This window comes from Rutidosis leptorrhynchoides, chromosome 3, assembly GCF_046630445.1.
Source record: "Rutidosis leptorrhynchoides isolate AG116_Rl617_1_P2 chromosome 3, CSIRO_AGI_Rlap_v1, whole genome shotgun sequence".
NCBI lineage: Eukaryota > Viridiplantae > Streptophyta > Magnoliopsida > Asterales > Asteraceae > Rutidosis > Rutidosis leptorrhynchoides.
Window position 1 is genome coordinate 169,821,816 of NC_092335.1, and position 72,089 is coordinate 169,893,904.

The window sequence follows — 72,089 nt, forward strand, 5'->3', positions numbered from 1 at the left end:
CGTTGAAAAGTGGGAAACCCCAAAAACTCCGAAGCATATACGTCAATTTTTAGGATTGGCTGGTTACTACAGAAGATTCATCCAAGATTTCTCCAAAATAGCAAAACCCTTAACTGCATTAATGCATAAAGGGAAGAAATTTGAATGGAAGGATGAACAAGAGAAGGCGTTTCAATTATTGAAGAAAAAGCTAACTACGGCACCTATATTGTCATTGCCTGAAGGGAATGATGATTTTGTGATTTATTGTGATGCATCAAAGCAAGGTCTCGGTTGTGTATTAATGCAACGGACGAAGGTGATTGCTTATGCATCTAGACAATTGAAGATTCACGAGCAAAATTATACGACGCATGATTTGGAATTAGGTGCGGTTGTTTTTGCATTAAAGACTTGGAGGCACTACTTATATGGGGTCAAAAGTTTTATATATACCGACCACAAAAGTCTTCAACACATATTTAATCAGAAACAACTGAATATGAGGCAGCGTAGGTGGATTGAATTGTTGAATGATTATGACTTTGAGATTCGTTACCACCCGGGGAAGGCAAATGTGGTAGCCGACGCCTTGAGCAGAAAGGACAGAGAACCCATTCGAGTAAAATCTATGAATATAATGATTCACACTAACCTTACTACTCAAATAAAGGAGGCGCAACAAGAAGTTTTAAAAGAGGGAAATTTAAAGGATGAAATACCCAAAGGATCGGAGAAGTATCTTAATATTAGGGAAGACGGAACCCGGTATAGGGCTGAAAGAATTTGGGTACCAAAATTTGGAGATATGAGAGAAATGGTACTTAGAGAAGCTCATAAAACCAGATAGTCAATACATCCTGGAACGAGGAAGATGTACAAGGATCTTAAGAAACATTTTTGGTGGCCAGGTATGAAAGCCGATATTGCTAAATATGTAGGAGAATGTTTGACATGTTCTAAGGTCAAAGCTGAACATCAGAAACCATCAGGTCTACTACAACAACCTGAAATCCAGGAATGGAAATGGGAAAATATTACCATGGATTTCATTACTAAATTGCCAAGGACTGCAAGTGGTTATGATACTATTTGGGTAATAGTTGATCGTCTCACCAAGTCAGCACACTTCCTGCCAATAAGAGAAGATGACAAGATGGAGAAGTTAGCACGACTGTATTTGAAGGAAGTCGTCTCCAGACATGGAATACCAATCTCTATTATCTCTGATAGGGATGGCAGATTTATTTCAAGATTCTGGCAGACATTACATCAAGCATTAGGAACTTGTCTAGACATGAGTACTGCCTATCATCCACAAACTGATGGGCAGAGCGAAAGGACGATACAAATGCTTGAAGATATACTACGAGTATGTGTTATTGATTTCGGAAACAGTTGGGATCGACATCTACCATTAGCAGAATTTTCCTACAACAACAGCTATCATTCAAGCATTGAGATGGCGCCGTTTGAAGCACTTTATGGTAGAAAGTGCAGGTCTCCGATTTGTTGGAGTGAAGTGGGGGATAGACAGATTACGGGTCCGGAGATAATACAAGAAACTACCGAGAAGATCATCCAAATTCAACAACGGTTGAAAACCGCCCAAAGTCGACAAAAGAGCTACGCCGACATTAAATGAAAAGACATAGAATTTGAAATTGGAGAGATGGTCATGCTTAAGGTTGCACCTTGGAAAGGTGTTGTTCGATTTGATAAACGAGGGAAATTAAATCCAAGGTATATTGGACCATTCAAGATTATTGATCGTGTCGGACCAGTAGCTTACCGACTTGAGTTACCTCAACAACTTGCGAATGTACATAACACTTTCCACGTCTCGAATTTGAAGAAATGTTTTGCTAAAGAAGATCTCACTATTCCGTTGGACGAAATCCAAATCAATGAAAAACTTCAATTCATTGAAGAACCCGTCGAAATAATGGATCGTGAGGTTAAGAGACTTAAACAAAATAAGATACCGATTGTTAAAGTTTGATGGAATGCTCGTAGAGGACCCGAGTTCACCTGGGAGCTTGAAGATCAGATGAAGAAGAAATACCCGCATCTATTACCAGAAGATTCGTCAACACTTTCAACAGCTTAAAATTGGACGAAATTTATTTAACGGGTAGGTACTGTAGTGACCCGAACTTTTCCATGTTTTTATATATTAAATGAAATTGATATTTACATGATTAAATGTTTCCAACATGTTAAGCAATCAAACTTGTTAAGACTTGATTAGTTGAAATAGGTTTCATATAGACAATTGACCTCCCAAGTTGACCGACGATTCATGAACGTTAAAACTTGTAAAAACTATATGATGACATATATATGGATATATATATAGTTATCATGATATTATGATAAGTAAACATATCATTAAGTATATTAACAATGAACTACATATGTAAAAACAAGACTACTAACTTAATGATTTTGAAACGAGACATATATGTAACGATTATCGTTGTAACGACATTTAATGTATATATATCATATTAAGATATATTAATACATCATGATATCATGATAATGTAATAATTTAACATCTCATTTGATTTAATAAACAATGGGTTAACAACATTTAACAAGATCGTTAACCTAAAGGTTTCAAAACAACACTTACATGTAACGACTAACGATGACTTAACGACTCAGTTAAAATGTATATACATGTAGTGTTTTAATATGTATTCATACACTTTTGAAAGAATTCAAGACACTTATCAAAATACTTCTACTTAACAAAAATGCTTACAATTACATCCTCGTTTAGTTTCATCAACAATTCTGCTCGTATGCACCCGTATTCGTACTCGTACAATACACAGCTTTTAGATGTATGTACTATTGGTATATATACTCCAATGATCAGCTCTTAGCAGCCCATGTGAGTTACCTAACATAGTGGGAACCATCATTTGGCAACTAGCATGAAATATCTCATAAAATTACAAAAATATGAGTAATCATTCATGACTTATTTACATGTAAACAAAATTACACATCCTTTATATCTAATCCATATACCAATGACCAAAAACACCTACAAACACTTTCATTCTTCAATTTTATTCATCTAATTAATATCTCTCAACTTCTATCTTCAAGTTCTAAGTGTTCTTCATAAATTCTACAAGTTCTAGTTTCATAAAATCACGAATACTTCCAAGTTTGCTAGCTTACTTCCAATCTTGTAGAGTGATCATCCAACCTCAAGAAATCTTTATTATTTACAGTAAGATATCTTTCTAATACAAGGTAATACTCATATTCAAACTTTGATTCAATTTCTATAACTATAACAATCTTATTTCGAGTGGAAATCTTACTTGAACTTGTTTTCGTGTCATGATTCTGCTTCAAGAACTTTCAAGCCATCCAAGGATCCTTTGAAGCTAGATCCATTTTTATCATTTCCAGTAGCTTTATCCAGAAAACTTGAGGTAGTAATGACGTTCATAACATCATTCGATTCATACATATAAAGCTATCTTATTCGAAGGTTTAAACTTGTAATCACTAGAACATAGTTTAGTTAATTCTAAACTTGCTCGCAAATAAAAGTTAATCCTTCTAACTTGACTTTTAAAATCAACTAAACACATGTTCTATATCTATATGATATGCTAACTTAATGATTTAAAACCTGAAAACACGAAGAACACTGTAAAACCGGACATACGCCGTCGTAGTAATACCGCAGGCTGTTTTGGGTTAGTTAATTAAAAACTATGATAAACTTTGATTTAAAAGTTATTCTTCTGGAAAAATGATTTTTCTTATGAACATGAAACTATATCCAAAAATCATGGTTAAACTCATAGTGGAAGTATGTTTTCTAAAATGGTCATCTAGACGTCGTTCTTTCGACTGAAATGACTACCTTTAAAAAAATGACTTGTAACTTATATTTCTGACTATAAACCTATACTTTTTCTGTTTAGATTCATAAAATAGAGTTTAATATGAAACCATAGCAATTTGATTCACTCAAAACGAATTTAAAATGAAGAAGTTATGGGTAAAACAAGATTGGATAATTTTTCTTGTTGTAGCAACGTGAAAATTGGTAACAAATCTATATTAATCATATCCTAGCTAACTTATATAGTATTATAGATGTATTCTAATATATTATGTAATCTTGGGATACCATAGACACGTATGCAAATGTTTTGACATATCATATCAACCCATGTGTATATATTATTTGGAACAACCATAGACACTCTATATGCAGTAATGTGGGAGTTAGCTATACAGGGTTGAGGTTGATTCCAAAAATATATATACTTTGAGTTGTGATCTAGCCTGAGACGTGTATACACTGGGTCGTGGATTGATTCAAGATAATATATATCAATTTTTTTCTGTACATCTAACGTTGGACAACTAGTTGTAGGTTACTAACAAGGACAACTGACTTAATAAACTTAAAACATCAAAATGTATTAAAAGTGTTGTAAATATATTTTGAATATACTTTGATATATATGTACATATTTATTATAGGTTCGTGAATCGACCAGTGGCCAATTCTTACTTCCCGATGAAGTAAAAATATGTGAAAGTGAGTTATAGTCCCACTTTTAAAATCTAATATTTTTGGGATGAGAATACATGCAGGTTTTATTAATGATTTACAAAATAGACACAAGTACGTGAAACTATATTCTATGGTTGAATTATCGAAATCGAATATGCCCCTTTTTATTAAGTCTGGTAATCTAAGAATTAGGGAACAGACACCCTAATTGACGCGAATCCTAAAGATAGATCTATTGGGCCTAACAAACCCCATCCAAAGTACCGGATGCTTTAGTACTTCAAAATTTATATCATATACGAAGGGTATCCCGGAATGATGGGGATATTCTTATATATGCATCTTGTTAATGTCGGTTACCAGGTGTTCACCATATGAATGATTTTTATCTCTATGTATGGGATGTATATTGAAATATGAAATCTTGTGGTCTATTGTTACGATTTGATATATATAGGTTAAACCTGTAACTCACCAACATTTTTGTTGACGTTTAAAGCATGTTTATTCTCAGGTGAATACTAAGAGCTTCCGCTGTTGCATACTAAAATAAGGACAAGATTTGGAGTCCATGTTTGTATGATATTATGTAAAAACTGCATTCAAGAGACATATGTCGATGTAATATATTTCTATTGTAAACTATTATGTAATGGTCGTGTGTAAACAGTATATTTTAGATTATCATTATTTGATAATCTACGTAATGCTTTTAAAACCTTTATTGATAAAATAAAGGTTATGGTTGTTTTAAAAATGAATGCAGTCTTTGAAAAACGTCTCATATAGAGGTCAAAACCTCGCAACGAAATCAATTAATATGGAACGTTTATAATCAATATGAACGGGACATTTCAACGATGATGAATAAGTCAATCATATATATCAAGGTTATAATAAGGCTAGTCCGACTGAAAAGTCGAAGTTGACTTGCTGGAGCTGTAACAAAATTGGCTATCTCGAACAGGAGTTGCAAAGTTATTTTCGGTATTAGTAACACTAAAGGAATTAGCACAGCTACGTGTTAAACGTTTACTCAGTTTCCGAGAGTTTTTCATGTGCATATCTATATGAATAAATCTTTCCTTCCGTAGATGAAGTGCGGTTGGTTCATCCTCTCGATTGAGGTGTTTTCAAGAATCATGAAAGGTTTGAACGCAGATTGTAATCATCAAGATACAAATGAGGTTTAAGATGAAGTCAAGTGGCAAACTTGAAGAATTATTTAGTTTCATATGTTATAATCAATATTTTAATTCATTTTAATTGTCTAATATTGGTAGTCCACAGTTAACAGTCCACAGTTACTAATTCAATAAGTCATATATAGTTTATAATATTTGAATTAATTAATACGTATCGTGACCCGTGTACATGTCTCAGACTCGATCACAACTCAAAGTATATATATTATTGTAGAATCAACCTCAACTCTGTATAGCTAACACGATCATTACTGCATATAGAGTGTCTATGGTTATTCCAAATAATATATATAGATGCGTCGATATGATATGTCAAAGCATTGTATACGTGTCTCGATATTTAAAATGCGTAAATAACAGTATTTAAATGACGATAAATAAAGTGCATAAAATAAATAACAGAAATTAAATGACGATAAATAAAATTGCGAGAATTAAAATTGTGATAAATAAAATTGCGAGAATTAACAGTTAGCTAGGAACAGTTAGCCAGGATTTTGTTAGCGTGGATTCTTAACAAAATTTCTCATAGTTAATTTGTTTGTTTCTAACAAATTTTATTTTGTCCAATGTTTTCTTTATTATGCCATTTGTTGGATTCTGATATGTCAAAATCCGAATGTGAAATTGAATGAAAATGGTTATTCTGCGGTGAACGAATTCGTATATCTGTGGATGTAAGTATGATAGTAAATGACTGTTAAATCAAACTGGAAGAATGTACAGTGTAACTTATTAATGTGAAATCTAAATATTTTTAGGGTATTACCTACCCGTTAAAATATTTTCACCATTAACAGTTTGTACAAAAGTGATAGTGCTCCAAATGAACATATATTTAGGCACAATATTCTTCCAATATGTAAAGCTTTTAGTTGTAATTGTTCTATTTTTATGTAATATTCGTTTAAATAAATAAGTGCGAAGACAAAAGAAGAAAATGACGATTTGAAGACGCAAATGACCAAAAAGCTAAAAAGTACAAAGTACAATCCAAGTGGTTCAATTTATTGATGAGAAACGTCTCAAAATTACAAGAGTACGAGTCGCAAAATGCAAAGTACAAGATATTAAATTATACGAAAGGACGTTAGAAAAACCGAAACCGGGACCTGAGCCAACTATCAACGCGCGACGTAACGGAGCAAAAATTACAAGTCAACTATGCACACGAATATAATATAATATTTAAATAATTATATAAATTATTTATATATTATATATTATATTAAATAACGTCGACAAACTAGCAAACAAAAAATATGTGAGCTGGATCTGACGGCCATGCGATCGCATGAGAAATAGGCATAAAACCCATGCGAGTGCATGAGCCCATGCGAGTGCATGAGATTTGCACGAAAATCTCATGCGATCGCATGAGTTACTGTAGCAGGTCACATTCTATAAATTCGCCAGTTTTCTGCGAGTAAAAACACACTTTTTCTAATCCTATCTATCTCTCACTCCTCTCATATATATATTTATATTTATATTATAATTTTAATATTAAAGTTTAATAATAAGGTTATAGTGGCGAATGTTGTAAGTGTGTAAGTCGGAATTCTGTCCGTGTAACGCTACGCTATTATTAATCATTGTAAGTTATGTTCAACCTTTTTAGATTAATGTCTCGTAGCTAAGTTATTATTATGCTTATTTAAGCCGAAGTAATCGTGATGTTGGGCTAAATATTAAGATTGGGTAATTGGGCTTTGTACCATAATTGGGGTTTGGACAAAAAAACGACACTTGTAGAAATTAGACTATGGGCTATTAATGGACTTTATATTTGTTTAATTAAATAATAGTTTGTTAATTTAATATAAAGATTTACAATTGTACGTACCTATAAATAACCACATACACTCGATCGGACACGATGGGCGGGATATTTATAAGTACTAATAATCGTTCATTTAACCGGACACGGGAATGGATTAATAGTCAATGGACTTATTAAAACAGGGGTGAATTACATACAAGGAAAATTGGTGTAATTATAGTTTAAGTCCCCAATTAGTTGGAATATTTGACTTCGGATATAAGGATAATTTGACGAGGACACTCGCACTTTATATTTATGACAGATGGACTGTTGGACAAAAACCAGATGGACATATCGAATAATCCAGGACAAAGGACAATTAACCCATGGTAATAAACTAAAATCAACACGTCAAACATCATGATTAGGGAAGTTTAAATAAGCATAATTTCTTTATTTCATATTTTATCGCACTTTTATTTACTGTCATTTTATTTATTGCACTTTTAATTATCGTACTTTTTAATTATCGCAATTTAATTTATCGCACTTTAATTATTGTCATTTACTTTACTCTTTAAATTAAGTTATAATTATTTTTAATATTTTACATTAGGTTTTAACTGTGACTAAAGTTTTAAAATCGACAAACCGGTCATTAAACGGTAAAAACCCCCTTTTATAATAATAATACTGCTTATATATATATATTTATATTTATACAAATATAGTTTTTAAAAATATAGCGTTAAACTTGGCTAGTTCCCTGTGGAAGAACCGGACTTACTAAAAACTACACTACTTTATGATTAGGTACACTGCCTATAAGTGTTTTAGCAAGGTTTAGGTATATCCACTCTATAAATAAATAAATAACTTGTGTAAAATTGTATCGTATTTAATAGTATTTCACAATAAAAATATAACTATGTCGTATACACCTCTACGCACATCAAGTATTTTTGACGCCGCTGCCGGTGACTAAGCGAAACGCTATAAAAAATTAGTTTTAAGCTAGTCTTGTAAAAATATATAAGTTTTTAAAATATAAAAAGAAAATATATATATATATATATATATATATATATATATATATATATATATATATATATATATATATATATATATATATTTCTATATTTTTAAGTATTTTAATTAAAAAGTTTATATTTTTATTGTTAAAACTTATAAAAACTAATAAGTAAATTAATTTTTTTATTTATAAGTTTTGTTTAAGTTATGTTATTTTTATTTTATTAAAAATCATTAAACAGAAAAAAATATATATATTAAAAATTATTCGGGCCTAGTACTGTAGAAGCCCAACATCAAGCCTGGTATCCGATTTCATGCGATCGCATGAACAGAGCCTTAATAACTCATGTGACCGCATAACCTGCTCTGACAGGCTGATCCTAGGACTTAATTAATACGCGTAGGGTTTTTAATAAATAATTATTATTAATTAACATAATTAGGGTTTTAATTGTTTAGTATTTTAGTTTTTAGTTTTTGGTTTTAGTTTTATTAAGTTTATTATATTAAATACTTTTATAAAATAATAATATAAAAATAATATTTTTATAAAAATAAGTAATATTATCATTTTTATTTCTTTTTATAAATTGTATATTTTAATCGTTTAATTCGTAATTTGTATATTTTTCGTTCGTAATTAGTTTTAATTTAGTATTTTGCCGTAGTTATTTCTAGTTTTAGACTTTGCCGTAAAATCCTTTAAGTGCTTTTTCTTTAGATTAAGATTTAGACGCTTTAGAAATTTACGACATCGTTTATCGCTTTAATATTTTAGAAATTTTAGTGTCTTTTAAGTTATTGCCATTTTGGATATAGATTTCCTTTTAAGCTTTAATACCTTTATGCGCAACTTTTTAGATTTAGTTTTTAGACTTTTAAGTTTCGACGTTTTTCTTTCTTATTTTTATTTTTCGACCTTTTATTTTTCGACGTTTTCCGACGCGCTCTTTTTCTTTCTTATTTCTCGACGCTCTAGTTTTTAGGACATAGATTTTTATTTCAAAATTTCGACGAAAAATTATTTTAAGCAGTTAAATTGATAGACATCCAAATTTTCTGGTTCGTAGTAATAGTTAGATTTGTTAGTGGCGAGTTGTGGACTTCTGATTTAAAGGGTCCTGGCTACCTGCTACATCTATTGGCTATTCGAAACCTGGGCAAATCAAAAAAGTCTATTAATTTGATAACTTATATAATTTTTATCTTTTATAACTAATAGGATATTCAGTGAATGCACCGAGCAAAACGTTCACCACCTTTCATACGTTCACCACATGTAACTCGATCAAGACATCTAGCCAATATTGTCGCCGTTGATTTTTCTTTAGAATCATCATCTAGTCGACCAAGTACTCAAATTCAAATTTTCGATAATCCATTTTTTGAACCCGACCTCACAATTGAGAATCCGAAGGATATTCAGGGACAATTCAGATATCCTGAACCACTAATCATTCCTCCTGAACCACAAATTACTCATTCAGAGATTGTCGAGGAAGAAACCATTAAATCAGAATCCTCTCGTGATTCAGATTCAACAAATTCAATCATGGAAAATCTAGAACCTCTAAGTATGGAAGACCGAATGAGAGCTACACGCACGGGCCAAGGTCACGCCATTATTAAGCCAGATATTAATGCGCCAGATTATGAAATCAAAGGACAAATCCTACACATGGTAACTAATCAATGCCAATATAGAGGTACGCCAAAAGAAGATCCAAACGAACATCTTCGAACCTTTAATAGGATCTGTACTCTATTCAAAATCAGAGAAGTTGAGGATGAACAGATCTATCTCATGTTATTTCCCTAGACTTTAAAGGGAGAAGCCATAGATTGGTTAGAATCGTTACCTGAAGGGGCGATTGACACATGGGATGTTTTAGTTGAGAAATTTCTTAAACAATTCTTTCCGGCATCCAAAGCCGTGAGACTTCAAGGAGAAATTGTTACGTTCACACAAAATCTAAATGAAACTCTATATGAGGCGTGGACAAGATTCGGAAAGTTGTTGAGAGGATGTCCTCAGCATGGTTTAGACACTTATCAAATAGTACAAATATTCTACCAAGGTATCGACATTGCTACACGAAAAGACATCGACATAGCAGCTGGTGGTTCCATTATGAAGAAAATCGCAACTGAAGCTTACAAAATCATTGATAACACGGCCTCCCACTCGCGTGAGTGGTACCAGGAAAAAGATATATTTCGTTCATCTAAAGCGGCTAGAGCCGATTCTAGCCATGACGTTGATTCTGTTTCCGCAAAAATAGATGCTTTCGAGAGACGAATGGAAAAAATGAATAAATATATTCACGCAATACGAATCAGTTGTGAGCAATGCGGTGGACCACACTTAATGAAAGATTGTCACATTGAGCAAATGATGGAACAACGTGAGAATGTTTCCTACATGAACCAAAGGCTGGGAACGGGAAATAATTATCAAAATAATTATCAACCACCAAGGCAAAACTTCAATCGAAATCAAAACATTCTTTACAATCCAAATGGACTCAACAATAACTCGTACAACCAACAAGGTCTGAATAACCAACCAACTCAAAACAACACTTTCAATCAACAAAGACCTAGCTTGTATAAACCACCACAACAAACTGAAGAGAAAAAGCCAAATCTGGAAGAAATGATGGCAAAGCTAATGGAATCTCAAACACAATTTATTACATCTCAAACCCAAACAAATTAGAGGTTTGATCAATCACTAAGAACTCAACAAGCTTCCATTTTAAATCTAGAAAAACACGTAGGTACTCTTGCTAGCATGATGAGTGAGAGGGAACAAGGAAATCTACCTAGTAATACTGAAGTAAATCCTCGAAATGAGAATGTTAATATGGTTTCAACAAATTCTGAAAAAACCAACACCAGAAGATGGGAAGGTTTTCGATGTGAGTAACAATGAAGAAGTTACAACACCACCACCACCCGAGTATGTAAAGCCAGTGGTGGCACCATACAGATCACCCATCCTGTTTCCAAGAAAAGGAGTTGAGTATGAGCAAGTAATAGGTAATAAAGTTTGTGATACCTCTGGAAAGAAGAAGAAGAATAAGAAAGTTTCAGAAACAAAAACCGTAAAGATAAACCCAGTGAAGACAGTTCCACCAAAACCTCCACCAAGGTTGGGTGATCCGGGTGAATTTATTGTTCCTTGTCTACTTAGTGATTGTGTCATGTATGATGCACTAGCAGATTTAGGTGCGAGTGTGAGTGTTATGCCTCTTTCATTATATAAGAGATTAGGAGTAGGTGAGTTAAGTCCAACAGAGATGAGTGTTCGACTCTTTGATCAAACCATTAGGCACCCAGTTGGAACTGCTAACAACCTACCCATTCAAGTAGGTAATTTAACCTTTTTAGTCAAATTTATTGTCATTGACCTAGAAGAGGACCCAAACATTCCTCTAATTTTAGGTCGACCATTCTTAGCGTCCACCGGGGCGTTATTTGACGTAAGAGAGGGTAGAATGACACTTAGTAATGATGAAAAATCAATCACCTTTGTGAGTCGAAAGGCTAAATCTCCACCAACCAAAACCGTTGAACCAACAAAAACGATTGGTAAGAACCATATTGTTTTACCAACTCCAACGGTAGTGCTTAACAATAATAAAATGCCTAAGTATGGGGAAAATGAAGTAACACCTAATGATGACCTAATAACAAAGAACCCCGTTATTGATACGAAATTAAATGACCCCGTTATTAATAGTTCAATGAAGAAACTTATTAAACGGATTCGCGATGCTAGAACCAAGGGGAACTTTAAATTATGTAACCGGTTAGTATCCAATCTTTCGCCTAAAGAAAAGGCGAAACTAGTTGAATTTGTGGATATTACACAAGAATCCGACCAATGGCTTAAAGCAAAAGTCACAGATATGCAAGTTGATTATGGTCCAAGAGAAATTGATGATGAAGTTAATCACAATTTCGACGCCACAGCTACCTAAGTGTGGGGAGATTCAAATGTTCTAAAAAGAAAACGCTGTCTAGAGTTAGTTATTCTGTTCTCGTGTAGTTCCAAGAATGGAATCTGATTGGTCTTTTCCACTAGCAGACACTAAAGAACTAGTTTTCTCCCCCCATTCTGAATTTTTGTAGGTTTTGTATTAAATTAATATGCATTTTTAAATATAAGTTTTGTGTGAATTTAAAAACAAAAATTACTTTATTTCATTAAGTTTAAAAAAAATGATTTCTAAAATTCGTCGTAAGTTGAAGACTAGGTCATGGAACCGAAATTGCTTTACCCGAGGGCGGGGTAAAAAATTTTGTTATCATTATTTTTAATTTTATTGATCTAAAGTATACCAAAAAAAAAATCTTTGCTTTTAAAACAATCGCTTTAAAAATGACAAATTTTAAATTTTGTCGAGGGACGGACTAGGTAAACATACCGAAACTACCTAAAGTAAAAGAAAAAAATTTTAAAATTTATTCAATTAAATTGTTTTAATAAATAAAGGTTTTATAATATATATATATATATATATATATATATATATATATATATATATATATATATATATATATATATATATATATATATATATATTATATGTTTGTAGTTTATCTTATGTACATAACAGGGTAAAACAGCGCATTTTCAAAGACGACATTAAGTTCAGTAAAAGCTACTAATTTTGACGACAAGACGCAAAATATCAAATGTGATATAAAATAATATGTTTGCATACTCGGTATTTTTAATCACTTTTCTACTCTAATCACCCTCATGAATTTATAATTATAGTCTGATTTCATGCAAATGAGGGAATTGCATGATCTCAAGTATGGGGAAGGGTTACAAATTCTCTCGAGTTTACACTTAGTTTATTTGCCAAATTTTGAAAATTTAAAAAATTTTCAACTAAATGAATTCAAAATCATGTTTATACATATTTATGAACGATAAAACTAGGTGTTAATACCGAAATTATTGTTACCTCGGAGAGGACATAAATAGAGAAACAACCCAAAACGCTTGAATTCATTTAAAATAGAATAAAGGAGAATAAAAAGGCAAAGAAAAGAATAAATAAAAGCTAAGTGTAGGAAGAATTTACCAAGTTATTTAAAACATATATCACATATTTTTGTACAAGATTATTGCAGGTACTTTTGTTTTGGACTAAACTAATCAGTTTTACCCAATTTACTGTAATATATTTGAAAGAAAGATGGATCTACATGATGAATCAATTCCATCATTAAAAGGAAGTAAAGTCTTCCGAAAAAGACACGCACTTCTTGATTTAGGTCAGAAAGTTGTCGTCCAGACCAGCTGTAGGTTGACGAAAAATCTAGAAAAGTCATCTCTAAAATCAGCAGGAAATCCACGGACCTCAGCATCAAACAGGGTCGCCAAGTGGTCAGACTTATCCTAACCATGAGAGGATATGTCTCGTAAAATAGGGAGGGCGCCGTGCAAATTAGCTTGATAAGACTAATGAATCAGACCCCCAGAAAGGATAATCTCCTTAAAGATTAAAAATCAGCTTTTAAGCTTGATATTACTCAATCCTTGAGATTGACTTTAAAGATTGAGAATTACAAACTCATGGAATTCAATGATATCTAAACTCGAGCTTGAACGAGAAAATATTTTGATCAAAATTAAAACCGATTTGTTTTCTGAAAACCTATTTTCAATGCGTTCATTACCATTGAACGTAAATTCTTAGGAATTCACCTGAAATTCGTTAGGTCACCTGAACCAAATCGGGTGTCAACCGTAAGAACGGTGGTTGCATAGCATGGTTGAAGAAATGACCTTGTGCCAGACCAAAAAACTATAGGGTGATCTATACTATTGCTCCTACAAAGAATAGTAATTGCATCCGACACGTTTTTGACCACAATTATCTGCATGTCACGGGACATTGCCTTAACAGTTGCTTGTTCAACGCTTTCCTTTACAACCGGATGGTAGTTTACCGAAAGGTAATATACGGAACAAGTATACTGGACGTGTTGCTTTCCTAATACAAGGTTAGCAAGTGGGTGACACAAAACCGCAAGTTTTAAGCTAAAATTTTAAAATCTGAAACCCACAAAACCCAAAAAAACATTTTGCAAACACCGGTGAAGGGTTATTCCGGAAAACTTATCTAGGGTAAATGCTAGAATGAATTTTCAAAAGATCAAATGTTTTCATAAAGATCCAATTTCCTTAAAGGATCTAAATTTTTAATAGTCATGTGAAACTGTAAACCACATCGTTACTATCATTGTGTATACTGTTGTATCAAAATCACTTATGTATAAAGTGTGAGAATAAAAAAAGTGATTCGAGTGAAGTGTGATTTTATTTTAAAGTTATGTATTGCTTGAGGACAAGCAATGCTCAAGTGTGGGGATATTTGATAGTGCTCCAAATGAACATATATTTAGGCACAATATCCTTCCATTATGTAAAGCTTTTAGTTGTAATTGTTCTATTTTTATGTAATATTCGTTTAAATAAATAAGTGCGAAGACAAAAGAAGAAAACGACGATTTGAAGACGCAAATGACCAAAAAGCTAAAAAGTACAAAGTACAATCCAAGTGGTTCAATTTATTGATGAGAAACGTCTCAAAATTACAAGAGTACTAGTCGCAAAACGCAAAGTACAAGATATTAAATTATACGAAAGGACGTTCGAAAAACCGGAACCGGGACCTGAGCCAACTATCAACGCGCGACGCAACGGAGCTAAAATTACAAGTCAACTATGCACAAGAATATAATATAATATTTAAATAATTATATAAATTATTTATATATTATATATTATATTAAATAACATCGACAAACTAGCAAACAAAAAATATGTGAGCTGGATCTGACGGCCATGCGATCGCATGAGAAATAGGCATAAAACCTATGCGAGTGCATGAGCCCATGCGAGTGCATGAGCCCATGCGAGTGCATGAGATTTGCACTAAAATCTCATGCGATCGCATGAGTTACTGTAGCAGGCCACATTCTATAAATTCGCCAGTTTTCTGCGAGTAAAAACACACTTTTTCTAATCCTATCTATCTCTCACTCCTCTCATATATATATTTATATTTATATTATAATTTTAATATTAAAGTTTAATAATAAGGTTATAGTGGCGAATGTTGTAAGTGTGTAAGTCGAAATTCTGTCCGTGTAACGCTACGCTATTATTAATCATTGTAAGTTATGTTCAACCTTTTTAAATTAATGTCTCGTAGCTAAGTTATTATTATGCTTATTTAAGCCGAAGTAATCGTGATGTTGGGCTAAATATTTAGATTGGGTAATTGGGCTTTGTACCATAATTGGGGTTTGGACAAAAGAACGACACTTGTGAAAATTAGACTATAGGCTATTAATGGGCTTTATATTTGTTTAATTAAATAATAGTTTGTTAATTTAATATAAAGATTTACAATTGGACGTACCTATAAATAACCACATACACTCGATCGGACACGATGGGCGAGATATTTATAAGTACTAATAATCGTTCATTTAACCGAACACGGGAATGGATTAATAGTCAATGGACTTATTAAAAAATGGGTGAATTACATACAAGGAAAATTGGTGTAATTATAGTTTAAGTCCCCAATTAGTTGGAATATTTGACTTCGGATATAAGGATAATTTGACGAGGACACTCGCACTTTATATTTATGACTGATGGACTGTTATGGACAAAAACCAGATGGACATATCGAATAATCCAGGACAAAGGACAATTAACCCATGGTAATAAACTAAAATCAACACGTCAAACATCATGATTACGGAAGTTTAAATAAGCATAATTTCTTTATTTCATATTTTATCGCACTTTTATTTACTGTCATTTTATTTATTGCACTTTTAATTATCGTACTTTTTAATTAAAGCAATTTAATTTATCGCACTTTAATTATTGTCATTTACTTTACGCTTTAAATTAAGTTATATTTATTTTTAATATTTTACATTAGGTTTTAACTGCGACTAAAGTTTTAAAATCGACAAACCGGTCATTAAACGGTAAAAACCCCCTTTTATAATAATAATACTGCTTATATATATATATATATATATATATATATATATATATATATATATATATATATATATATATATATATATATACAAATATAGTTTTTAAAAATATAGCGTTAAACTTGGCTAGTTCCCTGTGGACGAACCAGACTTACTAAAAACTACACTACTGTACGATTAGGTACACTGCCTATAAGTGTTGTAGCAAGGTTTAGGTATATCCACTCTATAAATAAATAAATAACTTGTGTAAAATTGTATCGTATTTAATAGTATTTCGCAATAAAAATATAACTATTTCGTATACACCTCTACGCACATTAAAAAGGATTTTTAATTACAATCTTTATGAAAATATACTTACATATATATTTTCCTCAGATGTAATCATGGCGGTACTGGTCATGCTGCTGGTGCTGCTGATGGTGGTACTGTTGTTGCCAGTGTTGTTGCTGGTGCTTATAACCCTTGCACCATATTCTCCAAAGCCACTACCCGATCGCGAAGCTCGTTGACTTCTTCTATTACACCAGGATGATTGTCGGTCCGGACGAGCGGATGAATAAGATTTAGGATTCGAGATAGTATATAATCATGACGAGATACTCTGGAAATGAGAGAGAAAATGATATTACGGACATGTTCGCCGGTAAGTGCTTCAAGTTCTTAGTCAAGAGGTGAATTCGATTGACGGAAAGGATCGCCTTCTTCGCATCTCCATTGATTAAGTTGACTTTGAACCCATCCCCAATTCATCCAGAATTAGTGATGACTGATTGGTTGATCTATTCCGGTTACACTGTCTTCGGAGCTTGAGTCGAAATCCATATCGGAATAGCTGTCGGAATCCGAGGAATTCGAACAGGTTAAGGGATCCATCTCGTACGATAAGATGGAGGATTTTCGATATGAATTAGATTAAAGGATGTAGATTAGTATCCTGCAATACATAATTTACATATGCATATATAATACTAAAATCTCATAAGTTACGGAGGAATCTATGGAAGCTGTCAGGCAAAGTCTACAGTAATAGATACGCTAAGATATGAATTATCAGATACGCTAAGATATGAATTTTGTCTATACACTATTCATGCAGTCAATGCAGTAAAATGTGTCTAGACTAAGAATGATAAGCAGGTAATTTTCGAAACTAAATGATAAGCAAAACTTTTGACATGCAGACACGGTCGAAGTCCAGACCCACTAATGCATCTAAACAACTATCAGTTAGATATACTAATGCAAAACCTGGTTCGTTAAGACCACCACTCTGATACCACATGTCATGACCCGTCCTAATCCATCTGGACGAATACATTACATTTGGTTACATCGCGAGGTACTTGACCTCTATATGATACATTTTACAAACATTGCATTCGTTTTTAAAAGACAAACTTTCATTTCATCGACAGTTGATGGTATGCATACCATTTCATAATATATCCAACTATAATTGACTTAGTAATAATATTGATGAACTCGACGACTCGAATGTAACGTCTTTTGAAATATGTCATGAATGACTCCAAGTAATATCTCTAAATCGAGCAAATGCACAGTGGAAGATTTCTTTCATACCTGAGAATAAACATGCTTTCAAGTATCAACCAAAAGGTTGGTGAGTTCATTGGTTTATCATAAATAATCATTTTTCAATAATATAATAGACCACAAGATTTCATATTTCATAAATATCATTCTCATATCAGGCAATTCGCAAACTGCATAGAGTTAAAAATCATTCATATGGTGAACACCTGGTAACCGACCTTAACAAGATGCATATAGAATATCCCCATCATTCCGGGACTCCCTTCGGACATGATAAATTCGAAGTACTGAAGCATCCGGTACTTTGGATGGGGCTTGTTGGGCGCAATAGATCTATCTTTAGGATTCGCGTCAATTAGGGTGTATGTTCCCTAATTCTTAGATTACCAGACTAAAAAGGGACATATTCGGTTTAATAATCCAGCCATAGAATGTAGTTTCGATTACTTGTGTCTATTTCGTAAAACATTTATAAAATCAGCGCATGTATTCTCAGTCTCAAAAATATATATTGCAAAAGCATTTAAAAGGGAGCAAATGAAACTCACCATACTATATTTTGTAGTAAAAATACATATGACAACATTTAACAATGCAGGGTTGGCCTCGGATTCACGAACCTATATCAAGTATATATATATATATATATATATATATATATATATATATATATATATATATATATATATATATATATATATATTAATACCTACACTTGTAATTGACAAGTTTATGTATTATCATTACTTGTTATTTTAGTAATTTGTATGTTTTATTAACAACTAATTTAACTATATTTATTTTACATAATTTATATATTTTGAAATTATTAGTGTTATTATGTGATATGTACAAAATATATTCCTATATAGCTATTTATTTGGTAAAATAATGTAAGTAGCAATTTGTATCTTTTTATGATAATAATAATAATACTAATAATTAGATTTTTAGCAATGATATTGATATTAATAGTTTTGATGATAATAATAAAAGTAATGTTAGTTATAATAAAAGTAATGATATTAATGATAAGATAAAATGTTAGTTTTCATAAAATATTATTTTTAATAATAATGGTGATTTTTGTAAAAATGATGATTTTATTAGAAGTTTTAATAGTCATGATAATGAAAATATCAATATTAATGTTAAATGATAATTCTAATACTATTATTAATAAAAATGTTACTTTTAGTAATAATGGTTACTACAATTATACTGATAATAATAATATAAATTTTAATATCAAAGATACTGGTTTCATTCGTAATGCTATTACAAAATATAACCTACTTGATAGTACTAATAATACTAATCATACTTATGATAATAATGATAACATTAGTAATAATACGTATGTTAATAATAAATACTAATTCTAATAGTTATAAAATGATTCTAATACTAGTATTAATGAAATAATAATAACTTTTATTATGTTCATAGTAATAATAATAATAATCATAATTATAATAATAATACTAATGATAATTATAATAATTTTAGATATAATACAAATGATAATAATTATAACCTTAATAATAACAATAATAATATATGACCATAAATCTTGTATTAGTAATAATAATAATAATACTTACATTACTAATAATAATAACAATAACAATAATAATAATAATCATGGTAATAACAATGATGATGATAATAATAATAATAATAATAATAAATAAGAGTACTACCTCATAAAGCCCCTAAAAAAAATATGACTGCTGTGAGGCTGGAACCCGAATCACTCTCATACCCTTCACCACTCCAAACCAACTGTGCATATATGCTTATCTGACTCAATTACATCCCTAATTTAATTAAAACGTTTTCTGTTTATTTCTCCTTCTTCTTCCTTACAGCAATCGATTCATTTAATACCCACCATATAACAGCATCAATTATTTATTTTAAAATTTTCAAACGTATCTGTAACCATCTATGATGGGTGTTTGATTTAATAGAAAATAAAAATAAAAAAAATAAAAAATATAACCTGCTACTGCCGTCGTTATTCAAAAAATAATAATAATTGAATTTGATTTTTAAGAACGTTATAGGTTAAGATTATAACACAAATTGTGTTTCAAATCACTCCTAAAAACGTTCTCAAGCGTCAATTTAACTTTAAACATAACAGATAACTCAAATTTCATGATGAACAGATTATTTGACTTTTTTTTAGAAATTACCTTTGACTTCGAAATTCATACTCAATTTAAAGAGTTAAGAGTTGAAACTTTGCAGAAAGATTGAACACATGATTCCTAACTAAACTGCTTTTATAATTTTTGAAAATTGATTCGTATTTGAGTTATGGGTAAAAAGGTTATCGAACAGGGGTATTGAACTCCTGTCTCTCCTATTTTTCTCTTTAATTCCTAATTACAGTTAGAGTTATATATAAAGTAAAGAATAATTGAGATGGAATCGTGTCTAAATTACTGAAGTCGACTAGTAACCAATTGTAGACAGGAAGGACACTTTTTTCAGTCAGGAATAATGAAGAAAAAAATAAAACAGATAAAATAAATAAGGAATTCGTACTATCTGTCCTTGATTTCAATTGAGTTTTGTTTTGTTTCAGTAAAGGGATCGACAAGAATATCATTAGAAGGAAAAAAAATTTATGATGGTGATGCTTGACTGATTCAGCTCCTATATGGGTGTTTATATAATCAGTAATAATAAATATATATATATATATATATAAGTAATTATAATTCTAATTAATAATAATAATACTGATTAATAATGATATAATTATTAATAATAATAATATTAATCGAAATACATAATATAATAATGATATTGATCTTATTATTAATGTTAAAATAACAAAATGTATTATTTCCAATAAATAATAACAATAATAATAATTATTATATTAATAATTATAATTATAATATTGATTTTAATTATAAAATTGGTAATAACAATATTATTCACATTAATGATAATGATACTAATTATAATAATATAAATTTTATTAATAATAATAATATTAGTAATAGCAATATTATAACATTTCATATATATCAAATTCACATTTATAGATTCTATATATATTTAAAATAATATTAATAATATTGGTATTGACATTAATATTGAAAGTAATAACAATATTATTATAACAACTATAGTTATACTTGTATTAGATATATGTATTATTACATATGTAATATTTATTATCTATATAGTATATCATATAATAACTGTTATTGATTATTTATTGTTTCTAATATATATATATATATATATATATATATATATATATATATATATATATATATATATATATATATATATATATATACATACATTTTATTTATACATAACAGTTCGTGAATCGTCGAGGATGGTCAAAGGTTAAATGAATATATGAACACAGTTCAAAGTTTTTGAGACTTCACATTACAGACTTTGCTTATAGTGTCGAGATCATATGAATATTAAGTTTAAATTTTGTCAAAAATTTCCGGGTCGTCACAGTACCTGCCCGTTAAAGAAATTTCGTCCCGAAATTTGAGTGAGGTGGTCATGGCTCACAATAAAAATGTTTTCATGATGAATATGAGTTGATAAATAGAGTTTTATCATTATTGATTAATACAGATAATACAATTCGATTATTTGAAGCGTATGATTGAAGTTATCACAAAAGATTGAGATAAAGATTTAACTTTTGACGTAGTCTTGGTTGGATTCCGGAATTCAAGGGATTTAAAGAAAATCTTCGAAATCGAAAAGATTTGATTCTTCGGTGAGTAAGGAAATTTAGATCTCTATAATTAAGTACGACGATCTGCCTTGATTACTCTGTCTGATATGTCCATTATAAATTAAAGTCTTCCGTCCCATTATTCCCACCATTCCTATACTTTCTTTCTTAGTTCATACACTCAAAAGATTGTGAAAATGCTTAATCCAGTTCTGATCCTTGTCCTTATCCTGACTATCGCAACAATCATTCTTCTTTTCCAACTTTCACCGGAGGAATCTATTTACTTCTACTTCACACTTGGGGTTATAGTGTTTTTAATTCTCCCGTGTCTTTATATTGCTATACGCATTGATATACACGGTTTGTAATTGTTGTCAGAATTTATATTTTCCCTTATATTTTGGAGTCCCATGCTTTTGTTTCATCTTCTCGACTTCAAGTTAAGCGAATAATGGTCAAGAATTCGTAGGTATGAAGTTTCGAATGAACATGACTAATGTTCTAAGAGAGAGATTGTAATAGCACGATATGGATTGGTTAAATTACCAGAATTCAAGAGAAAATATAGAACTATCAAGAAGAAATGTTCTCGATATGTTTGGAGATTTGGTAGAATGTAAGAGTCGTGTAATATGGCACATGATGACGTTATGATCTGTGAATTATCATGTTCCATTAGAAACTCAGCATGACTTACTATAATATAATCACGTTGATCAAGTGTCATTATATTATACTAACTCATGCTTCAGTTCTAACACTACTTCAAAAACATTCAAATTTTAAATTCAAATTCTCAAGATTTAGAAACTAAATCAGTTTCTTTTATGATGTAACATAGATAACTCGAAGAGATAAATGATTTCAGATAAGAATAGTTATGAAAATATCTTCAGAAATATCGAGGATATTTATAATGACAGATACGATGATATCTTAGAATTTCTAATATCAGAGGATGATGAAGAATATTGTCCGCAGGGGTTTAAAATCAGGAGCAAGGTATTTGTTAATGACTTCAGCAGATACCAAATCATTTGAATTCTTTGAAGGCAGGCTTAGTCTTTGTGATTTATCCACAGCCTCTTTCATACTTTGCTCAATCCGTTTTCCAGTTTCAAACCTTTTCTTTTTCTGAGCTTTACCAACACATTATTCTTTATCATCAAACTTTTGACTGTTAAGGTCGTTTACAGTTTTTGCTGCTTCATTCAACTTTTTTCAATATTCATAGTATTGGTTCATTGACTGGCTGCTTTTCAGTTTTTCAGAACAAAAAATCATAATTCTAAGAGATAAATGTTATATGTATACATATACCTGTTGATGTAGAAACACTGCGAGATTCAAAATACTGATTGCTGATTCCCAGAAATTGGTATGGAAATTTCTCGTTACAAGATGCGGATGAGTATATGATAGGGTTTCAATGAATATTATGATTTTTCGGAAAGACAAAGATTAATGAAGTTGCTGGTAAGTTTACTGCTAATGTAGTGGAATATAAACGGTTTCTCCGGTGACGATTGTAGTGACCCGAACTTTTCTATGTTTTTATATATTAAATGAAATTGATATTTACATGATTAAATGTTTCCAACATGTTAAGCAATCAAACTTGTTAAGACTTGATTAATTGAAATAGGTTTCATATAGACAATTGACCACCCAAGTTGACCGGTGATTCACGAACGTTAAAACTTGTAAAAACTATATGATGAAATATATATGGATATATATATAGTTAACATGATATTATGATAAGTAAACATATCATTAAGTATATTAACAATGAACTACATATGTAAAAACAAGACTACTAACTTAATGATTTTGAAACGAGACATATATGTAACGATTATCGTTGTAACGACATTTAATGTATATATATCATATTAAGATATATTAATATATCATGATATCATGATAATGTAATAATTTAACATCTCATTTGATTTAATAAACAATGGGTTAACAACATTTAACAAGATCGTTAACATAAAGGTTTCAAAACAACACTTACATGTAACGACTAACGATGACTTAACGACTCAGTTAAAATGTATATACATGTAGTGTTTTAATATGTATTCATACACTTTTGAAAGACTTCAATACACTTATCAAAATACTTCTACTTAACAAAAATGCTTACAATTACATCCTCGTTCAATTTCATCAACAATTCTACTCGTATGCACTCGTATTCATACTCGTACAATACATAGCTTTTAGATGTATGTACTATTGGTATATATACTCCAATGATCAGCTCTTAGCAGCCTATGTGAGTCACCTAACACATGTGGGAACCATTATTTTGCAACTAGCATGAAATATCTCATAAAATTACAAAAATATGAGTAATCATTCATGACTTATTTACATGTAAACAAAATTACACATCCTTTATATCTAATCCATATACCAACGACCAAAAACACCTACAAACACTTTCATTCTTCAATTTTCTTCATCTAATTAATCTCTCTCAAGTTCTATCTTCAAGTTCTAAGTGTTCTTCATAAATTCTACAAGTTCTAGTTTCATAAAATCAAGAATACTTCCAAGTTTGCTAGCTTACTTCCAATCTTGTAGAGTGATCATCCAACCTCAAGAAATCTTTATTATTTACAGTAAGATATATTTCTAATACAAGGTAATACTCATATTCAAACTTTGATTCAATTTCTATAACTATAACAATCTTATTTTGAGTGGAAATCTTACTTGAACTTGTTTTCGTGTCATGATTCTGCTTCAAAAACTTTCAAGCCATCCAAGGATCCTTTGAAGCTAGATCCATTTTTCTCATTTCCAGTAGCTTTATCCAGAAAACTTGAGGTAGTAATGATGTTCATCACATCATTCGATTCATACATATAAAGCTATCTTATTCGAAGGTTTAAACTTGTAATCACTAGAACATAGTTTAGTTAATTCTAAACTTGTTCGCAAATAAAAATTAATCCTTCTAACTTGACTTTTAAAATCAACTAAACACATGTTCTATATCTATATGATATGCTAACTTAATGATTTAAATTTGGAAACACGAAGAGCACTGTAAAACCGGACATACGCCGTCGTAGTAACACCGCGGGCTGTTTTGGGTTAGTTAATTAAAAACTATGATAAACTTTGATTTAAAAGTTGTTCTTCTGGGAAAATGATTTTTCTTATGAACATGAAACTATATCCAAAAATCATGGTTAAACTCAAAGTGGAAGTATGTTTTCTAAAATGGTCATCTAGACGTCGTTCTTTCGACTGAAATGACTACCTTTACAAAAATGACTTGTAACTTATATTTCTGACTATAAACCTATACTTTTTCTGTTTAGATTCATAAAATAAATTTCAATATGAAACCATAGCAATTTGATTCACTCAAAACGGATTTAAAATGAAGAAGTTATGGGTAAAACAAGATTGGATAATTTTTCTTGTTGTAGCAACGTGAAAATTAGTAACAAATCTATATTAATCATATCTTAGCTAACTTATATTGTATTATACATGTATTCTAATATATTATGTAATCTTGGGATACCATAGACACGTATGCAAATGTTTTGACATATCATATCGACCTATGTGTATATATTATTTGGAACAACCATAGACACTCTATATGCAGTAATGTGGGAGTTAGCTATACAGGGTTGAGGTTGATTCCAAAAATATATATACTTTGAGTTGTGATCTAGCATGAGACGTGTATACACTGGGTCGTGGATTGATTCAAGATAATATATATCAACTTTTTTCTGTACATCTAACGTTGGACAACTAGTTGTAGGTTACTAACAAGGACAGCTGACTTAATAAACTTAAAACATCAAAATGTATTAAAAGTGTTGTAAATATATTTTGAATATACTTTGATATATATGTATATATTTGTTATAGGTTCGTGAATCGACCAGTGGCCAAGTCTTACTTCCCGATGAAGTAAAAATCTATGAAAGTGAGTTATAGTCCCACTTTTAAAATCTAATATTTTTGGGATGAGAATACATGCAGGTTTTATAAATAATTTACAAAATAGACACAAGTACGTGAAGCTACATTCTATGGTTGAATTATCGAAATCGAATATGCCCCTTTTTATTAAGTCTGATAATCTAAGAATTAGGGAACAGACACCCTAATTGACGTGAATCCTAAAGATAGATCTATTGGGCCTAACAAACCCCATCCAAAGTACCGGATGCTTTAGTACTTCAAAATTTATATCATATCCGAAGGGTGTCCCGGAATGATGGGGATATTCTTATATATGCATCTTGTTAATGTTGGTTACCATGTGTTCACCATATGAATGATTTTTATCTCTATGTATGGGATGTATATTGAAATATGAAATCTAGTGGTCTATTATTACGATTTGATATATATAGGTTAAACCTATAACTCACCAACATTTTTGTTGACGTTTAAAGCATGTTTATTCTCAGGTGAATACTAAGAGCTTCCGATGTTGCATACTAAAATAAGGACAAGATTTGGAGTCCATGTTTGTATGATATTATGTAAAAACTGCATTCAAGAGACATATGTCGATGTAATATATTTCTATTGTAAACAATTATGTAATGGTCGTGTGTAAACAGTATATTTTAGATTATCATTATTTGATAATCTACATAATGCTTTTAAAACCTTTATTGATAAAATAAAGGTTATGGTTGCTTTAAAAATGAATGCAGTCTTTGAAAAACGTCTCATATAGAGGTCAAAACCTCGCAACAAAATCAATTAATATGGAACGTTTATAATCAATATGAACGGGACATTTCAGTTGGTATCCGAGCATTGGTCTTAGAGAACCAGAAAATTTGCATTAGTGTGTCTTATCGAGTTTGTTAGGATGCATTATGAAATGTCCCGTTCTTATTGATTAAAAACGTTCCATATTAATTGATTTCGTTGCGAGATTTTGACCTCTATATGAGACGTTTTTCAAAGACTGCGTTCATTTTAAAACAAACCATAACCTTTATTTCATCAATAAAGGTTTAAAAAGCTTTACGTAGATTATCAAATAATGATAATCTAAAATATCCTGTTTACACACGACCATTACATAATGGTTTACAATACAAATATGTTACAACGAAATAAGTTTCTTGAATGCAGTTTTTACACAATATCATACAAGCATGGACTCCAAATCTTGTCCTTATTTAAGTATGCGACAGCGGAAGCTCTTAATAATCACCTGAGAATAAACATGCTTAAAACGTCAACAAAAATGTTGGTGAGTTATAGGTTTAACCTATATATTATCAAATCATAATAATAAACCACAAGATTTCATATTTCAATACACATCCCATACATAGACATAAAAATCATTCATATGGTGAACACCTGGTAACCGACATTAACAAGATGCATATATAAGAATATCCCCATCATTCCGGGACACCCTTCGGATATGATATAAATTTCGAAGTACTAAAGCATCCGGTACTTTGGATGGGGTTTGTTAGGCCCAATAGATCTATCTTTAAGATTCGCGTCAATTAGGATGTCTGTTCCCTAATTCTTAGATTACCAGACTTAATAAAAAGGGGCATATTCGATTTCGATAATTCAACCATAGAATGTAGTTTCATGTACTTGTGTCTATTTTGTAAATAATTTATAAAACCTGCATGTATTCTCATCCCAAAAATATTAGATTTTAAAAGTGGGACTATAACTCACTTTCACAGATTTTTTAATTCGTCGGGAAGTAAGACTTGGCCACTGGTCGATTCACGAACCTCTAACAAATATGTACATATATATCAAAGTATGTTCAAAATATATTTACAACACTTTTAATACATTTTGATGTTTTAAGATTATTAAGTCAGCTGTCCTTGTTAGTAACCTATAACTAGTTGTCCACAGTTAGATGTACTAAAAAAATCGATATATATATTATCTTGAATCAATCCACGACCCAGTGTATACATATCTCAGTATTGATCACAACTCAAACTATATATATTTTGGAATCAACCTCAACCCTGTATAGCTAACTCCAACATTCACATATAGAGTGTCTATGGTTGTTCCGAAATATATATAGATGTGTCGACATGATAGGTCGAAACATTGTATACGTGTCTATGGTATCTCAAGATTACATAATATACAATACAAGTTGATTAAGTTATGGTTGGAATAGATTTGTTGCCAATTTTCACGTAGCTAAAATGAGTAGTTTTTACCAATTTTGTTTTGCTCGCCATTTCTTCGTTTCTAATCCGTTTGGAGTGATTTAAGAGGCCACGGTTTCGTATTGAACTTGAGTTTATGAAGCTAAACAGAAAAGGTATAGGTTTATAGTCGGAAATACAAGTTACAAGTCATTTTTGAAAGAGGTAGTCATTTCCATCGAAAGAACGACATCTTGATGACTGTTTTGAAAAACATACTTTCATTTTGAGTTTAAACATGATTTTTGGATATGGTTTCATGTTCATAAGAATAATAATTTTCCCAGAAGTATAGCTTTTAAATCAAAGTTTTTCATAGTTTTTAATTATCCAAACCAAAACAGCCCCCGGTTGTAACTATGACGGCGTAAATCCGGTTTTATGGTGTTTATCGTGTTTTTGGGTTTTAAATCATTAAGTTAGCATATCATATAGATATAGATCATGTGTATAGTTGATTTTAAAAGTATATTTAGAAGGATTAACTTTATTTGCGAACAAGTTTAGAATTAACTAAACTATGTTCTAGTGATTACAAGTTTACCACTTTGAATATGATAGCTTTTTATGTATGAATCGAATGATGTTATGAAAATCATTACTACCTTAAGTTCCTTGGATAAACCTACTGGAAAAGAGAAAAATGGATCTAGCTTCAACGGATCCTTGGATGGCTCGAAGTTCTTGAAACAGAATCATGACACGAAAACAAGTTCAAGTAAGATCATCACTTGAAATAAGATTGTTATAGTTATAGAAATTGAACCAAAGTTTGAATATGATTATTACCTTGTATTAGAATGATAACCTACTGTAAGAAACAAAGATTTCTTGAGGTTGGATGATCACCTTACAAGATTGAAAGTAAGCTAGCAAACTTGGAAGTATTCTTGATTTTATGAAACTAGAACTTGTAGAATTTATGAAGAACACTTAGAACTTGAAGATAGAACTTGAGAGAGATCAATTAGATGAAGAAAATTGAAGAATGAAAGTGTTTTTAGGTGTTTTTGGTCATTGGTGTATGGATTAGATATAAAGGATATGTAATTTTGTTTTCATGTAAATAAGTCATGAATGATTACTCATATTTTTGTAATTTTATGAGATATTTCATGCTAGTTGCCAAATGATGGTTCCCACATGTGTTAGGTGACTCACATGGGCTGCTAAGAGCTAATAATTGGAGTGTATATATCAATATCACATACATCTAAAAGCTGTGTATTGTACGAGTACGAATACGGGTGCATACGAGTAGAATTGTTGATGAAACTGAACGAGGATGTAATTGTAAGCATTTTTGTTAAGTAGAAGTATTTTGATAAGTGTCTTGAAGTCTTTAAAAAGTGTATGAATACATATTAAAACACTACATGTATATACATTTTAACTGAGTCGTTAAGTCATCGTTAGTCGTTACATGTAAGTGTTGTTTTGAAACCTTTAGGTTAACGATCTTGTTAAATGTTGTTAACCCATTGTTTATGAAATCAAATGAGATGTTAAATTATTACATTATCATGATATCATGATGTATTAATATATCTTAATATGATATATATACATTAAATGTCGTTACAACGATAATCGTTACATATATGTCTCGTTTCAAAATCATTAAGTTAGTAGTCTTGTTTTTACATATGTAGTTCATTGTTAATATACTTAATGATATGTTTACTTATCATAATATCATGTTAAATATATATATATATATATATCCATATATATGTCATCATATAGTTTTTACAAGTTTTAACGTTCGTGAATCACCGGTCAACTTGGGTGGTCAATTGTCTATATGAAACCTATTTCAATTAATCAAGTCTTAACAAGTGTGATTGCTTAACATGTTGGAAACACTTAATCATATAAATATCAATTTCATTTAATATATATATAAACATGGAAAAGTTTGGGTCACTACGATACCTACCCGTTAAATAAATTTCGTCCCGAAATTTTAAGCAGTTGGAGGTGTTGACGTATCTTCTGGAAATAAGTGCGGGAATTTCTTCTTCATCTGATCTTCTCGTTCCCAGGTGAACTCGGGTCTTCTACGAGCATTCCATCGAACCTTAACAATCGGTATCTTGTTTTGTTTAAGTCTTTTAACCTCACGATCCATTATTTTGACGGGTTCTTCGATGAATTGACGTTTTTCATTGATTTGGATTTCGTCTAACGGAATAGTGAGATCTTATTTAGCAAAAAATTTCTTCAAATTTGAGACGTGGAAAGTGTTATGTACAGCCGCGAGTTGTTGAGGTAACTCAAGTCGGTAAGCTACTGGTCCGACACGATCAATAATCTTGAATGGTCCGATATACCTTCGATTTAATTTGCCTCGTTTACCAAATCGAACAACGCCTTTCCAAGGTGCAACTTTAAACATGACCATCTCTCCAATTTCAAATTCTATATCTTTTCTTTTAATGTCAGCGTAGCTCTTTTGTCGACTTTGGGCGGTTTTCAACCGTTGTTGAATTTGGATGATCTTCTCGGTAGTTTCTTGTATTATCTCCGGACCCGTAATCTGTCTATCCCCCACTTCACTCCAACAAATCGGAGACATGCACTTTCTACCATAAAGTGCTTCAAACGGAGCCATCTCAATGCTGAAATGGTAGCTATTGTTGTAGGAAAATTCTGCTAACGGTAGATGTCGATCCCAACTGTTTCCGAAATCAATAACACATGCTCGTAGCATGTCTTCAAGCGTTTGTATCGTTCTTTCACTCTGCCCATCAGTTTGTGGATGATAGGCAGTACTCATGTCTAGACGAGTTCCTAATGCTTGCTGTAATGTCTGCCAGAATCTTGAAATAAATCTGCCATCCCTATCAGAGATAATAGAGATTGGTATTCCATGTCTGGAGACGACTTCCTTCAAATACAGTCGTGCTAACTTCTCCATCTTGTCATCTTCTCTTATTGGCAGGAAGTGTGCTGATTTGGTGAGACGATCAACTATTACCCAAATAGTATCAAAACCACTTGCAGTCCTTGGCAATTTAGTGATGAAATCCATGGTAATGTTTTCCCATTTCCATTCCGGGATCTCGGATTGTTGAAGTAGACCTGATGGTTTCGGATGCTCCACTTTGACCTTAGAACACGTCAAACATTCTCCTACGTATTTAGCAACATCGACTTTCATACCCGGCCACCAAAAATGTTTCTTGAGATCCTTGTACATCTTCCCCGTTCCAGGATGTATTGAGTATCTGGTTTTATGAGATTATCTAAGTACCATTTCTCTCATATCTCCAAATTTTGGTACCCAAATCCTTTCAGCCCTATACCGGGTTCCGTCTTCCCGAATATTAAGATGCTTCTCCGATCCTTTGGGTATTTCATCCTTAAAATTTTCCTCTATTAAAATTCCTTGTTGCGCCTCCTTTATTTGAGTAGTAAGGTTATTGTGAATCACTATATTCATAGATTTTACTCGAATGGGTTCTCTGTCCTTCCTGCTCAAGGCGTCGGCTACCACATTTGCCTTTCCCGGGTGGTAACGAATCTCAAAGTCGTAATCATTCAACAATTCAATCCACCTACGCTGCCTCATATTCAGTTGTTTCTGATTAAATATATGTTGAAGACTTTTGTGGTCGGTATATATAATACTTTTAACCCCATATAAGTAGTGCCTCCAAGTCTTTAATGCAAAAACAACCGCGCCTAATTCCAAATCATGCGTCGTATAATTTTGTTCGTGAATCTTCAATTGTCTAGACGCATAAGCAATCACCTTCGTTTGTTGTATTAATACACAACTGAGACCTTATTTTGATGCGTCACAATAAATCACAAAATCATCATTCCCTTCAGGCAATGACAATATAGGTGCCGTAGTTAGCTTTTTCTTCAATAACTGAAACGCTTTCTCTTGTTCATCCTTCCATTCAAATTTCTTCCCTTTATGAGTTAATACAGTCAAGGGTTTTGCTATTCTAAAAAAGTCTTGGATGAACCTTCTGTAGTAACCAGCTAGTCCTAAAAACTGGCGTATGTGTTTCGGAGTTTTCGGGGTTTCCCACTTTTCTACAGTTTCTATCTTTGCCGGATCCACCTTAATACCTTCTTTGTTCACTATGTGACCGAGAAATTGAACTTCTTCCAACCAAAATGCACACTTTGAAAACTTAGCGTACAATTCTTCCTTCCTCAATACTTCTAACACCTTTCTCAAATGTTCACCGTGTTCTTGGTCATTCTTTGAGTAAATAAGTATGTCATCAATGAAAACAATGACAAACTTGTCAAGGTATGGTCCATACACTCGGTTCATAAGGTCCATGAACACAGCTGGTGCATTAGATAAACCAAATGGCATGACCATAAACTCGTAATGACCGTAACGTGTTCTAAAAGCAGTCTTTGGAATATCATCTTCTTTCACCCGCATTTTATGATACCCAGAACGTAAGTCAATCTTTGAATAAACAGACGATCCTTGTAGTTGATCAAATAAGTCATCGATTCTCGGTAGTGGGTAGCGGTTCTTGATGGTAAGTTTGTTCAACTCTCGGTAGTCGATACACAACCTGAATGTGCCATCTTTCTTCTTGACAAACAAAATAGGAGCTCCCCACGGTGATGTGCTTGGTCGAATGAAACCACGCTCTAAAAGTTCTTGTAATTGGCTTTGCTGTTCTTTCATCTCGGTGGGTGTGAGTCTGTAAGGAGCACGAGCTATTGGTGCAGCTCCTGGTACAAGATCTATTTGAAATTCAACGGATCGATGTGGGGGTAATTCTGGTAATTCTTTCGAAAATACATCGGGAAATTCTTTTGCGACGGGAACATCATTGATGCTCTTTTCTTCAGTTTGTACTTTCTCGACGTGTGCTAGAACAGCATAGCAACCTTTTCTTATTAGTTTTTGTGCCTTCAAATTACTAATAAGATGTAGCTTCGTGTTGCCCCTTTCTCCGTACACCATTAAGGGTTTTCCTTTTTCTCGTATAATGCGAATTGCATTTTTGTAACAAACGATCTCTGCTTTCACTTCTTTCAACCAGTCCATACCGATTATCACATCAAAACTCCCCAACTCTACTGGTATCAAGTCAATCTTAAATGTTTCGCTAACCAGTTTAATTTCTCGATTCCGACATATATTATCTGCTGAAATTAATTTACCATTTGCTAATTCGAGTAAAAATTTACTATCCAAAGGCGTCAATGGAAAACTTAATTTAGCACAAAAATCTCTACTCATATAGCTTCTATCCGCACCCGAATCAAATAAAACGTAAGCAGATTTATTGTCAATAAGAAACGTACCCGTAACAAGCTCCGGGTCTTCCTGTGCCTCTGCCGCATTAATATTGAAAACTCTTCCGCGGCCTTGTCCATTCGTGTTCTCCTGGTTCGGGCAATTTCTAATAATGTGGCCCGTTTTTCCACATTTATAACAAACTACATTGGCATAACTTGCTCCGACACTACTTGCTCCGCCATTACTCGTTCCGACACCATTTGTTCCTTTCGTTCTGTTAACCCCTGGTCCGTAGACCTCACACTTCACCGCACTATGACCATTTCTTTTACACTTGTTGCAAAATTTGGTGCAGAACCCCGAGTGATACTTTTCACACCTTTGGCATAGCTGCTTCTGATTGTTATTGTTGTTGCGGTTATTATTGTTGTTGGGATGATTGTTGTAGTTGCTGTTGTTGTTGTTGTTGTTGTTGTTGGGCCGTTTGTTGTAGTTGCGATTGATGCTGCGATTGTTGGGATAGTTGTTGCGATTATTGTTGTAATTGCTGTTGTTGTTGTATTGGTGATTCTTATCACCGTTTTCCTCCCACTTTCTTTTGACTTACTTCACATTGGCCTCTTCAGCAGTCTGTTCTTTAATTCTTTCTTCAATCTGGTTCACTAGTTTGTGAGCCATTCTACATGCCTGTTGTATGGAGGAGGGCTCGTGTGAACTTATATCTTCTTGGATTCTTTCCGGTAATCCTTTCACAAACGCGTCGATCTTTTCTTCCTCATCTTCGAACGCTCCCGGATACAATAGGCATAATTCTGTGAATCGTCTTTCGTACATGGTAATATCAAATCCTTGGGTTCATAACCCTCTAAGTTCTTTCTTGAGCTTATTGACCTCGGTTCTGAGAAGGTACTTCTCGTTCATCAAGTTATTGAATGCTGACCACGGTAGTGCGTAAGCATCATCTTGTCCCACTTGCTCTAGATAGGTATTCCACCATGTTAACGCAGAACCTGTGAAGGTATGCGTAGCGTACTTCACTTTGTCCTCTTCAGTACACTTACTTATGGCAAACACCGATTCGACCTTCTCGGTCCACCATTTCAATCCGATCGGTCCTTCGGTTCCATCAAATTCCAAAGGTTTGCAGGCAGTGAATTCTTTGTAGGTGCATCCTACACGATTTCCTGTACTGCTAGATCCAAGGTTATTGTTGGTATGTAGCGCAGCCTGTACTGCGGCTATGTTTGAAGCAAGAAAGGCACGAAATTCCTCTTCGCTCATATTCAAGGTGTGTCGAGTAGTTGGTGCCATTTCCTTCAAAATAGTCAAATGAAACAAGTTAATCATACAGAATATTAAGAGTAGTCAATAGTATCTCGTAGCATAATATGAACTCATTTATAAAAGCGTTTTCTTCATATTAGCGTTTTATAAGTTTAAAGTCGGGTAGTACCTACCCGTTAAGTTCATACTTAATAGCTAATATACAATTCAACTACTACAATTCTATATGAAAAACTGATTACAATAATATTTCTCGTTCAAACTTTTACACAATACTTTTCAAACTTACAATACCGCTTATTTTACATATAGCATGAAATATAGCACACAATAAATTTGATACAAGATGGTTGTGAAGATAATTCTAGCTAGTACACAAGTCGTTCTACAAAGGCAATAAAGACACGTAATTCATACGTCCAGAAACAAGTCATGCATTCTGGTTTTACTAGGACTACTTCCCATCCTTGGTCTTGTGGAACATAACCGTTATGGCCGTTGATAAGACAGCGTGTTGTAACGTCGTCAAAGGGACGAGGGTTACGTAATGTCCAAAAGTCCCGTAACAATCTAAAAACCTGATTTCTTACCCCAATTACCGACTCCGTCACTTGTGGGAATGTTTTGTTTAATAGTTGTAGCCCGATGTTCTTGTTCTCACTTTGGTGAGAAGCGACTATTACTAACCCATAAGCATAACATGCTTCCTTATGTTGCATGTTAGCCGCTTTTTCTAAATCACGAAGTCCTATATTCGGATATATTGAGTCAAAATAATTTCTTAACCCGTTGCGTAAAATAGCATTTGGGTTCCCCGCAATATATGCGTCAAAGTAAACACATCGTAACTTATGGATTTCCCAATGTGATATCCCCCATCTTTCGAACGAAAGCCTTTTATAAACCAAGGCATTCTTGGAAAGTTCTTCGAATATCTTACAAACTGATCTCGCCTTAAATAGTTATGCCGAGGAATTCTGACCGACTCTAGACAAGATTTCATCAATCATGTCTCCGGGTAGGTCTCTTAAAATATTGGGTTGTCTATCCATTTTGTGTTTTTATACTGTAAAATAGACAAGAGTTAGATTCATAAAAAAAATACTTATTAATACAAGCAATTTTTACATATATCATAAAGCATAAGCACACTATATTACATATATTACACCACACGAATACAACTATCTTATTCCGACTCGCTCGTTTCTTCTTCTTCGGTTTTGGTTCGTTTTGCCAAGTTTCTAGGGATATATGATGTTCCCCTAATACGAGCCATCGTTTTCCACATTGGTTTAGAAAAACCTGGTGGTTTAGAGGTTCCCGAGTTATTGTCACAACTTAAGAAATACGGGTGTTGACGATACATATAAAGTTCATCGGGTTTGGAATCAAATTTCTCTATTTTTATGCCCTTTTCCTTGTTGTTCTCTTTTGCCTTATTAAATTGTGTTGGGGTAATTTCTATAACATCATCGGAATCCTTGTCGGGATCCGATTCATCGGAGAATTGGTAATCCTCCCAATACTTTGCTTCCTTGGCGGAAACACCATTGACCATAATTAACTTTGGTCGGTTGGTTGAGGATTTTCTTCTACTTAACCGTTTTATTATTTCCCCCACTGGTTCTATTTCTTCTTCCGGTTTCGATTCTTCTTCTGGTTCTGACTCTTCTTCCGGTTCCTCTTCGGGAACTTGTGAATCAGTCCACGAATCATTCCAATTTACATTTGACTCTTCATTATTATTAGGTGAGTCAATGGGACTTGTTCTAGAAGTAGACATCTATCACATAATATCAAACATGTTAAGAGATTAATATATCACATAATATTCGCATGTTAAAAATATATAGTTTCCAACAAAATTTGTTAAGCAATCATTTTTCAAGTAAACACGGTCGAAGTCCAGACTCACTAATGCATCCTAACAAACTCGATAAGACACACTAATGCAAAATTCTGGTTCTCTAAGACCAACACTCGGATACCAACTGAAATGTCCCGTTCTTATTGATTAAAAACGTTCCATATTAATTGATTTCGTTGCGAGGTTTTGACCTCTATATGAGACGTTTTTCAAAGACTGCATTCATTTTAAAACAAACCATAACCTTTATTTCATCAATAAAGATTTAAAAAGCTTTACGTAGATTATCAAATAATGATAATCTAAAATATCCTATTTACACACGACCATTACATAATGGTTTACAATACAAATATGTTACAACGAAATAAGTTTCTTGAATGCAGTTTTTACACAATATCATACAAGCATGGACTCCAAATCTCGTCCTTATTTAAGTATGCGACAGCGGAAGCTCTTAATAATCGCCTGAGAATAAACATGCTTAAAACGTCAAAAAAATGTTGGTGAGTTATAGGTTCAACCTATATATTATCAAATCATAATAATAGACCACAAGATTTCATATTTCAATACACATCCCATACATAGAGATAAAAATCATTCATATGGTGAACACCTGGTAACCGACATTAACAAGATGCATATATAAGAATATCCCCATCATTCCGGGACACCCTTCGGATATGATATAAATTTCGAAGTACTAAAGCATCCGGTACTTTGGATGGGGTTTGTTAGGCCCAATAGATCTATCTTTAAGATTCGCGTCAATTAGGGTGTCTGTTCCCTAATTCTTAGATTACCAGACTTAATAAAAAGGGGCATATTCGATTTCGATAATTCAACCATAGAATATAGTTTCACGTACTTGTGTCTATTTTGTAAATAATTTATAAAACCTGCATGTATTCGCATCCCAAAAATATTAGATTTTAAAAGTGGGACTATAACTCACTTTCACAGATTTTTTACTTCGTCGGGAAGTAAGACTTGGCCACTGGTCGATTCACGAACCTATAACAAATATGTACATATATATCAAAGTATGTTCAAAATATATTTACAACACTTTTAATACATTTTGATGTTTTAAGTTTATTAAGTCAGCTGTCCTTGTTAGTAACCTACAACTAGTTGTCCACAGTTAGATGTACAGAAAATAAATCGATATATATTATCTTGAATCAATCCACGACCCAGTGTATACATATCTCAGTATTGATCACAACTCAAACTATATATATTTTAGAATCAACCTCAACCCTGTATAGCTAACTCCAACATTCACATATAGAGTGTCTATGGTTGTTCCGAAATATATATAGATGTGTCGACATGATAGGTCGAAACATTGTATACGTGTCTATGGTATCTCAAGATTACATAATATACAATACAAGTTGATTAAGTTATGGTTAGAATAGATTTGTTACCAATTTTCACGTAGCTAAAATGAGTAGTTTTTACCAATTTTGTTTTGCTCGCCATTTCTTCGTTTCTAATCCGTTTTGAGTGATTTAAGCGGCCACAGTTTCATATTGAACTTGAATTTATGAAACTAAACAGAAAAGGTATAGGTTTATAGTCGGAAATACAAGTTACAAGTCGTTTTTGAAAGAGGTAGTCATTTTCGTCGAAAGAACGACATCTTGATGACTGTTTTGAAAAACATACTTTCACTTTGAGTTTAAACATGATTTTTGGATATGGTTTCATGTTCATAAGAAAAATCATTTTCCCAGAAGTATAGCTTTTAAATCAAAGTTTTTCATAGTTTTTAATTATCCAAACCAAAACAGCCCCCGGTTGTAACTATGACGGCGTAAATCCGGTTTTATTGTGTTTATCGTGTTTTCGGGTTTTAAATCATTAAGTTAGCATATCATATACATATAGATCATGTTTATAGTTGATTTTAAAAGTGTAGTTAGAAGGATTAACTTTATTTGCGAACAAGGTTAGAATTAACTAAACTATGTTCTAGTGATTACAAGTTTACCACTTCGAATATGATAGCTTTTTATGTATGAATCGAATGATGTTATGAACATCATTACTGTGACGACCCCGTCAAAACACTTAACGGATCCGTCAGTTGGTCCCACAGCTTGATCGGACTTAAATAAATTAGATAAACAAAGTTGCATTCTTTTATTACAAATGTTTCCCTAAAAGGAAACAAACCAAAATAAGTAGTTTTAAAACAACCAACCATAGTAATAAACCAAAAGTTGACACAAAACCTTGCCAACAACCCACAAGTTTAAATTATCCAAAAATAGAATGCAAGCTTAAGTTTCATAAAATGTTTCATAAAATCTGCCCAAATGCATGCAGACTCTTCTAAACACAGCGAAAGCATCATATAACTCAAGTACCTGTGAAAACATGCAAGTAAACTGTCAACACAAAGGTTGAGTGAATTATAGGTTTAAATAAATAAGTAAACTTTAGACCACAAGATTTAAAAATGTTAGAAAACATTAAACATTATTCCATTATCAATGAGCCACCTGGTAACCACTTAACCCTTTATTTACCCTTGCCAAACACAATAAAAATATACACTTGGACAGTGTATCTACAACAAATTACGAAGTACTAAACATTCCGATTATAAATTGCTAGCGCGACTAGATCGAAATGGGGTTGTCAAACCCGATAGATCTATCCATAGGATTCGCGTTCACCAGTAGAAACCAATGATTACAGTTACCAGACTAGGGAATATTTTTGTCCAACTCACAATGAATAATTAAATTTAACTGTTACTTGTGTCTAAACGTAAATGAAAAAGCATGTAATCACATCCCAAAAATATACTTTGAAAAGTATGTAAAAACGGGATTATAACTCACCTTAAAAGCAACTGAAGAAACCACACAAACAAGCGAACAGCAAATAGAGTAAAGTGATAAGGAACGATCACAACGCCGACCTATTAATAAAATAGGTCGATATAAATAACTAACTTAGGTCAAGTCTTAGTATGATAGCTATTGCACATGTTGCAAGTAGTCATAGAACAATACTCGGCAAGCATCGGTTTGACTGGAACAGCGTCCGGACACATACTTTCTATTTATAGAAAGTTTCTATTTTTAGCAGGTTTCCATTTTTGGAAAGTTTCTATTTTTGGAAAGTTTCTATTTTTGGAAAGTTTCTATTTTTGGAAAGTTTCTATTTTTGGAAAGTTTCCAAATTTAGAAAGTTCTATTTTTAGAAAGTTTTTAAGTTAGGAAAGTTTCCTTATTTAGAAAGTCAACAAAAGTCAACTGAAAGTCAAAGTCAACCTAAAGTCAACTTAAAAGTCAACCTTGGTCAAACATAGTCAACATTAATTTAAAAAGTGTAAATTATAATAATAACATAAGTTATAATGTTTATTAAAATTAAAAGTGTATAATTACGTCATAACATAAGTTTAATTAAATAAAATGAATTATTAAAGTTAATATAAGTTGAAATGATATAATTAATATAACATAAGTAGTTAATTAATTAATTAAATATTAGTCATAATATAAATATTATTAATTAATAATAAATTTTAAATCATATCATAAGTATTATTAATTAATAATGAATTATTAATCATATCATAAGTTTCTAAATATAATTATTAAATCATAAGTATTTAATAATTAAATCATAATTAAATAATAATTAAGTCTTATAATAATTAAATAATTATTTAATCTTCATTATAAGTCTTATAATAATATTCTTATAAAATAAATTTAATACTTATCATAAGTATTTTCCATTAGTAATAAAAGTGTTATTAATCATAAGTTAAATTAAAATGTTAATTAAATCATAAATAATAATTTAAATGATATAATAAATATTTATATCATGAGTCTTAAATAATAATAATTACTTCTTTTATCATAAGTAATTAATTAATAATGAGTTTCATTATTTTTATCATAAGTTTTAGAATTAAACATAAGTTTTAATTCAAAAGTTCATCGGGTTGTATCTTGAGTCCCGGGTGTCGATTTCTGGCGAGCCTTATATGCATCTCCACCTATTCAAACCACCCGACACAATGATGCACTCAAGAACTCACCAAGAACAGTCCAAAAGTCGTGGTAATCAGCCATGACACCACTTGGACCTTCAATTTACTCAAAATCGTGTTTTAGTCAAAACGGGTGAACCATGGCTCGGATTTAGGTGACCCGAACATGAAAGTTCGTCCCACCATCAGTCCTAACACACTAACACACCCTAAAGACATCAAGGATGGTCACAAAGTCGGACCAAACCTGTTTCATGTCAATCCACATTTCAATTTTAACAAAATAGTAATTTGATCATAACTAGGGCTCCGGGAATCGAAACGACATGAATCCGGAGTCTAAAATTAATGTCTTGATGAGAGGAACTCATTTACATACTTTATTTTAACATTTATCTCAGTCACAAACCCAGAATACACGAAATAGCTGCTGTCCAGAATTTAACAAACCGAAAACATGTGATTATGAGTACATCTATGCATACAAACACCATTACAATAATCCACAAACATCATACTACTAAATAATCATCAAAATACAGTAAATAAATGAAAAATTGAAAATTCTAGGGTTAGGGTTTATACCCTAATCAAGAAACGATTTATGTAATCGCGTAGAGAAGAACGAGAGGAACGCGTTGGTGTTAAATAATCCTTGATCCAAGCTATATGTTGAAGCAAGATGATGATGATGATGATGGGTGTGGTGGGTTACGGCCAAGAGAAGAGGGGAGGGAGGAGAGCACTTTGCTAAAATTAGGTTTTAGTAAAAATATTATGAAGTGAAAAGTAATTAACAAAAAATAGAAAGCAAGGGGTATACCCCATGGATTCAGCTGAAAAAGGGAGTGGGGTGGGCCCCACTTGGTCCATCTCACTTAAATGTATAATCCTTATGGCCCGAAAGCCCGAACGAGTCCCGTAACGCGAAAACGCACTTACGCGATTAAAAATCCGGAAAGATAACAAACGCGCGACGAAAAATAAATATAAATACACTATATAATAATATGATCTTAAAATATCATATTTAAAAAATTTAGGATTTAAATATTCCAAAAACTCGACCGTTGGTTTGAAAACCAAAAAGATTCGCCAGATGGAAATCCGCGAGACGTAGAAACGTATAAATTAAAATATGAATACAAATATTCACATAACACATAATAATTAATATATATATATATATATATATATATATATATATATATATATATATATATATATATATATATATATATATATATATATATATATTATTACAAAAATAATAATATAGGTCATAGAAATGACGTGGCACACTAACAGTTAACGGTCGTTAAATAATTAACGGAAAAGATAACGGAAAAAGTAGGGTCGTGACAGTACCTTCCCGTTACGGAAATTTCGTCCCGAAATTTAAGCAGGCGCAGGGGTTGACTCGGCATCTGAGAACAAATGCGGGTATTTATGCTTCATCTGGTCTTCACGCTCCCAAGTGAACTCGGGACCGCGTCTAGCGTTCCATCTGACCCGAACAATAGGAATTCTGCTCTGTTTAAGAGTCTTAACCTCTCGGTCCATAATTTCAACAGGCTCCTCAATAAAATGCAATTGCTTATCAACTTGAGGTTCCTCCAAAGGAATAGTCTGATCAAATTCAGCCAAGCACTTCTTTAAATTCGAAATATGGAAAACATCGTGAACAGCACTGAGTTCTTGTTGCAATTTCAAACGATAAGCCACCGGTCCAACTCTTTCAATGATCTCAAAAGGTCCCACGAAGCGAGGACTTAACTTCCCTCTAACCTTCAACATAACACGATCACCAACTTGAAATTCAACATCTTTCCTTCCCTTATCGGCATAACTCTTTTGCCGACTTCTAGCAGTTCTCAACCTTTCTTTAATTTGTACAATCTTCTCAGTAGTCTCGTGAATAATCTCTGGACCTGTAAGTTGAGCATCCCCAACCTCATTCCAATAAATAGGAGACCTACATTTCCTACCGTACAAAGCTTCAAACGGTGCGGCTTTAATACTTGCGTGGTAACTGTTGTTATAAGAAAACTCAGCTAGCGGCAAATATTTATCCCACCCATTTCCAAAATCAATGACGCACGCTCGCAACATATCTTCTAATGTCTGAATGGTCCTTTCACTTTGACCATCCGTTTGAGGATGATAAGCGGTGCTCATATCCAACTTAGTACCCAAGGCTTCCTGTAAAGATCGCCAAAACCTCGACACAAATCGACTGTCTCGGTCGGAAATAATGGACACGGGAACACCATGCCTAGAAACAATCTCTTTCAAATACAAACGGGTGAGTTTCTCCATCGAATCTGTTTCCCTAATCGGCAAAAAGTGAGCCGACTTCGTGAGTCGATCTACAATCACCCAAATTGCATCATAGCCACCCGAAACTCTTGGTAACTTAGTAATAAAATCCATAGTAATACCTTCCCACTTCCACTCGGGAATTTCTGGTTGCACCAAAGTCCAGACGATTTTTGATGTTCAGCTTTGACCTTAGCATAGGTCAAACACTTAGCCACATACATAGCCACATCACCTTTCAAATTATGCCACCAATACAGCTCCTTAAGATCCTGATACATCTTTCCTGAACCAGGATGAATAGAGTATCTAGACTTATGAGCCTCATCCAAAACAAGTTGTCGAAGACCTCCAAATTTCGGAACCCAAAGACGTCCCGCAAAATACCTAGTACCATCAGCTCGTACTTCAAACTTCTTAGCCACCTTTTCTACATTCTCCTTCACGAAATTCTCCTTCTTTAAGGCTTCTTGTTGTGCCTCAAGAATCTGCCTAACGAGGTTTGATCTAACCGTCATATTCAAGGCCCTAACCCTGCGAGGTTCAGTCTTTTCTTTACGACTCAATGCATCAGCCACAACATTGGCCTTACCCGGGTGATACAAAAGGTCACAATTATAATCATTCAACGTCTCAATCCATCTTCGTTGTCTCATGTTCAACTATTTCTGATCGAGGATATGTTGAAGACTCTTGTGATCGGTGTACACAGTACTCTTAACACCATAAAGATAGTGTCTCCAAATTTTAAGCGCAAAAACAACAGCCCCCAAATCTAAATCATGAGTTGTATAGTTCTGTTCGTGAATCTTCAACTGTCGTGACGCATACGCAATAACCTTATTTCGTTGCATCAAAACACAACCATAACCTTGTCACGATGCATCACAATAAACAACAAAATCGTCATTACCCTCTGGTAGTGACAAAATCGGAGCGGTAGTCAACTTCTTCTTCAAAATCTGAAAAGCATTCTCTTGTTCACCCTTTCACTCATACTTCTTCCCCTTATGCGTTAAAGCAGTCAGAGGTTTCGTAATACGAGAGAAATCCTGAATGAACCTTCGATAGTAACCTGCCAACCCTAAGAACTGACGAATCTGAGTAGGAGTTTTCGGGGTTTCCCACTTTTCAATCGCCTCAATTTTAGCAGGATCAACTTGTATTCCCTATTTATTAACAATATGACTAAGGAACTGAACTTCTCTTAACCAAAAAGCACACTTAGAGAACTTAGCGTACAAATCTTCTTTCTTTAACAAATCATGCACTAACCTCAAGTGTTCTTCGTGCTCTTCATCACTCTTAGAATAGATAAGGATGTCGTCGATGAAAACAATAACGAACTTGTCCAGATAAGGTCTACACACACGGTTCATGAGGTCCATGAACACAGCAGGTGCATTTGTCAATCCGAACGGCATAACAAGAAATTCAAAGTGACCGTAACGGGTGCGAAAAGCAGTTTTTGAAACATCAGATTCTTTAACACGCAACTGATGATAGCCAGAACGAAGATCAATTTTTGAATAAACAGAAGAACCCTGCAGCTGATCGAACAGATCATCAATTCTCGAAAGACGATAACGATTTTTAACAGTGAGCTTATTCAGTTCACGATAATCAATGCATAAATGAAAAGAACCATCTTTCTTCTTAACAAACAGAACGGGAGCTCCCCAAGGGAACGAACTAGGATGAATAAAACCTTTGTCTAACAACTCACGGAGTTGACTCGACAATTCTTGAAGTTCGGAAGGCGCAAGACGATAAGGAGCACGTGCTACAGGAGCAGCGTCGGGAACAAGATCAATCTGAAATTCTACTGCGCGTTGCGGTGGAAGGCCAGGTAAGTCATCGGAAAACACCTCGGGAAAATCCCTAACAATGTGAACGTCATCAACGTTCTTTACTTCCTTACAAGGATCAACAACATGAACAAGAATAGCATGACAGCCTTTGCGGAGATGTTTACGAACTTTCCTACAACTAATAAGGTTTAATTGTGTGCATTTCTTATCTCCAAAGACCATCAGTGGCTCTCCAATTACATCAGTAATACGAATAGCCTTATCATAACACACGATCTCAGCACGGTTCACAGATAACCAATCCATACCAATAACAATATCAAAACTACCAAGTTCAATCGATATCAAGTCTATCTCAAAATCCCTACCACCCAGATTAAGGTTACATTTACGATGTACAGTCTTAGCAGTAAGTTCTTTACCATTAGCTACTTCAACAACATAAGTATTGTCTAAGGGAGTTAACGGCGTTTTGATTCTCGGACTTAATTTACTCAACACGAAACTTAAATCAGCCCCTGAATCAAATAGTACATAAACTGATAAATCGTTGACTGAGAACGTACCAGTAACAAGCTTAGGATCTTCCTCCGCATCCTTAGCATTAATGTTGAACGCTCGGCCGCGTGCAGTTTCAGCACTCTTCTTGTTGGGACAAGCATCTCGGAAATGCCCCGGCTTCCCACACTCATAACAAACCCTTTGATTACCTCCATTATTCGATTTCCCATTACCATTACCGTTACCACCTCTATTACCAACATTATTATTATTACCACCAGCCGCGGGAGTAGCAGACCCCAGCAAAAGCACTGTACAATCTTTAGCAATGTGCCCTTGCTTAGAGCACCTCTTAAAAGTAACGGTGCAGTAACCATCATGAGCTTTATAGCAACGAGGATACATACGCTGATTTCTGTTATTAGCACCTGAGGTATCCTGTTTCTTCTGCTGATTTTGGTTTTGATTGCGGTTGTTATCCCACTTTCGTTTCCCATTATCAGCCTTCTTGACAACCTCCTCACTACTTTCAACAACTGTAGTCTTGCTTCTTCTCAACACCTTGTCATTAAGTTTGTGGGCCATAGACATAGCCGCCTCAATAGTCTGGGATTCACTAGACTCAACCCCGTGTTCAATCTTCTCGGACAAACCATCAATGTAAGCCTCAATTTTGCGGTCCTCATCCGCATAAATCCTAGGACACAGCAAAGTTAACTCGAAAAACCTTCGTTCATAGGCATCTAACTCGGTGCCATGCATTTTCAAATTCTTGAGCTCAACCTCTAGCTTCTTAAGCTCACCCCGAGGTCTATAGCGGGTGATCAATCTTTCCTTAAAATCATTCCAAGCCAAACCATAAGCTACATCGTTCCCCAAACTACTAACCAGATTGTTCCACCATGTCAAGGCACTATCCTTGAGAGTGCAACTAGCAAAACTAACCTTGTCCTCTTCACGGACCCGACTGACCCTGAAAATAGATTCGATTTTCTCGAACCATCGAGTGAGCCCTATTGGTCCTTCCGTACCACTGAATTCTTGGGGTCGACCAGCCATAAAAGTTTTGTGGGAGCATCCCACGTTGTTGTTCACATTGGCGTTAACATTAGCATTTGCTGCCATAGCAGCATCAATTCCTTCATTGATCAGGCGTTGCATACGCGCTTCAGTGGACTCTCTTGGAGGCATGATCTTCAAAATAGAATAACACATCCGTTAGTACCAAGAATAATACTAGTGTCATAAAGGAATAGATCAAAACACGAAAAGACTAACCATTAAGATATTAGTCAACTAACACTATGAGTAATAACATGACATTTATGATTGTTATAGAAATAACCATCACATGCATACATATTTTATGATAACATCATACAACATACATAGCACCTAACATACATGAACATATATTACGCATAATATAACATGCCAAGAGCCACAACATCAGAAATAAAACATGATAATGATAATAGATGTCATAAAAATAACCATCCATACATAATGAAAAAATTATCCCATAACAAAATCTTAATAAAATCCTCGGCAAAACGCCGTACATAACCCAAAATGTATGTATAAAAAGGACATTAAGTCTGATGAAATAGATAATCAATATGAATAATCATATCACATTCGCTTAGAGCGGGTGTGATAAGCTGATCCAGCATGAGTCTCAGCAGGATCCTCATACTTACACAACTTCCCTTTCACAACATCCAACTCTTCCTTCAACACACGAACAGTGCTCTCGAGAGCCTCGAACTTAGCCTTAACTTCTCGATCATGCTTACGGTTCTCATCCTCAACCCTATGCTTAAAAGTGATAAAGTTACCCATGTCGGCACGGATCTCGTCCATAACTTCATTATGTGGCAAAGTGCGCAAACAATCACTAAGGGCGTTAATACGTGTCACCTCATTATAAGCCCGGTTCATATGAGTAATGGGAGAAAAATAGTAATGAACAGGATCATCGATCTCTGGTTGATTAGCACGACGTCTAGCAGGAGACGGTGGAGCAGGAGCAGCAACGGAGTTATCGCTCAAAGTCGACATCTGCAAACAGCAAAACCGCAAACCACATACCAAAGAGATATAAAAGCTAATAATATAACTTATACGAAATGAAATGCATATTAATGCTATAGCAAAAAGGTCGGGCTGTAGACTAGACTCTAATGCACCCTAAAAACCACGGGTTGACCACATTAAGACCGCCTAGTTCCCTACAACCAACGCTCTGATACCACATGTGACGACCCCGTCAAAACACTTAACGGATCCGTCAGTTGGTCCCACAGCTTGATCGGACTTAAATTAATTAAATAAACAAAGTTGCATTCTTTTATTACAAATGTTTCCCAAAAAGAAAACAAACCAAAATAAGTAGTTTTAAAACAACCAACCATAGTAATAAACCAAAAGTTGACACAAAACCTTGCCAACAACCCACAAGTTTAAATTATCCAAAAATAGAATGCAAGCTTAAGTTTCATAAAATGTTTCATAAAATCTGCCCAAATGCATGCAGACTCTTCTAAACACAGCGGAAGCATCATATAACTCAAGTACCTGTGAGAACATGCAAGTAAACTGTCAACACAAAGGTTGAGTGAATTATAGGTTTAAATAAATAAGTAAACTTTAGACCACAAGATTTAAAAATGTTAAAAAACATTAAACATTATTCCATTATTAATGAGCCACCTGGTAACCACTTAACCCTTTATTTACCCTTGCCAAACACAATAAAAATATACACTTGGACAGTGTATCTACAACAAATTACGAAGTACTAAACATTCCGATTATAAATTGCTAGCGCGACTAGCTCGAAATGGGGTTGTCAAACCCGATAGATCTATCCATAGGATTCGCGTTCACCAGTAGAAACCAATGATTACAGTTACCAGACTAGGGAATATTTTTGTCCAACTCACAATGAATAATTAAATTTAACTGTTACTTGTGTCTAAACGTAAATGAAAAAGCATGTAATCACATCCCAAAAATATACTTTGAAAAGTATGTAAAAACGGGACTATAACTCACCTTAAAAGCAACTGAAGAAACCACACAAACAAGCGAACATCAAATAGAGTAAAGTGATCAGGAACGATCACAACGCCGACCTATAAATAAAGCAGGTCGATATAAATAATTAACTTAGGTCAAGTCTTAGTATGATAGCTATTGTACATGTTGCAAGTAGTCATAGAACAATACTCGGCAAGCATCGGTTTGACTGGAACAGCGTATGGACACATACTTTCTATTTATAGAAAGTTTCTATTTTCAGCAGGTTTTCATTTTTGGAAAGTTTCTATTTTTGGAAAGTTTCTATTTTTGGAAAGTTTCTATTTTTGGAAAGTTTCCAAATTTAGAAAGTTCTATTTTTAGAAAGTTTTTAAGTTAGGAAAGTTTTCTTATTTAGAAAGTCAACAAAAGTCAACTGAAAGTCAAAGTCAACCTAAAGTCAACTTAAAAGTCAACCTTGTTCAAACATAGTTAACATTAATTTGAAAAGTGTAAATTATAATAATAACATAAGTTATAATGTTTATTAAAATTAAAAGTGTATAATTACGTCATAACATAAGTTTAATTAAATAAAATGAATTATTAAAGTTAATATAAGTTGAAATGATATAATTAATATAACATAAGTAGTTAATTAATTAATTAAATATTAGTCATAATATAAATATTATTAATTAATAATAAATTTTAAATCATATCATAAGTATTATTAATTAATAATGAATTATTAATCATATCATAAGTTTCTAAATATAATTATTAAATCATAAGTATTTAATAATTAAATCATAATTAAATAATAATTAAGTCTTATAATAATTAAATAATTATTTAATCTTCATTATAAGTCTTATAATAATATTCTTATAAAATAAATTTAATACTTATCATAAGTATTTTCCATTAGTAATAAAAGTGTTATTAATCATAAGTTAAATTAAAATGTTAATTAAATCATAAATAATAATTTAAATGATATAATAAATATTTATATCATAAGTCTTAAATAATAATAATTACTTCTTTTATCATAAGTAATTAATTAATAATGAGTTTCATTATTTTTATCATAAGTTTTAGAATTAAACATAAGTTTTAATTCAAAAGTTCATCGGGTTGTATCTTGAGTCCCGGGTGTCGATTTCTGGCGAGCCTTATATGCATCTCCGCCTATTCAAACCACCCGACACAATGATGCACTCAAGAACTCACGAAGAACAGTCCAAAAGTCGTGGGAATCAGCCATGACACCACTTGGACCTTCAATTTACTCAAAACCGTGTTTTAGTCAAAACGGGTGAACCATGGCTCGGATTTAGGTGACCCGAACATGAAAGTTCGTCCCACCATCAGTCCTAACACACTAACACACCCTAAAGACATCAAGGATGGTCACAAAGTTGGACCAAACCTGTTTCATGTCAATCCACATTTCAATTTTAACAAAATAGTAATTTGATCATAACTAGGGCTCCGGGAATCGAAACGACATGAATCCGGAGTCTAAAATTAATGTCTTGATGAGAGGAACTCATTTACATACTTTATTTTAACATTTATCTCAGTCACAAACCCAGAATACACGAAATAGCTGCTGTCCAGAATTTAACAAACCGAAAACATGTGATTATGAGTACATCTATGCATACAAACACCATTACAATAATCCACAAACATCATACTACTAAATAATTATCAAAATACAATAAATAAATGAAAAATTGAAAATTCTAGGGTTAGGGTTTATACCCTATTCAAGAAACGATTTATGTAATCGCGTAGAGAAGAACGAGAGGAACGCGTTGGTGTTAAATAATCCTTGATCCAAGCTATATTTGAAGCAATATGATGATGATGATGGGTGTGGAGGGTTACGGCCAAGAGAAGAGGGGAGGGAGGAGAGCACTTTGCTAAAATTAGGTTTTAGGAAAAATATTATGAAGTGAAAAGTAATTAACAAAAAAAAGAAAGCAAGGGGTACACCCCATGGATTCGGCCGAAAAAGGGAGTGGGGTGGGCCCCACTTGGTCCATCTCACTTAAATGTATAATCCTTGTGGCCCGAAAGCCCGAACGAGTCCCGAAACGCGAAAACGCACTTACGCGATTAAAAATCCGGAAAGATAACAAACGCGCGACGAAAAATAAATATAAATACACTATATAATAATATGATCTTAAAATATCATATTTAAAATATTTAGGATTTAAATATCCCAAAAACTCGACCGTTGGTTTGAAAACCAAAAAGATTCGCCGGATGGAAATCCGCGAGACGTAGAAACGTATAAATTAAAATATGAATACAAATATTCACATAACACATAATAATTAATATATATATATATATATATATATATATATATATATATATATATATATATATATATATTATTACAAAAATAATAATATAGGTCATAGAAATGACGTGGCACACTAACAGTTAACGGTCGTTAAATAATTAACGGAAAAGATAACGAAAAAAGTAGGGTCGTGACAATTACTACCTTAAGTTCCTTGGATAAACCTACTAGAAAAGAGAAAAATGGATCTAGCTTCAACGGATCCTTGGATGGCTCGAAGTTCTTGAAGCAGAATCATGACACGAAAACAAGTTCAAGTAAGATCATCACTTGAAATAAGATTGTTATAGTTATAGAAATTGAACCAAAGTTTGAATATGATTATTACCTTATATTAGAATGATAACCTACTGTAAGAAACAAAGATTTCTTGAGGTTGGATGATCACTTTACAAGATTGGAAGTAAGCTAGCAAACTTGAAAGTATTCTTGATTTTATGAAACTAGAACTTGTAGAATTTATGAAGAACACTTAGAACTTGAAGATAGAACTTGAGAGAGATCAATTAGATGAAGAAAATTGAAGAATGAAAGTGTTTGTAGGTGTTTTTCATCGTTGGTGTATGGATTAGATATAAAGGATATGTAATTTTGTTTTCATGTAAATAAGTCATGAATGATTACTCATATTTTTGTAATTTTATGAGATATTTCATGCTAGTTTCCAAATGATGGTTCCCACATGTGTTAGGTGACTCACATGGGCTGCTAAGAGCCGATCATTGGAGTGTATATACCAATATTACATACATCTAAAAGCTGTGTATTGTACGAGTACGAATACGGGTGCATACGAGTAGAATTGTTGATGAAACTGAACGAGGATGTAATTGTAAGCATTTTTGTTAAGTAGAAGTATTTTGATAAGTGTCTTGAAGTCTTTCAAAAGTGTATGAATACATATTAAAACACTACATGTATATACATTTTAACTGAGTCGTTAAGTCATCGTTAGTCGTTACATGTAAGTGTTGTTTTGAAACCTTTAGGTTAACGATCTTGTTAAATGTTGTTAACCCATTGTTTATTAAATCAAATGAGATGTTAAATTATTACATTATCATGATATCATGATGTATTAATATATCTTAATATGATATATATACATTAAATGTCGTTACAACGATAATCGTTACATATATGTCTCGTTTCAAAATCATTAAGTTAGTAGTCTTGTTTTTACATATGTAGTTCATTGTTAATATACTTAATGATATGTTTACTTATCATAATATCATGTTAACTATATATATATATATATATATATATATATATATATATATATATATATATATATATATATATATATATATATATCCATATATATGTCATCATATAGTTTTTACAAGTTTTAACGTTCGTGAATCACCGGTCAACTTGGGTGGTCAATTGTCTATATGAAACCTATTTCAATTAATCAAGTCTTAACAAGTTTGATTGCTTAACATGTTGGAAACACTTAATCATATAAATATCAATTTCATTTAATATATATATAAACATGGAAAAGTTCGGGTCACTACACATTAGTGAGTCTGGACTTCGACCGTGTTTTCTTTAAAAATGATTGCTTAACATTTTTGTTGGAAACTATATATTTTTAACATGTGAATATTATGTGATATATTAATCTCTTAACGTGTTTGATATTATGTGATAGATGTCTACCTCTAGAACAAGTCTCATTGACTCACCTAATAATAATGAAGAGTCAAATGTAAATTGGAATGATTCGTGGACTGATTCACAAGTTCCCGAAGAGGAACCGGAAGAAGAGTCGGAATCGGAAGAAGAGTCGGAACCGGAAGAAGAATCGGAACCGGAAGAAGAATCGGAACCGGAAGAAGAAATAGAACCAGTGGGGGAAATAATAAAACGGTTAAGTAGAAGAAAATCCTCAACCAACCGACCAAAGTTAATTATGGTCAATGGTGTTTTCGCCAAGGAAGCAAAGTATTGGGAGGATTACCAATTCTCCGATGAATCGGATCCCGACAAGGATTCCGATGATGTTATAGAAATTACCCCAACACAATTTAATAAGGCAAAAGAGAACAATAAGAGAAAGGGCATAAAAATAGAGAAATTTGATTCCAAACCCGATGAACTTTATATGTATCGTCAGCACCCGTATTTCTTAAGTTGTGACAATAACCGGGGAACCTCTAAACCACCAGGTTTTTCTAAACCAATGTGGAAAACAACGGCTCGTATTAGGGGAACATCATATATCCCTTGAAACTTGGCAAAACGAACCAAAACCGAAGAAGAAGAAACGAGCGAGTCGGAATAAGATAGTTGTATTCGTATGGTGTAATATATGTAATATAGTGTGCTTATGCTTTATGATATATGTAGAAATTACTTGTATTAATAAGTATTTTTTTATGAATCTAACTCTTGTCTATTTTACAGTATAAAAACACAAAATGGATAGACAACCCAATATTTTAAGAGACCTACCCGGAGACATGATTGATGAAATCTTGTCTAGAGTCGGTCAAAATTCCTCGGCACAACTATTTAAGGCGAGATCAGTTTGTAAGACATTCGAAGAACGTTCCAAGAATGCCTTGATTTATAAAATTCTTTCGTTCGAAAGATGGGGGATATCACATTGGGAAATCCATAAGTTACGATGTGTTTACTTTGACGCATATATTGCGGGGAACCCAAATGCTATTTTACGCAACGGGTTAAGAAATAATTTTGACTCAATATATCCGAATATAGGACTTCGTGATTTAGAAAAAGCGGCTAACATGTGATAATGCTAAAAACGAACATATATTTCATAGCATTATTCCCCAAGAAAGACAAGCTTTTAGTTGCAATTGTTCAATTTACAAGTGATATTCGTTTAAATATTAAAAGGTGAAGACAAAAGACAGATTCGACGAATTGAAGACGCAAACGACCAAAAATGAAAGGACCCGTTCATATACATTATAAACGATTCACAATAGTTGATTACATCGCGAGGTATTTGACCTCTATATGATACATTTTACAAACATTGCATTCGTTTTTAAAAGACAAACTTTCTTTACAACGAAAGTTGACGGCATGCACACCATTTCATAATACATCCAACTATAATTGGCTTAATAATAATCTTGATGAACTCAATGACTCGAATGCAACGTCTTTCAAAATATGCCATGAATGACTCCAAGTAATATCCTTAAAATGAGCTAATGCACAGCGGAAGATTTCTTTAATACCTGAGAATAAACATGCTTTAAAGTGTCAACCAAAAGGTTGGTGAGATATAGGTTTAATGCTAGCAGCGTTATAAATATAGACCACAAGATTTCATATACATAAACATAATACACTCGCAAGTGTATGTAAAGCATTCTAAGTGGTTGAGCACTTGGTAACCATACTTAACATTTAATCAACGTCGCAAATTCCCTTTATTATGAAATCTCACTACACCGTACCAAGTGTAGTCACCAAAACGAAGTACTGTGCAATCGTTGAATACTGGTCGTCCAGTCCGGTTGGGGTTGTCAGGCCCGATAGATCTATCAACAGGATTCGTGTTTACAATACCACATGTAAATAGTAGTTACCAAGCTACAGGGAAGTATGCCAGTGGTACAACTCAACGTAGAATATATATTTTTAATCACTTGTGTCCATAACGTAAATCATAAAATTCATGTATTCTCATCCCGAAATATTTAGAGTTTAAAAGTGGGACTATATACTCACTTTTGCCTTGAAGGTATTTAACTCGACTTGGTCTCCGATAGATATCACGAACGTAACCATATATATATATAATATATCAACATATTTTCTTTTCAAGTAATCGTTACATACATATATATATATATATATATATATATATATATATATATATATATATATATATATATATATATATATATATATATATATATATATATATATATATATATATATATATATATATACTTATAATACTTTTAATATTTTCTTAGTCCGTAGTTAGCAGTCCGATGTTAGTGGTCCACAATTAGTTGCTCAATAAAATAAATAAAGACCCCATCGTATTCATATTGATCAGAATTAATCTCGACCCATGGTACCATGTTGTCAAATGACGTGTTGCGTACATAAAGTACCGTGTTGTCAAATGACGTGTTGCGTACAATCATGAGGTCTTATGATTAATCTTCTCGTGTTGTTTACGGGTGGTCCTGAAATATATAAAATCAAATCATAAGTAATTATATATAAAATATCATATTAATTAGAACAGATATGATTAATTTACTTTATCTCCAAATATTTTCGTTGCTAAACTAGCTTCGGATACCCAATCTTGTTTTAGTCGTAGTTTCTTCATTACAACTCCGTTTTTGTTGGTTCAACTTGCCACTTCCTTGGATCGATAAAATTTTAAGAATATGAACTGAAAATATCTTAGTTTGTATTCGAAATCATAGGTTATAGGTCAAACTTTGGTAAAACTTATGAAAGTGATCATTTTCCATCATAAAAATAACATTTAATGATCATTTTTCTAAAAATACTTACACTTTGAGTTAAACCATGAAATTTTTATGTCTTAACATATTCATAAGAAATATCATTTTTCCAGAACATAAACTTCCAATTCAAAGTTCAAGATGGTTTTTAATTATCCAACCCAAAACAGCCCACGGTTGCACTCCGACGACGTAAATTCAGTTTTTAAGGTGTTCTTTGTAGAACCAAGTAATATCTTGGTAAGTTAGCATATCATTATGATATATTACAGGTCTTGAAGTGTTTTAAAAGTTAAGTTAGAAGGATCTATTTAGTTTGCAAACAATTTTGAAATTATTCAAACTATGTTCTTGTTGTTAAAATTTTACAACATAAAATAAGATAGCTATATAATTATGAATCGAACAAGATTATGAACAAGGTTACTACCTCAAGTTACTTGGACAAAGTTACTGTAAGAGATAAGAAAAAATCTTGGAATCAAAGAGTGGTGGAGTTAGATCAAAAGGTTGGAAGTATATTTCTTCAAATGGGTGGTTATTTTGATATGTTCTTGAAAGAGTTTTCTTATGGTGTTTAAGGCTTGTAATTGAAGCTAAATGATGGGGAAAATACTTAGAGATGATCAAGTATGAAGTTAGGAGTATTTTGAGAGAGAAATGAGGGTGTAGGTATGAGAAAATGGAGTGAAGAAATGGTGTTCATTCATAAAAACGTTTTTAGTTTATAAAGAAAGAAAAGGATTCCTAATTTTGTTTTCTTACTAATAATTCATGCTACTTGACAAATCCTAGTTACCTCATATCTATGGCAGTAATAATGTTGATTAGGATGTTGATTTGATGTGTATATACCAATAGTAAATATATATAGAAGCTGGGTATGATACGGGTACATATACCCTAGATATACGTATAGAAATCTTGAGGAAACGAAATGAGAATTCAAATATAGCTATCTTTTGTGAATATACTTATATTGTTTTATGTATTTAAGTCCTTAAAAAGTGATTAAATACATTATATATACGATACATGTATAAGCATTATAGGTTATAAGTATATATATCAAAGAATGTTACGTATAGTTATCGTTTTGAAAACTTAAGTTAGTAGTTTCAAAATATACTTATAACTCATTGTCATTAGTACACAATGAGATGTTAAACCATCCTTAGATCATGTTAAATATATATAAATACATATATATACACAAACGTATAATTATCGTATGTTATATAGTTCGTGATATCATCGGTCAAATTGGACGGTCAAACGTTGTGTAAAACTCTTTTCAAAAACACAAGTCTCAACAATTTGGATTGCTTATCATGTTGGTAAGGTTTAATTTATGTAAATATTAATCTCATAAGTATAAAATGATTGGAAAAATCCGGGTCGTTACAGTACCTACCCGTTAAATAAATTTCGTCCCGAAATTTGAATGGGATGGTCATGGCTGACAATAAGTATGTTTTCATGACGTATACGAGTTGAAAATTAGAGTTTTATTATCATCAAGTAATATTGATAAAGCAATTTGATTTTTGTGAAGAGTACGAGTGAGGCTATCACCAAAGGGTGAAATGAGTAGGTATAGATTCGTCATATCTTTTGACGTAGATAGGATTGATTTCCAAGTTCAAGAGATTTGGAGTAAAATCTTCATAATGAGATTTGATTCTTCGATAATCAAGGAAATTAGAATCCGCTTTAAATGCGATCATCTATTTTGATTGCTCTGTCGGATCTTTTACTATAAATCCACCTCCCTTCATTTCCTTACAACTCATACCTTCTATTCTTCCTCCCTCAATTCATACTTTAAAACATTTATCAGTATGCTTCATCCAGTACTGATCCTGGATATACTCTTAACTTTCATCTCTGTCATTCTTCTTTTTCATCTACCTCCGGAGGATTTTATTTATTTCTACTATTACCTTGGGGTTATAGTATTGTTAATTCTCCCGTGCCTTTACGTTGCAATACATATTGATATACACGGTTTGTAATTTATTTGTTATTGTTGAGCTTTATATTTTCTTTTATATTCAATAGTTCCATACTCCTGTTTCCTCTTCCCGACTTCGAGTCAAGCGAATAATGGTCCGGAATTCGTAGGTATGGATTTTGAAATAAACATAGTTAATGTTCTAAGAAGGAAATAGTAATTGCACGATCTTGATTTGGAAAGTTACCAGAATGTCCGAAAAGATAGAATTATCAAGGAGATATGTTCTTAATATGTTTGGAGATTGGGTAGAATGTAAGAGTTGTGTAACATGGCACATGATGACGTTATGATCTGTGAATCATTATGTTCCATTTAGAAACTCAGCATGAATTACTGTAATATAATCACGTTGATCAAGTGTCATTATATTATACTAATTCATGCTTCAGTTTCCAACACTACTTCAAAACATTCATATTTTAAACTCGAATTTTTCAGAATTTAGAAACTAACACAGTTTCTTTTATGCTGTAACGCAAATATTGTGAAGAGATAAATAATTTTTGATGAGGATAGTTGGGAATATATCTTCAGGAATATCGGAGATATTTATAATAAAAAATACGATGATATCTTAGAATATCTAAGATCAGGAAATGATGCGGAAAATCTGTCTGTGAAGATTTAGAATAAGGAGTAAGGTTCTTACTAACGGTTTTAGCAGACACTGAATCATTTGAATCCTTTGAAGGTAGATTTCGTCATTGTGATTTGTCCACGACCTCCTTTATACTTTGCTCAATCCGTTTTCCAGTACCAAATTTTTCGTTCGAGCTTTTCCAATCTATTATTCTTTATTGTCAAACTTCTGACCGTAATTGTTGTCTACTGTCTTTACCACTTTATCAGTCTTTTCCAAAACTTAATAGCACTAATTCGTAGACTGGAGCATTTTTCAGAAACTTCACATTTGAAATATGTAATTCTTGTGGATAGACGTTGTATATATATATATATATATATATATATATATATATATATATATATATATATATATATATATATATATATATATATATATATATATATATATATATATATATATATATAACTGCCGAAATAGAAATGCTGCGAGATTTCAAAATACCAATTGTTGATTCCGCCAAAGGGGTAACGAGTTGCTGGTACATCTGCTGATAATGTCGTGGAATATAAAAGGTTCCCTGGTAACAAAAGGGTAATCGTATGTATTACAGGTTAAAATAAGTCTACTTCAAATGGAAAGTCGAGTTTGACTTGCTGAAACTGTGACAAAATTTGCTATTTTGAAAAGGAATCGCAAAGATATTTTTGCTAATAAATGCTAAAAGATTTAACACGGATACGTGTTAAATTATGTCCTTGGTTTCGAGAGCTTTTCAGGTGCAAGACTGCGGGTAATGTGTGGTTGGATCATCATCTCGATTGTCCATTATTTGAAGTGTGTTCAGGAATTTCGAAGGGTTTGATCATAGATTGTAATTGTTAATATACATATGATGTTTTAGGACTTTGAATGATACAAATATTTTTCTGGGTTCCAAGAATCGAATGATGTTCTAGCATAGTTTTGAAGTCAAAGTATAGTTTTGAAAGATGTAAGAGTCCTAAGAGTGATGTCTTCTGTTAAGTCTTGACTTGGATTTCGTTTTGTCGTAATCAAATTTGGATGAGAATGGTTGTTTTGATTTCTATGAAAGAATGTATATTATTGTGAAGGTAGTGAGTATAGTTGATGATTGTTGAATCAGAGTCGAAGAATATAATCATATTAATTGTGAATTTATATATCTCTCGGGTATTACCTACCCGTTAAAAAAAATTTCATAAGTAATGTTTTGTACCAGAGAATTTTATTACAATCTTTATGAAAATATATGTACATATATATCTTCTTCAGATGTAATCATGAATTTAATAAGTCAATATAATATTAGACTCATTTGATTTTCAGTTTGAGCTAGAATAAGTAATCTCTAAAACGATTAGGAACCACATATTCTTCACAGAATATTAATGAAGTTATGGATCAATACTTCATTATTTATTCTTATATATATTTCCTTAGCGAATCATGCTGATACTCATTGAACTCTTGCTAACTTCGCAAGATATGAATGTTGTTTCCCAGTAAGCTTCGAGTACATTGAAGATGAAAGTGTAAAATCAAACATATTATTGAATAATACACTTGGTTTATTATAAATTGGATTTTTATTGAATTGAGACAGAGATTGTAATTAACGATGGTTAAGTTGCGGCCGAAGGACGTACATCATTGCATATTTGTAATATGAATTAACTGAGTAGTTAAGATTCACACATAATAGCTTAGTACAGGAAGATTTATTATGGTTTAAAAATTTATACATATAAAATATACATATAAATCTTTCGATTGGAAATGAGTTAATACTTCATAACTCGCTGATACAATATATTTGTTATTGATTCGTAATGATGTCCACAATGATTCTTGAACTGACAGAGTTTGTGATGTTACAGGTGCTGTTGATTCTGACGATACTGACGGCACTGACTGTGTTGATGATGCTACTGTCCTGTTGATGCTGTTGGTAAAACAATTCTAGCTTGTAAATCGTACACCATTTTCGATCAAAGTTTCTACTCTACCATCTCCGTTCACTCATCCGATTTACGGTCAGAATTAAATAATCTCTAAGATTTTGGAGATTACATAACCACCGCAGAGATATCTCTTCAATGAAGTTTATGAATTAATACTTCATCATTTGTTGTTGTTGATATTCATGGATATTTACAGGGCGTATGACGTTAATGTTTGAGATACAGATTGTGATGTTACGGTGTGGGATGTGGATGTTGTTGTTGGTGGTGGTGATGGTACTGTTGGTGTTGCTGATGGTGGTACTGTTTATGCTGCTGATGGTGTTTGTAACCTTCGTACCGTATTCTCCAAAGCCACTACCCGAGTGCGAAGCTCGTTGACTTCTTCTATTACACCGGGGTGATTGTCGATTCGGAAGAGCAGATAAATAAAATCTAGAATTTGATGTAGTATATAATCGTGACGAGATACTCTGGAAATGAGAGAGAAAATGGTTTCTCGAACAGGTTCGCCGGTAAGTGCTTCAGGTTCATCGTCAAGAGGGCAATTTGGTGGATGGAAGGGATCACCTTCTTCTTGTCTCCAATGATTAAGGAAGCTACGAACCCAACCCCAATTCATCCAGAATAGATGATGACTAATTGGTTGATCCATTCCGGTCACACTGCTTTCGGAACTTGAGTGAGATTCCATTTCGGAATCCGAGGGACTTGAACTAATGACGAATTCCATTTCGTACGATTGAATAAAGAAATTTTCGATATGAAATAATTTTCCGGCTATCGGGTGGTATTCTAATTATATAGAGCAAAAGGTTTTGTAGATTATGGAGGAATTTACGGAATATGTCAGGCAAAGTTTACAGTAACAGATACGCTAAGATATGAATTAACAGATACGCTAAGATATGAATTTTGTCTATACACTATTCATGCAATCAATGCAATAAGATGTGTCTAGACTAAGAATGATAAGCAGGTAATTTTCGACAAAAATGATGAGCAAAACTTTTGACATGCAGACACGGTCGAAGTCCAGACTCACTAATGCATCCTAACGACTATCAGTTAGACACACTAATGCAGACCTGGTTCTCTAAGACCACCGCTCTGATACCAACTGAAAGGACCCGTTCATATACATTATAAACGATTCACAATAGTTGATTACATCGCGAGGTATTTGACCTCTATATGATACATTTTACAAACATTGCATTCGTTTTTAAAAGACAAACTTTCTTTACAACGAAAGTTGATGGCATGCACACCATTTCATAATACATCCAACTATAATTGGCTTAATAATAATCTTGATGAACTCAATGACTCGAATCCAACGTCTTTCAAAATATGCCATGAATGACTCCAAGTAATATCCTTAAAATGAGCTAATGCACAGCGGAAGATTTCTTTAATACCTGAGAATAAACATGCTTTAAAGTGTCAACCAAAAGGTTGGTGAGATATAGGTTTAATGCTAGCAGCGTTATAAATATAGACCACAAGATTTCATATACATAAACATAATACACTCGCAAGTGTATGTAAAGCATTCTAAGTGGTTGAGCACTTGGTAACCATACTTAACATTTAATCAACGTCGCATATTCCCTTTATTATGAAATCTCACTACACCGTACCAAGTGTAGTCACCAAAACGAAGTACTGTGCAACCGTTGAATACTGGTCGTCCAGTCCGGTTGGGGTTGTCAGGCCCGATAGATCTATCAACAGGATTCGTGTTTACAATACCACATGTAAATAGTAGTTACCAAGCTACAGGGAAGTATGCCAGTGGTACAACTCAACGTAGAATATATATTTTTAATCACTTGTGTCCATAACGTAAATCATAAAATTCATGTATTCTCATCCCAAAATATTTAGAGTTTAAAAGTGGGACTATATACTCACTTTTGCCTTGAGGGTATTTAACTCGACTTGGTCTCCGATAGATATCACGAACGTAACCATATATATATATATATATATATATATTATATCAACATATTTTCTTTTCAAGTAATCGTTATATATATATATATATATATATATATATATATATATATATATATATATATATATATATATATATATATATATATATATATATATATATATATATATATATATATATATACTTATAATACTTTTAATATTTTCTTAGTCCGTAGTTAGCAGTCCGATGTTAGTGGTCCACAATTAGTTGCTCAATAAAATAAATAAAGACCCCATCGTATTCATATTGATCAGAATTAATCTCGACCCATGGTACCATGTTGTCAAATGACGTGTTGCGTACATAAAGTACTGTGTTGTCAAATGACGTGTTGCGTACAATCATGAGGTCTTATGATTAATCTTCTCGTGTTGTTTACGGGTGGTCCTGAAATATATAAAATCAAATCATAAGTAATTATATATAATATATCATATTAATTAGAACAGATATGATTAATTTACTTTATCTCCAAATATTTTCGTTGCTAAACTAGCTTCGGATACCCAATCTTGTTTTAGTCGTAGTTTCTTCATTACAACTCCGTTTTTGTTGGTTCAACTTGCCACTTCCTTGGATCGAGTCAAATTTTAAGAATATGAACTGAAAATACCTTAGTTTGTATTCGAAATCATAGGTTATAGGTCAAACTTTGGTAAAACTTATGAAAGTGATCATTTTCCATCATAAAAATAACATTTAATGATCATTTTTCTAAAAATACTTACACTTTGAGTTAAACCATGAAATTTTTATGTGTTAACATATTCATAAGAAATATCATTTTTCCAGAACATAAACTTCCAATTCAAAGTTCAAGATGGTTTTTAATTATCCAACCCAAAACAGCCCACGGTTGCACTCCGACGACGTAAATTCAGTTTTTAAGGTGTTCTTTGTAAAACCAAGTTATATCTTGGTAAGTTAGCATATCATTATGATATATTACAGGTCTTGAAGTGTTTTAAAAGTTAAGTTAGAAGGATCTATTTAGTTTGCAAACAATTTTGAAATTATTCAAACTATGTTCTTGTTGTTAAAATTTTACAACATAAAATAAGATAGCTATATAATTTTGAATCGAACAAGATTATGAACAAGGTTACTACCTCAAGTTACTTGGACAAAGTTACTGTAAGAGATAAGAAAAAATCTTGGAATCAAAGAGTGGTGGAGTTAGATCAAAAGGTTGGAAGTATATTTCTTCAAATGGGTGGTTATTTTGATATGTTCTTGAAAGAGTTTTCTTATGGTGTTTAAGGCTTGTAATTGAAGCTAAATGATGGGGAAAATGCTTGGAGATGATCAAGTATGAAGTTAGGAGTATTTTGAGAGAGAAATGAGGGTGTAGGTATGAGAAAATGGAGTGAAGAAATGGTGTTCATTCATAAAAATGTTTTTAGTTTATAAAGAAAGAAAAGGATTCCTAATTTTGTTTTCTTACTAATAATTCATGCTACTTGACAAATCCTAGTTACCTCATATCTATGGCAGTAATAATGTTGATTAGGATGTTGATTTGATGTGTATATACCAATAGTAAATATATATAGAAGCTGGGTATGATACGGGTACATATACCCTAGATATACGTATAGAAATCTTGAGGAAACGGAATGAGAATTCAAATATAGCTATCTTTTGTGAATATACTTATATTGTTTTATGTATTTAAGTCCTTAAAAAGTGATTAAATACATTATATATACGATACATGTATAAGCATTATAGGTTATAAGTATATATATCAAAGAATGTTACGTATAGTTATCGTTTTGAAAACTTAAGTTAGTAGTTTCAAAATATACTTATAACTCATTGTCATTAGTACACAATGAGATGTTAAACCATCCTTAGATCATGTTAAAAATATATAAATACATATATATACACAAATGTATAATTATCGTATGTTATATAGTTCGTGATATCAACGGTCAAATTGGACGGTCAAACGTTGTGTAAAACTCTTTTCAAAAACACAAGTCTCAACAATTTGGATTGCTTATCATGTTGGTAAGGTTTAATTTATGTAAATATTAATCTCATAAGTATAAAATGATTGGAAAAATCCGGGTCGTTACAAAAAAGCTCAAAAGTACAAAATACAATCAAAGAGGTTCCAATTATTGATAAGAAACGTCTCGAAATTACAAGAATACAAGATTCAAAACGCAAAGTACAAGATATTAAATTGTACGCAAGGACGTTCGAAAATCCGGAACCGGGACCAGAGTCAACTCTCAACGCTCGACGCAACGGACTAAAAATTACAAGTCAACTATGCATATAAATATAATATAATATTTAAATAATTCTTATAATTATTTATATATTATATAAATAATAAAAATCCGTCGGCAAGAAAGACTCCAAAGTTGGTGAGCTGGAATTTCAAACTCCGCAACTCGCGGAGTTTGAAGGCAGAAAAGACCGCGAGTCGCGGAGACCCCCTGAACTCAATTCCCTATAAAAGCAAACGAATTCTGATCATTTTCATATAAAAATAATTCAATCTCTCTCTATATATGTATACGTAAATATATTTATATTTATATTTTAATTTTAATTTTAATTATAATTCTAATAATAAGGGTATGTTAGTGAATGTTGTAAGGGTGTAAGTCGAAATTCTGTCCGTGTAACGCTACGCTATTTTTAATCATTGTAAGTTATGTTCAACCTTTTTACATTAATGTCTCGTAGCTAAGTTATTATTATGCTTATTTAATCCGAAGTAATCATGATGTTGGGCTAATTACTAAAATTGGGTAATTGGGCTTTGTATCATAATTGGGGTTTGGACAAAAGAACGACACTTGTGGAAATTAGACTATGGGCTATTAATGGGCTTTATATTTGTTTAACTAAATTATAGTTTGTTAATGTTAATATAAAGATTTATAATTGGACGTACCCATAAATTACCATATACACTCGATCGGACACGATGGGCGGGGTATTTATATGTACGAATAATCGTTCATTTAACCGGACACGGGAATGGATTAATAGCCACTAGAATAATTAAAACAGGGGTGAAATTATGTACAAGGACACTTGGTATAATTGATAACAAAGTATTAAAACCTTGGGTTACGCTCAGTCGACATCCTGGTGTAATTATTAAACAAAGTATTAAAATCTTGTTACAGTTTAAGTCCCCAATTTGTTGGAATATTTAACTTCGGGTATAAGAATAATTTGACGAGGACACTCGCACTTTATATTTATGACTGATGGACTGTTATGGACAAAAACCAGACGGACATATTAAATAATCCAGGACAAAGGACAATTAACCCATGGGCATAAAACTAAAATCAACACGTCAAACATCATGATTACGGAAGTTTAAATAAGCATAATTATTTTATTTCATATTTAATTTCCTTTATTTTATATTTAATTGCACTTCTAATTATCGCATTTTATTTTATTGTTATTGTATTTAATTGCACTTTTAATTATCGTACTTCTAATTATCGCAAGTTTATTTTATCGCACTTTTATTTATCGCAATTTCATTATCGTTATTTACTTTACGCTTTAAATTAAGTCTTGTATTTATTTTTTTTACATTTGGTTTTAACTGCGACTAAAGTTTTAAAATCGACAAACCGGTCATTAAACGGTAAAAACCCCCCTTTATAATAATAATATTACTTATATATATTTTTGTATTTTTATAAATTAAACTAATATAGCGTTAAGCTTTGATTAAAAGATTTTCCTTGTGGAACGAACCGGACTTACTAAAAACTACACTACTGTACGATTAGGTACACTGTCTATAAGTGTTGTAGCAAGGTTTAAGTATATCTATTCTCTAAATAAATAAATATCTTGTGTAAAATTGTATCGTATTTAATAGTATTTCCTTGTAAAATATAAGCTATTTTATATACACCTCTGCTTTGACATCAAGTTATTTTTGGCGCTGCTGCCGGGGAACAATCTAGCTTAAAAGCCGGAAGCGCAACGCTAAATATAGAAAGAAAAAAAAAGTAAAACGCGTCGAATTTTAATCAACCTGTCATCTGAAAATTGGAACCCCGCGACTCGCGGAGTTCGCAGCTTCGGGCACCGCAACTCGCGGAGCAGCCCTGACACACGTGACAGAAACCCTAATCAGCATTAATTACGGGTTTTATATTTATTAATTAACTTTTAACCCTAATTAGGTTTAATTTTAATATATTAATTAGTTTTACTTTTTATTTAATTTATATATTTAGTTAAATTAGTTTAATTAATGTAAAATTAATAGTTTTAATAAATAAATATTATAAAAATAATATTTTTATAAAAATTGTACTTTTTACAACTTTTTGTATATTTTTATATTTTATCCTTTTTTAATTGTTTTAGCGTAATATTTGTGTTTTTCGCTAGTTTTTAGTGTTAAACTTAGTTTTTGCCATAGTTATATTTTTATTTCTAGATTTTTAGGCTTTGCCATAAAATCCCTTAAGTGCTTTTTCTTTAGACTAAGATTTAGGTGCTTTAGAATTTTGCGACGCCTTTTTAAGTTTTAGTTTTTTTTTAAGTTATTGCCATTTGAGATATAGTTTTACTTGTAAGCTTTAATATTTTTAGACGCCTTTTACCTATGTATCAATTATCATTCCAATTAGTAATCTCAATTTGCGATTATAATTTTAAGTTAGTGATAGTAATAAGGTTGGGTTAGTCGAGTGTTTTTAAGTTCTATAAGTTACTCTTTTTCTTTCTTATTTTTATTTTTCGACCTTTTTCGACACGCTCTTTTTCTTTCTTATTTCTCGTCATTCTAGTTTTTAGGATATAGATTTTTATTCTACTTCTTATCTAAATTTCTTAAAATTACGAAAATTTATTTTAAGTGGTTAAATTGATAGACATCAAAATTTTCTGGTTCGTAGTAATAGTTGGATTTGTACGTGGACCGAGTTATTGGAGCCAAACAGTCCTCAATTATATTGAGACCAAACGAATCCTGCCCCTCTGCTGCATCTTTTGGCTATTCGAAATGTGGGCAAAGTCAGAAAAGTCTATTAATTGGATAACTTATATAATTTTTCTTTCCTTTTAAAAACTAATAGGATATTCAGTGAATGCACCGAGCAAGATGTTCACCACCTTTTGTACGTTCACCACCTGTAACTAGATCAAGACATCTAGCTAATATTGTCGCCGTCGATAATCCATTTTTTGAACCCGACCTCACAATTGAGAATCCGGAGAATATTCAGGGACGATTCATAGATCCTAAACCACTAAATTTTCCTCCGGAACCACCAATCATTCAAACAGAGATTGTTGAGGAATGAACCATTAAATCAGAATCCTCTAGTGATTCCGATTCAACAAATTCAATTATGGAAGTAACAGAACCTTTAAGTATGGAAGACCGAATGAGAGCTAAATGTACTGGCCAAGGTCACGCAATTACTCATCCAGACATTAATGCGCCAGATTATGAAATCAAAGGACAAATTCTACACATGGTGACTAATCAATGCCAATTTAGTGGTGCGCCGAAGGAAGATCCAAATGAACATCTCCGTACCTTTAATAGGAACTGCACACTATTTAAAATCCGAGAAGTAGAAGATGAACAAATATATCTCATGTTATTTCCCTGGACTCTAAAGGGAGAAGCCAAAGATTGGTTGGAATCATTACCTGAAGGGGCGATTGATACATGGGACGTTTTAGTTGAAAAATTTCTTAAACAATTCTTTCCGGCATCTAAAGCCGTAAGACTTCAAGGAGAAATTGTTACGTTCACACAGAAACCGAATGAAACTCTATATGAGGTGTGGACAAGATTTGGAAATTTATTAAGAGGATGTCCGCAACATGGTTTAGACACCTGTCAAATAGTACAAATATTCTACCAAGGATGCGACATCACTACAAGAAAAGACATCGATATAGCAGCTGGTGGTTCCATTATGAAGAAAACCGAAACTGATGCTTATAAAATTATTGATAACACTGCTTCCCACTCACATGAGTGGCACCAAGAAAAAGATATCGTTAGATCATCTAAAGCAGCTAGAGCCGATTCTAGCCATGACTTAGATTCCATTTTCGCAAAGATAGATGCTGTCGAGAGACGAATGGAAAAGATGACTAAGGATATTCACTCAATACGAATTAGTTGTGAGCAGTGTGGAGGACCACATTTGACAAAAGATTGTCTCAGTATTGAATTAACAATGGAACAAAGAGAGAATATTTCATACATAAACCAAAGGCCTGGAAATAATTATCAGAATAATTATCAACCGCCAAGACCGATTTACAATCAAAACCAGAATTATAATCGAAATATTCCATACAACAACCAACAAGGTCCTAGCAATCAACAAGTATCCAATAATACTTACAACCAGCAAAGACCTAATTTTCAAAACAAACCACCACAACAAACCGATGATAAAAAGCCAAATTTAGAAGATATGATGACGAAGCTAGTTGAAACTCAAACGCAGTTTTTCACATCTCAGAAATAAACTAATGAACAAAATGCTCAAGCATTTAGAAATCAACAAGCTTCTATTCAAAACTTGGAACAAGAAGTAAGTAACCTAGCAAGGTTAATAGGTGAAAGAAAACCGGGAAGTTTACCTAGTGATACAAATGCTAACCCCCGGAATGAAACAGCTAAAGCCATTACCACAAGAAGTGGTACAACACTTAAACTACCGGAAATACATGTAACTTCTGATGAAGCTATTCCTACTCCACAAGAACCACAACCTGATCAAGATAAGGAAAAAGAAACGGTAGTTGAAAAGGTTAATGAAGATAACACAGTTAAGGCTAAACCTTATGTTAAACCATACAAACCACCACTTCCTTACCCGAGTAAAATGAAGAAAGAGAAACTTGAAGCCGAGCAATCCAAATTCTTGGATATGTTTAAACAGATAAATGTAAATCTTCCTTTCATTGATGTGATTTCAGGAATACCTAGATATGCTAAATTCTTGAAAGATCTGATCACGAATAGAAAGAAAATGGAAGAACTCTCGGCCGTTACTATGAATGCTAATTGTTCAGCAGTGCTGTTGAATAAGATACCAGAAAAACTATCTGATCCAGGAAGTTTCACAATTCCATGTTTTCTGGGTAGTCTTAGTTCAATAGAAGCATTGGCAGACTTAGGTGCTAGTATAAATTTAATGCCGTATTCACTATACGCTAAACTAGACCTTGGAGAATTGAAACCAACCAGAATAAGTATACAACTAGCCGATAGATCAATAAAATATCCTAGAGGGATAATGGAGAATATGCTAGTTAAAGTTGGTACTTTAGTATTTCCAGTAGATTTTGTTGTTCTGGACATGGAAGAAGATTCTCAAGTTCCTCTCATATTAGGAAGACCATTCTTAAACACGGCTAAAGCAATGATAGACGTGTTTGGTAAAAAATTGACCCTAAGTATAGAGGATGAGAGTGTTACCTTTTCAGTTGATAGAGCAATGCAACAACCGCAATCTGCAGATGATACATATTATTATATTCAAACTATAGACTCACATGCAGAATTGTTAGAAGAATTTCCAGAATTACAAGGAACAGGAGAATGTTCTTTAGGAGAAGGTAATGAACCAATTGATGAAGCTGAAATGTTAGCTACACTTATAGCTAATGGATATGAACCAACAATAGAAGAAATTCAAATGCTAAAAGAAGAAGACAGATATCGATATTAATTATCGATAGAAGAACCTCCGAAATTAGAGTTAAAGCCACTTCCAAACCATTTGGAATACGCTTATTTACATGGTGAATCTGAATTACCTGCAATAATATCGTATTCTCTTACTGAAAATGAGAAATCACAACTCATTTCTGTGTTGAAAGCTCATAAACCAGCCATTGCATGGAAGATTCATGATATTAAAGGAATAAGTCCTTCGTATTGCACACATAAAATCCTTATGGAAGAAGGTCATAAAATGTATGTGCAACACCAACGAAGACTAAATCCTAATATGCAAGATGTAGTTAAGAAAGAGATTATTAAACTGCTAGATGCAGGTTTGATATATCCAATTTCTGATAGTCCATGGGTAACCCAGTTCAATGCGTGCCTAAGAAGGGTGGCATGACTGTCATTACAAATGAGAAAAATGAGCTTATTCCTACTAGGACTGTAACAGGATGGCGTGTATGTATTGATTATAGAAAATTAAATGACGCCACCAGAAAAGATCACTTTCCCTTACCTTTCATTGATCAAATGTTGGAAAGATTAGCCGGAAATAGTTACTATTGTTTTCTAGATGGATTTTCCGGATATTTTCAAATTCCAATAGCACCCGAGGACCAAGAGAAAACCACGTTCACGTGCCCTTATGGTACTTTTGCTTACAAACGCATGCCATTTGGACTTTGCAACGCCCCTGCAACCTTTCAAATGTAGTGACCCGAACTTTTCCATGTTTATATATATTAATTGAGATTGATATTTACATGATTAAATGTTTCCAACATGTTAAGCAATCAAACTTGTTAAGACTTGATTAATTGAAATATGTTTCATATAGACAATTGACCACCCAAGTTGACCGGTGATTCACGTACGTTAAAACTTGTAAAAACTATATGATGACATATATATGGATATATATATATATAGTTAACATGATACTATGATAAGTAAACATATCATTAAGTATATTAACAATGAACTACATATGTAAAAACAAGACTACTAACTTAATGATTTTTAAACGAGACATATATGTAACGATTATCGTTGTAAAGACATTTAATGTATATATATCATATTAAGAGATATTCATACATGATAATATCATGATAATATAATAATTTAAAATCTCATTTGATATTATAAACATTGGGTTAACAACATTTAACAAGATCGTTAACCTAAAGGTTTCAAAATAACACTTACATGTAACGACTAACGATGACTTAATGACTCAGTTAAAATGTATATACATGTAGTGTTTTAATATGTATTTATACACTTTTGAAAGACTTCAATACACTTATCAAAATACTTCTACTTAACAAAAATGCTTACAATTACATCCTCGTTCAGTTTCATCAACAATTCTACTCGTATGCACCTGTATTCGTACTCGTACAATACACAGCTTTTAGATGTATGTACTATTGGTATATACACTCCAATGATCAGCTCTTAGCAGCCCATGTGAGTCACCTAACACATGTGGGAACCATCATTTGGCAACTAGCATGAAATATCTCATAAAATTACAAAAAATATGAGTAATCATTCATGACTTATTTACATGAAAACAAAATTACATATCCTTTATATCTAATCCATACACCAACGACCAAAAACACCTACAAACACTTTCATTCTTCAATTTTCTTCATCTAATTGATCTCTCTCAAGTTCTATCTTCAAGTTCTAAGTGTTCTTCATATATTCTACAAGTTCTAGTTACATAAAATCAAGAATACTTTCAAGTTTGCTAGCTCACTTCCAATCTTGTAATGTGATCATCCAACCTCAAGAAATCTTTTTTTATTATAGTAGGTTATCATTCTAATACAAGGTAATAATCATATTCAAACTTTGATTCAATTTCTATAACTATAACAATCTTATTTCAAGTGATGATCTTACTTGAACTTGTTTTCGTGTCATGATTCTGCTTCAAGAACTTCGAGCCATCCAAGGATCCGTTGAAGCTAGATCCATTTTTCTCTTTTCCAGTAGATTTATCCAAGGAACTTAAGGTAGTAATGATGTTCATAACATCATTCGATTCATATATATAAAGCTATCTTATTCGAAGGTTTAAACTTGTAATCACTAGAACATAGTTTAGTTAATTCTAAACTTGTTCGCAAACAAAAGTTAATCCTTCTAACTTGACTTTTAAAATCAACTAAAAACATGTTATATATCTATATGATATGCTAACTTAATGATTTAAAACCTGGAAACACGGAAAATACCGTAAAACCAGATTTACGCCGTCGTAGTAACACCGCGGGCTGTTTTGGGTTAGTTAATTAAAAACTATGATAAACTTTGATTTAAAAGTTGTTATTCTGAGAAAATGATTTTTATTATGAATATGAAACTATATCCAAAAATTATGGTTAAACTCAAAGTGGAAGTATGTTTTCTAAAATGGTCATCTAGACGTCGTTCTTTCGACTGAAATGACTACCTTTACAAAAACGACTTGTAACTTATTTTTCCGACTATAAACCTATACTTTTTCTGTTTAGATTCATAAAATAGAGTTCAATATGAAACCATAGCAATTTGATTCACTCAAAACGGATTTAAAATGAAGAAGTTATGGGTAAAACAAGATTGGATAATTTTTCTCATTTTACCTACGTGAAAATTGGAAACAAATCTATTCCAACCATAACTTAATCAACTTGTATTGTATATTATGTAATCTTGAGATACCATAGACACGTATACAATGTTTCAACCTATCA